Source organism: Periophthalmus magnuspinnatus, chromosome 24 (genome assembly GCF_009829125.3).
Source record: "Periophthalmus magnuspinnatus isolate fPerMag1 chromosome 24, fPerMag1.2.pri, whole genome shotgun sequence".
Lineage (NCBI taxonomy): Eukaryota > Metazoa > Chordata > Actinopteri > Gobiiformes > Gobiidae > Periophthalmus > Periophthalmus magnuspinnatus.
Genome location: NC_047149.1, coordinates 20,255,764 through 20,327,852, shown reverse-complemented (window position 1 = coordinate 20,327,852; position 72,089 = coordinate 20,255,764). Strand labels below are relative to the sequence as shown.

Sequence of the window (72,089 nt, the reverse complement as noted above, 5' to 3'; positions counted from 1 at the left end):
AGGGAACCCGGTTTCAAATTCGCCCTCCATGAACTTTACTTGACTGGAGCCGAACGCTATGGGTAATGTCACACTCACTTAGTCCACTTCTTTATACAGTCTATGGTTCCACTTTAAATCCCGTCTCAGGTTAACTAGAAAGAGGAACCAGAAGAGTTGTACTTGGTCACCCCAGCGGCAATGAAGTCACGTGGACAGGACAGATTTTACTATGACCATCAACCCGACGGTCTTTAGCTGGACACAAAGTGAATAACTAAAAAAGTGGGTTGAGAAATGAAAATGAGTGAGTGCTTTCCTTCTATTTCACACTCACACACACACACACACATTTTACACTATAGGCTACATCCTGCTGATTTAACATTTAACAGAAAATAGGCCAGTCGTTTTCCGAGTCAGGGACAGCTCCTTTTTGAACTGCATAGATGTTTTCCTCTGGCCTAGTTGAATGTGTTTATTATTCATTTGTATTTAAAAGTGTGATCAAAAGCACGATTTCTATTGTGTGCAGAGGAGATCCTTCATACTTACACAAACTCCCTCGATTGTAGCGTTCTCTCTAATTACTGCCTGCTGGACTAATGAGGATCCTTGGGTGGAATACAAACAGCAGCCAAAGCCTTTAATTAGCGACTCTTATGTTGTTTTTCGTTTTCGTGGCACTAAAGAGATTTTAAAAAACGACCCGTCCAAGTATTCGCTGATGACCAGACGCATGAAGGCAGAGATGAGGATGAACTCATTGGAGGCGATTGGAGAAAGCTCAAGTTTTTTTTGTTGTCTGTGTAGCCTCCTTTTTCTTTAAAATGATCAGATAAAATTACATGAAAGCAGGTCCAGTGCCATCTCATTTGATTTGCTAATTTCAACCATCTGCTGTTTGGGACTGGCATGATGTGTATCCTGTGACTAATGAAGTTGTCCAGTCCTGCTTTATCTCGTTCTGAAATGAAAGAAATGTTTTATGCTAGTCTATATGAAGCTACAGGGCACCTAGAGCCCAAAAGCCCCAGTGAATGTAGAAAAACAAGTATGAGATAAACAAAACGCAACTTCAGGTATATGTTTTAATGTAGTAATTATCATATATTAACGTGATAATGTTCTAATGCTCACCTTTATAAATTCACGTTATAAGGCTGTAGAAAATGGGTAATACTTCACATAAATAACCACAAATCGATGGCTAACTTAGTAGTTAAAGGGCACATATTGCACTTTTCTGATCTATGTTATAAGTTTGTTTCCTCATCACAAACAAACATACTGGAAACACTCTGTTCCACCTTGTGATGTCATGTGGTAATACAGGAAGTGCTCTACTGTGATTTTAAACTTCATACATTTTTACTAGACTCATTTGGATGATTTCAGCCCTGGAATTGCTAATTTCCACTGAACTAAAGGTAAAAAAAAATAGCTGTTAACTTGAAAACTACCGCTTCATGACATCACAAGGTGGAACAGAGCATTTTGAGCTTTGGAGATGTAGATAGACGGATAATGGAGGATTACTCAAGCATGTGTAAATGAAACAAAACGCAATTCCAGGTATGTTTTTGAAGAGGTAACAATGTTCCTACATGGCTTTTGCGTAATATAGAACCTTTAAAGGCAATTTTTCCAATGTATTTGAACAAACCGTGTCTTGTCCCAGTATTGAATGAGCAATCAGGAAATGCACATTAGCAGACTAGTTGTTGTAAGCATTATTGTCACGGTAAATTATGTGATTATAATTAAGATGTTTGGAATGCATAAGGTAAATAAGGAATAACTTTGGATCACTGCAAACCGGAGTGGTCCAGAGTGGAGTGGTTAAATTGGAGTAGTTCATTAACGTCATTAGCCATGGATTCTATAACACATAAACATCCGAAGTGCTTTACTAATTATAAGCTCACTAACCAGAACCAGAATAGTTCCAGTAGTTCCAAAAATCTGTAACAGTTAGTGGGATTTTGGGGATAAAACCACAAGGAAAAAGTCACATACCAAGGCACATTTAGAAAGGGATACCAATATTTGCAGGACGAACTATTTCTTTGGACTTTAGACTATGTTTTTACTACTCAAACTCCCCTGTCAGTCTTCCCCACAGATTCTCAGCACTAACTAAAGTGCTTGGGGCAGACTGTCTTGTAATGGAACAAGTCAGCTGTACGGTGTGGGGCCCGGTGCGGACAATAGCTGCTCTGCACGGCCCTGTACTAATGGAAGGTCAGAAGCTAAACTCACAGGCCCGAGCTGCTGCCACTAAAAATAGCCTTTTCTTCTCTTATGCGGAGGGTTGAAGTTACACTCTACGACTTCACTGTACAAAACCTGAGCCGGCCTGACAGTAGATGGTTGAAGCTCGCCTCAAGTGCCTGCTCCAAAGAGTGTCCAGTTTCCATCGTGCGGTGAAGATGCTGCTCAGACATGATTGACAAACAAAAACTCAATTAGTGTAGAAAGATAGTAGAGTAAGTTATGAATAGTTTTGGCGAATAACAACCAAACAAGAGTCTCCTCAACCATTGGTAATATCAGGGATGTTTTAAATGACCCATCATCAGCAACAGTTAATATTTAGTCGCTTTTAATTGTAGCTTTAAGACTTTTTTGCACTGTGTAACTTTATTCGTGCTCTGCCACATGCCTAGGAATACTTTATTGTTCCCGTGAGGAAATTTGTCCTCTGTATTTGACCCATTCTTCAATAATAATGAGGCAATCTGGAGCAGTGGTTGCCGTAGAGCTGCAACCAGAAACCCATCTCCAGATTTTAAAGGACCCATATTATATTTTCCAGTCTGTTATAATGTTGTTTCTTCATCAAAAACATACCTGGAGTTGTGTTTTGTTTCATTCACACATGTTTAACACACAAACCCTGCATATTTGAGAGTTCTATCAAATCGAAAACACTCTGTTCCACCTTGTGATGTCATGTGGTAATACAGGAAATGCTCCACTGTGTTTTTAAACTCCATATACCTTCACTAGAATCATTTCGATTACTTCAGACCTGGAAATGCCAATCTCTCCTGAACAAAAGGTAAAAAGTAGCTGTTGAAAGCTTGAAAACTTCTGCTTAATGACATCACAAGGTGGAACAGAGCATTTTGAGCTTTGGAGATGTACAGACTAATAATAAAGGGTTACACAAACATTTGTAAATGAAACAACCTGGCTAAAATCTCACAAGAGTCCATTTTGTATAATATAGGATCTTGAAGCTTCAGTCTTGGTTATGATTTGGGGTTGATAGGAGAAACTGGAGAAACCTGGAAGAAACTCATCCAAACCCAAGGAGAAAATTGGAAGCTTCTCGTTACGAGGCGAGAGTCCTAACCACTCAGCCACAGTTCCTCCATGCTCATCTTTTTCCAATGCTTGGGGAAAAAATGCAAAAAAGCTAAATAATTAGACCTTGAAATAAATGCGTTCTTACTTTGAGCGGGTTTACCTCTCCACAGATATGACCTGTAACTTCGCCTGGTAGTTTAATGGCACTGTCGAACATTCCAGACATCTACTTTCATCGTTTTACATTTCATTTGATATCACATTTTAAGAATAGCTCACACACCAAACTTTTCATAACTTTTGGATGACAATTGGACGGATTAAGCCATGTGTTAGCCGTGCGGGGCTAATTGTCAGTGGGCGGTCACAACTGGTCGACTTGCCGACGAGTGCAAACGGCAGATCAGTGAGTCCGTGGAGAGCAGCGGTCCGTTACAGTCACCGAAGCAATATTAGAGCGAGCTGAATGCTGCAATAATGAGACACTGGATCCCAAAAGATAACTGCCTGTTTATGTAGAGGGTCACCTGAGACGCCCCATCAATTATAAAGGAGCTGTATCCCAGGTCGGGGCAGGCGACTGAACCTACAGGGGCGCAGGGCAGACGGAGGAGAGCGAGGGGGGCAAGCGGAGGGCAGGGACCCAGAGAGAGCGACAAGCAGGTGACAGGGCCATACCAGGTGAGCTGTTATCATAATGAGGCTCTCAGGATTCACAACAGATGAAGCGTGGTGGGGCAAATAGCAGCTTTTGGCACTGCTCGTATTTTTAGATCAAGAACAGCGAGCGTAAACTGAGCCCAGAATGTCTGTACTAATTATTTTCATCACAAGCCAGAAATATCTACTGTCAAAGTCTATGGTGTGTTTTGCTCAATATGCTTGAAGCTAATCCCCACATGCTGCTCTTTTGGTCAAGTGCTTTTATTCAACTTTTTTTTTAAAGGTGCAATGAGTAACCTTTATGATGGAGAATCTGCCATCTGCTTGTCTCTATGCAGAAGTCATTGCTTTGCCTAGATTATTCCTTTACATGGCATTAAATGTAGCCATCTTGCATTTAGCCTATACTTTATGTCTTGCAAAAAAGAGTAAAACATGAATTCTTACCCTGTGCTGACTCTCCACAGAACTGAGCTGTAACTTGTCTGCTTCCTTACAGGTCCTGTATTAAACAAAATTGACTCTTGTGAGCTTTAAATCATGTCAATGCCAAAACATACCTGGAGTTGTGTTTTATTTCATTCACACACGTTTGACTAACTCTTTATTTTTGCTCAGTTCCACCTTGTGACGTCATGAAGAGGTAGTTTTCAAGTTAACAGCTGCTTTTTACCTTTAGTTCAGTGAAGATTAGCGATTCCAGGGCTGAAATAATCCAAATGATTCTAGTAAACGTGTACGGAATTTAAAAACACAGTGGAGCACTTCCTGTATCACCACATGACATCACAAGGTGGAACAGAGTGTTTTCTTCAGCCTAATAAGTTTCTCCAGCCTAAACATGTTCGAATGAAACAACAACAATGATGGAAAAACATTGTAAAATAGATCAGAAAATAGAGTAATATGGGCACTTTTAATTATTTAAGGTGCGCATTCTTATCCCAGTATTGGATCTGTGCACATGACTCATCTTTGAACAAGAGTACCTTGCTGGAGGATTAGCGTAGCACGGAGATTTTATTCTATGCACTGTTCTGCACTATTCAGCTTCTTTCTTGCAGATCAATTCCATTCAGTTTATTTTTGTAAAGCCCCAAATCACAGCAGCAGTTGCCTCTTAGGGCTGAACATGATAATTGATTTAACCAACACAAAGTAAATCAACAATGAAGCAGAAACAGACCAGCAAATTAATCAACAGAAAACAAGCAAATGGAGAACTGTCCTAGAATATCCCCTGTCCTTAGACCCTCTTTTTCTGCAAAGGAAAACTTGAAAAAAAAAACCTTGAAGAGAACCACAGTGAAGGAGAGATTCACTTCGATGGACGGACAGGCTGCAGAACATAACAAACTGGACTGGAGTTAAGGAACATTATGTCATTTCTTATCATTGGTGGAAGGAAAACGTCTATAAGTCATTTGGACATCAGGCTTTTTTTAATGTGATATTGTAAAAAACTCAAACATACAGCTAATCCAAACCTAGATACGAGGGAAAGATACAAACTGTAGTGAACTGCCTGTTAAGTCTCTTCACTGTTGATGCTGTGCTGATGCATGATTCATGAGCGCAGGTGTAGCCTTTCTATCCACGGTAAAACGCCACAGTCCATCTTAACCGCTCGCTCACGGTGTTATTGTCCCGAAAACGAGCTCCTATACTTACATCAGCGGGTGCACACTTTTAATCACACGGAAAGAGAGAGAATTCAGCGCTATAAAAAGCCAGCTGGGATGATTTGGGCTTGAAAATGATTGGATGGTGGTGGATACCATTAGTGGCAGTGTATCTTGGTACTGCTCTTTCTCTCTCTCGCCCCCATCTCTCCCTCATCCACCTCTCTAACCCCCTCTCTCTACTACCCTCACTCTCTCCCTTGCTTTACCCCCAGCGCCCTTTTCTCACTCCTTTCTTTCTCACTCCTCCTTGCTATTTCCATTTTCTCTTACTCTCTATCTCTCCCTTATTCACCCTCTCTCCTTATCTGTCTTACTCCTTCTCCCACCCTCTTTCTCTTCCTAATCTCTATCCCTCCCTGTCTCAGCCCTCTTTTTTTCCTCCTTTCTCTCTCTCTTACTCTCTCTCTCTCTCTTCACCCTCGCTCCAATCAATTCAAACAGGACTATTTCACAATAAAAGCTATTTTTCTTCTCACCCCCTCACCCCCTTTCTCTATGTAGCACTCACATTTTCTGTATCACTCACTCCCCCCGTTTCCCTGTCTTTCTCACTCACTCACTCTTTCTCGTTGTTCCTCCGCTTTCCCTCTCTCTTTCCCTCTCTCTTTCCCTCTCTCCTACCCATTAAACCATGCATCCACTTCACAATAAAAGCCCTCTCTTTCTTTCTTTCTTTCTTCCTACCCTACCCTACCCATTTTCTTTATCACTCCATCCCCTCTGCCTCCTCCTCTCTCTTTCTCCTCCTCATTTCTCCTCTCTATCTCTCCACCCCCCCTCCTACCCATTAAAGCATGCATCCATTTCACAATAAAAGCCCTCTTTCTTTCTTTCTTTCTTTCTTTCTTTCTCTCTCTCTCTTTCTTTCTCCCTCTCTCTTTCTATCTGTCTCTTTCTCTCTCTTTCTGTCTTTCTCTCTTCCTCTCCTACCCATTAAATCATGCATCCACTTCACAATAAAAGCCCTCTCTTTCTTTCTTTCTTCCTACCCTACCCACTTTCTTTATCACTCCATCCCCCTGCCTCCCCCTCTCTCTTTCTCCTCATTTCTCCTCTTTATCTCTCCACCCTCTCTCTCCAACCCATTAAAGCATGCAACCACTCCACAATAAAGAAAGTGTGAGAGAGAGAAGATGAGTGAGAGAAAGCTAATTTTCCACTCTCTCTTTCTCTGTCTTCTCCTCCTTCTCTATCTCTCCTCCCTCTCTCTCCAACCCATTAAAACACGCATCCACTTCGCAATAAAGAAAGCATGTGTGAGAGAGAGACGGCGAAGGGAGAGAAAGCTAGTTTTCCACTCTCTGTTTCTCCTCCTCATCTGTCTCTCTTCTCCTCCTTCTCTCTATCTCTTCTCCCTCTCTCTCCAACCCATTAAAACATGGATCCATTTCACAATAAAAGCCCTTTCTTCCTCTCCACCCCCTGCATTAGTTCAGTAGCACACAGCATGGACACAGTGCTTCCTTATGTGGTACGGCAGACACACTGGACGTATTCATTCTCCGTGGCGTGTGCTGGGACGGGTCAGGTGGAATACACAGCCTCACACTTTGACTTTATGTTCATATACGATGCAATTGGTCCAGTCTAACACACAAACCCCCCACGGGCACGACTAAAGCTCAGTGAAGCCATGAAGACAGCCTGCTCCCCTGCTCCAAACCGTTACATAAGACACAGAAGATGCAGGCAGAGTCGCACTGGAACAGCCATGAGGGGGGGTCGGACCGATCTAAGCCAAAGGGGGGATTGTAGTGTATGTGAACATTCAAAGAAGAGAGAAAAAGAGAGGAGGAGGAGGGAGAGAAAGGGGAAAAAAAACATACCCAAGAGCAGTGGGCTGGGCCTGGGCAAATGGACACTGAGGTACTATTTACTTATTCATAAACTGAAAGCTCTAGGCGTGGTTTTTCAACACGTTTGCGGTGTACGATGTTGATTGGTTTGTGAAGCAAAGAGTGTAAGCTGGTATTTAAAGGGATGTGTACGGGGAGTAATTGGTTGTGAAGTACAGTAAAGTAAAGTTTAATGGATGAAATGTGTTTTAAAGCTGTTATGAAGTTCAAAAATCTGGTCGACCGTGTTTATCTCGAGACGTGACAGGACCGACCAAACTGTTACTATTAAGTTTGTAACCGTAATATGATGACTTTCTCACATCTTTAGCCCGCGGCCCGCCACTTTCTGGTAGTTATTTGGACATTTTAGGCTCAGGGTTGTGCCAATGTTCAAAAATGTTCAAAAATTTAAATAAAAACTGTGCTTCTTGCTACGGTGAAAAGTCACTAGACCTGCAGCAGTTTCAAGTCATATCGTAATAAACAAAATGCTAATGCAAGATCTTTGTCTGTTAAAAATTAGGCTACTAAATACAAGAAATAAAGCATAATATATCTTCTTTAAATGGCACATACAGTATTACGCTATTTTCTGATCTTAGTAAACACTCTGTTCCACCTTGTGATGTCATGTGTTGATACAGGAAGTACTCGACTGTGTTTTGAAACTTCATACACCTTCACTCGATTAATTTAGACCAGAGGTGTCAAACTCAATTTCACCGAGGGCCACATCAGCAAAATGGTTGCACTCAAATTTGTATAGATGTAAAAAATATGACTGTGTAACTGCGTATCTCCTGATAAACTGACAATTTAAGACAGTCTTACGTTTTAATTTACCCTGTCGCGGGCCACATAAAATAATGTGGTGGGCCGCATTTGGCCCCTGGGCCTTGAGTTTGACACATGTGATTTAGACGATTTCAGCCGTGGAATTGCCAGTCTCGACTGAACTAAAGGTAAACGGTAGCTGTTAACTTGAAAACTACCACTACTAATTTACAAGTGCCTTTAAATTGGGATGAATTATTATTTGGACTCTTATATTCTGTGGACATAAGCGCTGAGATGGGGCGTTTGTTTGAAAAGTTGAGTGTAGCGACACGAGAGTCAATAACTTAAAAATGGTTAAAGGCGGACCTCCCCAACCTGGACGACTGGCACAACCCGGTATACAGACTTCGAAAGGACAAATTTGACAAAATATGGGAGAAATGGAAATCTTATATTCTGCTTAGAAGACCAGAATTCTGTTGGTTATGTGAGATTGTAACTGTACACTCACTTTTTGTTTCTTTTGTTTACTGTTTGAATGTTGTTACGTCTTTGTCCTTTTTATGTTTACAAAATAAAACTCTAGAAAATTTTTTAAAAAGAAAGAAAAGGTGCAAAAAAATAGGCCAATGAAAATGCCAGACTCTCTTTTTCATGAGTCAATACAAACAAAACAAATACATAACTGCTAATAACGCAGGATTACTCATACATGACATGAATTAAACAAAACCCAACTCTGAGTATGTTTTTGATGAGATAACAGCACAACATGGCTGAAAGCTGATAAGAATCCATTTCGTGCAATATGAGATTTTCCAAGGCCGACCTATGAAAGGGAAGCTGAGAGGACTGAAAAGAGTTTGTCACCAGTGAAAGCCTTTTTACAAGAACATTTAAAAACGTGTCCACCAAACAGCAGCAGGTGTTGTAGCTGTCAATCACACTCATCAGCTGGAATAACATGAGCCTTAATATGCCAGATATTCATCTAAAACCAAGAGAAGTACAGCCAGCATTCTAGCGCTAAGTGACTAGCCTTCTCTGTGGATTAACACTTGAAGAACTATTGCCCTGGGGTAGACAGAAGAGCGGCTGACGATAAACTGAATCTTGAATCTTGATCTGACCGCATAAGTTCCATGCGATCCTAAAACGGGTGAAGGACGAAAGCTGAGATTGAACCGGCAACCTTACACTCAAAGTAGCCGTTAGGACCACTCAATACATCACAATCGAATCATAATTACGATGTTGCTGCTGTTATCAAATCCCAAAGCCTGCAATTCTTTAGATAATAGATAAAAATGTCCTTGTAACGAACTAAATATCCTGTCTTTATATGGGAAAAGATCTTGTTGTACCTGCAGTCAAGACCTCGCCAAAGACGCTTTGACATTGAGAATATTCTTGCGTTAGTTTATCAGTTCATATTTCAGTCATGTCTCAAATGTTAACGCTACTGGAGTTGTTTATGTGCACTTTGAACTTGTAAGAAAAATCACAATTAGACTTTTTTTTTCCCAAATATTGCAGCTCGATAGCTAGCATTGAGTACAATTTGGATAGTACTACTTACAGTGCTGTTATTACTGCATTTAAAGGTGAAAAGAACTCACACCACCACTGATAACATAATAAAAGAACGATTTTTGGCATTGAACCCAGAATGACCTGAGTTATTCGAACACTCCATTTTGGTAAGGGATAATGTACTATTCCTTGACAGCTGCTTGTTCCCGCTCGTATCATTATCTCTCTCAGAAGGTGTGTATATAAAAGGAAGACATCATTGGCTAATAGATGCATTTGGACAAGCATTGTAGCACTTCACACTGGTTTATGATTCACAGCTCCTCTCTCTCTCTCTCTTTTTCTCTCTGTCCTTGAATGGCTTCGGACCAAGTGGCCAACAGCTCAGTTCCTCGGCACAAGCGGTGACTGGGAGCTTCGATAATACAGTGATCATAATCGGAGCTGTCGGCCAATCACACGTCAGCTCCGGATCCATGTGATGAGAACAAGCCAATGGGCACGCCTGCTGACAGATACCTTTTAATAACACTGAAGAAGACTGCTCAACCCGCAGCTGTGTGAACTGAAGGGGTTTCGGAGAGGCAGACGATGCTTGCAGTATGCTTACATGCACACATTAACTCCAAGTACGCCTCGAACACAAGTATGGTTTAATTTCTGCGGAGAATAGCTCAGATCACGCTCGTTCAAGTCTACATGCAGGTCCAAAAGCTGAATATAAACGAGTTGGGGCTAAGAATTTTTTAGAGGCGACTTGTAATTTTGCAAAAGGGTTCAAACTAAGCCATGGTTTTGGAAATTACGTAGAAAAGGGACTGTTTCTTCCACCGTGCCTCATCCCCTTGACAAAAATTGAGGTTTTCCTGGAGTGCAAGGAAGCAAAGTGAATTCTTAAGGCTGAAGCAGTTTTTTTTTTGTGTTTTTTTTATTGTTCATACTGTATATAACTTCAGGGTAGCAGACCTTCCACCATCAAGGTTACACAGTTCCTCTTTGTGCAGCTGTCAATTAGTTTTGCTTACAACCACACGGCTCTGTGTTTTTATCATCCCGTGAGCGAACTCTATCGATGTGAACCACTGCAATGTGAATAGAACGCTCTTGCTTCATCTTACATCACATATGAAGGAGTGACGCACTTTAAAGACCCAGAAGGTGAGCTTTGTTTCCATGGAGGGAGAGCGCTTTCGCCTTAGGGTGCTCTTAGCAACACTCCAGAGACACAATCATATCAGTTAATGTGACTCCTCCCCCCTCTAGACTGCCCTTTCAGACCCCCACTCAGAGCGGCCCAGAACGCTGCAGGTGTTAGCTTTATTCCTGTTATGCCGTCTTCTCCAGGACTCTTAAGAAAGTACATACCGTAAATTTCGGATTATAAGCCGCTACTTTTTTTCCACGCTTTGAACCCTGCGGCTTTTACAGCAGTGCGGCTTATATATGGAATTTTACTGGATAACGGACCCTGGGGGGCGCTCTCTAGCTGTAAACGTAAAAGTGAGACAGACGTGGGGAAAGATTCTGCTCTGAAGAATTCACTAGTTTTGATTTTGAACGATCATTTTGCGCATCATGATGCAGTTTTTAAGATAAAGAAACAGAAAGGAAACAGAGCAGGGGTCGGCCTTTAACACGCAAAGAGCCATTTGGACCCACTTTCCACATAAAATAAAACACTGGGAGCCGCAAATACTTTTTGACATCTAAAATGAAGATAACACTGTATAATAACAATAATGTAACGGAATAATGTAGGTTTTACTTTCACGGACAAGCCTTCTACACGTGGCAGATAAATATGGCAAAAACAACTTAAGTGCATTAAAAAAAATACAACTCACCAAACCGCTGCATCATGCATCGCGCTGATTATGTGATTATGTCTACTCTACTCCGCAGTTTCTTTAAAAAAACAACAACAAAAAAACTCGTAGCGTATCGTTTAATCCCAGGTGCTTATTCTCCATGTGCCAAAGCAGTTTTGAAGGTTTCATTGCCTTATTTGCTTTTCCCGTATGTTACGCAGAGCGGACTGTGCGCGTGAGTCACCTGTAGCGACAAACCCAGATTTTAAGTAGGCATTGTCTGTTAAATTTATCTTTCTTTTTCTTGGAGGTCGTAGTCTCTTCTTCTGGCTCCTCAGTTGTCCTTTTCCCCTTTGTTAAAAAGATCTCCAAAGACTTTTGTTTTGGCTCATTTTCACTCGCTTGTGGCTCTACTTTTGTGCGTCGTGTCTGATGTGTTATACGTGATACGTCACCGCGGAGACAAGAGCAGATAATAAACTTGCTACTACATCAAATAGATTTCTGTGGCGATTTCCAGCAGGATTTTCATGATACATCTACGGACGAGCTTATTAGTGTGTCATTAGGGACGGGCCAAAGTTGCTCCTGACCCCTGTGCGCACAACGTCTGAAAATCAGGGCTCTTTACGCAGGACTGTGAGCTGTGTCTGTGTTAGTTCCCAAGCCACGCAGAGCCGCAGTATGAGGCGGAAAGAGGCGCATGCGGCTCCGGAGCCGCGAGTTGCCGACCCCTGAAATAGAGCCACTGCACGTAAGCTCGACATCAATGAATCCAACTTGGTCAATGTAAAAAGACAACAAAAGTTTTCAGAGGAAATAAAAGCAGATTTTCCGTGTTGGTGCAGCTTTATTTTCTAAACCTGCAGATGTGTTCATCCCGTGTTGTTGTCGTGTTGGTGCCAATTTTCAGGCACAGTTTAAAAAAAAGCGTGTCGGTGCACCGTCTTTCTGTGTAAATATCTCATGTTACAATATGAAAACCTGCGGCTTTTATTCAGGTGCGGCTTATATATGTACAAAATTGATTTTCTCTTCAAATTTAGCTGGTGCGGCTTATATCAAGGTGCGCTCTGTAGTCCGAAATTTACGGTACTACGCATTCACAGACGATCTTTGCATAGAAGCATAAAATAACAATCTTTGTGATGTTATGGTGTACGCTCAATGGGTAAAATGTGCATTTTACATGGGAAGGTAATGTAAACATGCAATTTGCTCTCTGCACGCTAGCTAGCTCGCTGTATCACAGCTTATGCTAACGTTTATTAAAATCATAAAATATCAAATAAACAACCAATTGAAATTCAAATTAAGACCACCCGATTGTTTTTAAATGTAGAATACTTTGGTTCATGGTGTTGTTTTAATATTTATTATGCCTCTATATTAGCATTAGCGTTAGCATTTAGACAAAAACATGTCTCTTTCTAAACAAAGATGTGTCGTCCTGTCGAATATTCTCTTTATTTGTGTAGTTTTTAACAGGTTGTCAGTGACATCCACCTGCAGCTCTCTGTCCACTGTCTCATCTTGAAATATTTATTCATCTTAGTGTGACTCTGCAAAAACCTCATAGAGATACAACTGGACAGGAAGTAGTGACGCTGGTAGTAACAGTGAAGAAGGATTTACCAAAATTAAGCCCGGCAGGAGATCATATAAATAGCAGCAATGCATAGGAAAAAAATATATATACAGTGATAGTAATTTATATTGCAAAAAAAAAAAAAAAAAAAAAAAATCACATCAAATATTTATTTCATTTCTTAAGACCAAGGAGTAACCTAACGTAACCTCTAACTCCTCCAAATAAAGGGCTGAAAAGTTGAAAACGTTGTATCTTCGAGCGCAGACAGTCATGAGGGAACACCAAACCACTTTTTCTTCCATCTTTGTTCTTTTCTGTTCGCTGCAATTTAAACCAGACTTCAATCTTAGCCTGTTTGTGGTTTATCACTCATGGTAACCCTAAAGCCTGTCTATGGATTCTTGAGAAATATTATAATGTCATATAAATGTGTAACGTGTTAATATGGGACTGCTCATTTCACGTCCGTAGCAGAAGAAACAGCAGCCTCCTCAGCCATCTGCTCTTCGTTACAACCATAGATATTCAGAACCCAGGACAACATGTTTTCTTCAACAAAATTATTACTTTCTGTGCATTTTAGGGTGCGTTTATACTTGTTCCTGGTTTGAGTCATGTTTAGTTCTGATGAAAACCTGGTTCAGTTCTCGTCTAGTCCATCTTAACTTCGGTTTTCTGTCCTAATTTAGTCATAATTTCTAGTCTCTTTTGGTTAAATACATAAGCACAATCACACATCAAACCTACATTCTCTGCATTAAATAACTATTACATAATTAATAATGCAAATATAATAAAAGTCAAAACTCACAAAAGACACAGTGTAAAATGAGGATACTGCTCCGGAGTTCAATTCATGTCACGGTTTTGTTTCTGAAATATTCAACCGTTGTTCCACTTTCAAAAAGGCCGACCCAGTGAATTTACCCACTCAGCAAATAGTACATGACGGCAGCTAAGTTTGGGGAGAGGCAAAAATCCATTAGCACTTAACTTTCATGAGGAAACACGGGAGTGAAATAGAGGATTAGACTGTAAACAAAACAAGTGGCTATTTAACGCTACTATAAATGCAATTTCATTTGGTGTTCAAGGTCTGGTTGTTAGGCCAAGGGGATTTCCAAATAGCGTTGTTATTTATTGATTTTGCTTGACTTGAGTAAAGGTTTTGGTTACTCTTATCACTGTGAGTAAGTCTACATGAGTGATAAATGCTATAGTTTATTCAAATTGTGCAAACTTTGGACGTAAGTGTGTGCAGTTTATGGACAAAAAATAGTTAAAAAGTATCTGATTTTTTCTTTTTCAATAAGACAGCCTGTTCCTTTTTTTCATCCCAACCAATCAGTTCTCAACCCATTACGGAAATAAATAACTTCAAGAGGAATTTATGCTTCACATCGTTTCATTACTTTAAATAATATTCAAATCATGCAACTCCTGTACTTTATGTACTTTACTGTTAAACCAGATTAGAGCTTGGGTGTCCACTAATACTCTGAAATTCTGGGCCCTGTGTACAAATCATCTTGGTGGGCTTGGATTAGATGTTCTCTAATGAAAAAGGCCCATTACAGAGTTTGTGAGGGCCCCCCCCCCCCTGCACTGGGCCCTCGGTAAACAGCACCCTTTACCCCCCCCCACCCCCACCCAGTCTGATGCCCCGAAACTGTCCAGAATCGTGTCTCTCCCCTGCATTTTCAGCATCTTACAGACAAAATACATATGCAGTTGTCAAAAGGAGACACCATTTAAGTTGTTCTGACTGAAAATGCACAGGGCAGCCAGGGTATTTCTCAAACGCAGTATTTTTCTCCCACAAAATCTTAAAATGAGGCGGAGTACCTGTCTGCTGGATGTGCCCTGTCAGCATCCTGTCAGCCCGGCGGCCAATTAGGACCACAGCCAAACGCCTCTCCCCCCCTCCCTCTCTCACTGTTTCTCTCCATCTCCCTCTCTTTCTCTATTGATTGTGCGCAGATTCAAAACAAACCCATTCGCTAAATCCAAAAGATGCATCAAGTCACATAGTAAATGGGGAGGAGGAGGATGTACAGGGAAATAAACGGCAACAGCAGCACTTAATCGATTCAATCAATTGCTTTCATGTGAGGTCAAAACATTTAGGGCCCAGTGGAGGTATTAATTTCATGTGAGGTCAAAACATTTAGGGCCCAGTGGAGGTATTAAAACATGCAGGTGAATGGTAGAATTTGCTGCTGATAATTCAATAAAACAAGACATTAGTACTGTCAGTAAACAAGACTGAATTTAAAAAAATGCACTGACCAGACCAGACAACCCCGGATCTAATGTAAAAAATGCACATATACACATCCAAAATTAATGTTACTATTAACTGTTAATTACATGTTTTTCAAGGTATTTTTATCAGTTTATCTCCTGTAATTTAACAAATGCAAAATGGATAACTGTATTGGTAACTGGTCACATTTTATATATAGCGCTTTTCCACCTATTAGGCCAGGGGTGTCAATTTTTATTGGCTCTCAAACCTTCAGGTGAACTGGCCCAATTGATCAGAATCAGTACTTTTTACAGCTAATTTGAGTAATGCTGCCAATATAACCTAAATAACATCACACTGCATTGTCAAACAGACCAAATGTTAATATTTCAAGCCTTATTTCAAGTATAAAGTCAACACTATGTTAAATGCACCATCTGTGTTGACCACTGTGGCCTTCCGTGTCGAATATTTTTCAAGATATAGCCCTGCGTGAAAAAATTCAGGCCGCCCCTGTTCTAGGCACTCAAAGCGCTTCACATCAAGGAACCACTCACGCGTTCACACACACACATTCACACACCAGTGTACGCAGACACTGGGGGCGAGGTGGGTTAATTGCACCGTCAGTCTGTGGGTCCATAGATCTGACCTCTTAACCGATGATGTATATAACGAGAGTGGGATTTGAACCGCCAACCTTAAGATCAGTTGACAAACATTCTACCAACTGAGACGATGGAGACCGCAAAATGCCAGAAACGTTACATAGTGCACCTTTAAAACGAATGTATATTTTGCTCCGATATGATCAAATTTCTAGTTTCTACAGTGACTCAAATCTTCTCACAATCAATTCTACAAAAAACGCAAACAAACAGACAGAACTGGAGACTTGAAGCAACAAAACAGCCACAGAAGACTCCTGCGCTGTCCTCTTCTGTCAGGGATGCCAGTTGGTCATTTGACTACATTTGAATATCTCGCCTGCTCGGAGCATGTGTGAGCGAGCCTGCTGGAAGAGGAGAAGGAGGAGGAGAGCGCTGTCCAAGAAACACACTGCTACCAATGCTAATAAGTGTCTTGTTAGCTTTGCATATCAGATATTTCAAAGGTACGTTAAGGTGACAAGGTGAGCTGAAATTCTCGCTGGCGGAGTGGAGCTATAGCATCAGTATACAAACACTTAAAAGAATTATATGTTTGACAGTGATGGACAAATAGATCATATGTTATAGATATATTTGAGGTGTTTTCAGGCAAAGATGTCTCGTCCATTTTGTTTTTACGTACTACTATTCTCTCTTGGTCTTGTTTTTGTTGAAATACTTAGTGTATTTGCATAGAAAAGTAGGTTAGGTAGAGAGCTATTGTGGAATGACATAAGATCTAAAGGAAATATATTACAATAAATTGAATCTTGTGAGTTTTAAGCCATATTATAATGTTGTTACCTCGTCAAAAACATTTTTCAATACAGATTCATGTAAACATCTCAAAATACTTTGGTATATTTATCTGCTTTAAAGGGTCCATAATACACTATTTATGATCTGTTGTTGTTTCCTCATCACAAACAGACCTGGAGTTGTGTTTTGTTTCATTCACACATGTCTGAGTAATGGTTTATTATTAGTCTCCAAAGCTCAAAATGCTCTGTTCCACCTTGTGATGTCAAGAAGTGTTAGTTTTCAATTTAACAGCTACGTATGACCTTTTGTTCAGTAGAGATGAGCAATTCCAGGGCTGAAATTATCCAAATGATTCTAGTGAAGGCGAATGGAGTTTAAAAACACAGTGGAGCACTTCCTGTATTACCATATGATGACATCACGAGGTGGAACAGAGTGTTTTCTGTTTGAGAGAAGAACTCAGCGTTAACGTGCAGGGTTTGTGTGTTAAACGTGTGAATGAAACAAAAGACAACTCCAGGTCTGTTTGTGATGAGGAAACAACATTATAACATAGAGGGACATAGGGAAGGGAAGTAACAAAAAGAAAACCAAGATGGAGAAATGGTAAAATAAGAAGTAATTTAATTAACAGGAATGTAAGGGTGAACTAAACAAAAAGGAACTAAACATATATAAAAATAGGGTACCTTGCAAGACGGTCCTCCAATCATGGCCCAGGGATCCGGCAGCCATGTTTAAAGGGAAAAAACAAAGAGAAGACTTGGGAACACACAGACAAATACAAACAACAAAAGAACTTAAGGCCCAGGGTCGTAACAATCAGAAATAGCGTATTATGGGCCCTTTAAAGCAGATAAATATGCCAAACTATTTTGAGACGTTTACATAAATCTGTCTTGAAACATCTGGGATTAGGAAATGCTGCAATTTGCAAATTTTAAAATAACAGCTAATATCTTAATACCATTTTTGTTATGGTTTTTTTTTTTCTTCTTTTTTTGAATTGCAGGATATAAAATCTAAATACAACCAAATCAATTGACAAACTGGTTGAATATTTAGAAAAAGGAATTAAAATTTTACAGTCCATAGTCAATTTTTTTCCATCCTTGTAAACACGATTTAAACTGAGTGGTGTATATTTGCACACGACTCTAAATCCCTCACACACTGTCTAAAATCATAATAATCATACAAACCTGAAGACTGAAGTGGGCTGGGTGTTGCGTATGAAGTTGACGTGAGTGTTGCATGTGAGCTGACAGTGGACAGCCGTAGGTCAGCTGTGGGGCACTTTAACATTGCAGAAAGAAACTGCTGCAAAGTGCAAATTATTTAACAGCTCACACAGCAAAACGGCAATGCAGATTTCTCCAGTGTCCCAAACGGAGGTCACAGTCAAACACACTGTCAACTCACAACACGCTCACATGACGCACAAGAACACGGCATCTACGATTTAGCTTGAATCAGCCAGGAAGATTGGTTAGTTCAAATAAAAGCAGAGTTTGGTCGTTACATTTACTCAAGTACATTTGCTTGAATAACACTTCTCTGAGTAGTTTCATCTGTGGTGGAAAGTAATGAAGTACAAGCAGTAAAGTATTGCACTTAAGTAGGATTTTTAGACATCTGTACTTTACTTAAGTGCATTTTACTGTGATATGTTTTACTTTTACTTCACTATATTTGAGAGCAGTATCTGTATTTCTACTCCACTACATTTTTGAACTGGACAGAAAAGTAAAAAGTACTTTTCTTATGATTTTAGGGGTTATTTTTACCAAGTTTGTGATAACTTTCTGAATAAAGTTTTCAAGTTCATGTTTCCGCTTTGAGCAAACAAAAATAAATACACAAAATTCATGAGAAATATTAAGAAATCCATTCGTATTGTTACTGTTGACCAAAATATGTATACTTTTTAAATGAATATCACTACATTTAACTCTTTAACAAATTGACAACACTGGTGTGAAATACTTTTACTTGTTACTCTGAAAGTACATTTTTAAACGGGTAATTAAATACTTTTACATAACACTTTTAAGAAGAATTTTTTAAGGATTTTTCCACGTGATAACTTTAGCTTGAGTAATTTTTTATCTCTGTATCAGTACTTTTACTTTTAATACGTACATGCCTTATACCTTTACTCCTTTTTGAGAAATGTACTTTACAGCATAGAGTTTTCCGACTGGAGTAAAGTTTTGGTTACTCTTCCCATTGTGAGTAAGTTTAGGTCGACGATATTAAATAATTTGAACATTTATGTTTCATTTGAGTTTGCACCACCCTTCAGGTATGGTGAAGTTTTTCTTATTAAAAACACCAGATCAAGCATTATCTTTGTCCTTCCAACTACAATAACTTTAAATAAACCTGTTTTTTTCAGTTGGCCTTACAGTTCTATCTGTCTGGCCGTCTTCCTATTACTTTGTCATTTCTTGGACCGCAACTTTGCACTTCTACTAGAATAATATGACTTTGAAATAATGGTACACTTACATTTTTGTTAACACTTTATACCAACAGCTGAATAAAACAGTGCAAAAGTAGAGTATTTGTCCTCTGATCTGAAGGTTGGTGGTTCGAATCCGGCTCTCGACATAAACATCATTGATTGGGAGCAGTGAGATGCTTTGACCCACAGGTTGGCAGTGTGATTCCAGCTCCCACAAACGAATCCTGTCATTGTTTCCTTGGGCAAAACACTTCACACGCATCACCCCCAGTGCGTGAATGGGTGAGTGTTTTTTTTTTCTAAAGCGCTTTGAGTGTCTTGAAGGTGGAAAAGCGCCTTTGTTTAACATTTTAAAAGATGTAAGACAGGTAAAATCATACATAAATACATAAATGAAATACAACAACAATTATAAGTTGAAGGACTTTGGTATTCAAGATGTTACAGCTAAAAAAGACGACAAATCAGTTTAGTGTTTTTATCATTTAAGACGTTACGTAAAGGACTTGAAGATAAAACATTGCATAGTGCTTAGAGACTTTGGAGTGTGGTAGTCAAGGCTGTCGTTTAGCTGCGGAACATATCAACAGTTGAACAAAAGGCTCTTCTCTGTTTAACAGTTTTGGACTCTACAAGGACACTGCTGCTGCTGGGAGCTGGTGTATACATTGCAAACTGATTTTTTTCTTAATAATTGAAGCTGCACATCAAATTTGACACTGACATAACCAGAACCTGTGGCAATATTGATGTTTGCCGCCTGACATGTCGAAGTAAATGAGGAAAGTTAATGAGTTTAACCCTACAGTTGTCAACTTTTATCATAAACACCCATGGTTAAAGTCCTTTCTGATGTTTTGGGGGTTTAGTACAGGCACCAGAACAATTGCAAATCAAATTTCAGCAGTAGTATTTATCAAATTTCTCACTTCTCTTGGGGACATCTAGATATTTGTAGAAGATCCAACATGTGAGGCTGCAAGAGTAATCCCAATCAAACTGAAATTGCAGTTTTAATGGACATAATTGCAATTTTTGAAGTGCCATAATTTGCCATAATAAAAAAAAATGTCCTAAATAACAGTGACGGCCATGCTTGTAGTATAAAAACTTGCTGTTGGCTTGTCCTATGTAACCAATAAAAAACTTCTCAAATATTGTTTCATCAAACCTAGATAGTGCCTCAGACCTTTGTTGACCTCCTTTTTAAGTTTTTTAAGTAAGTTTTTTTTTTTTTTTTTTTTTTACTACAGACATGGTCATCTTCACAATTTGTTAGCCTTTGAGCTTTGTCTTTGAAGAGCACCTGTTTTGGACTTTTAACCAAGAAAACCCCCTGAAGCTCTCACTCCTTCTGTGTTTTAAACAAATATCCAGTTTTATTCTGCATCAACTGCTAACCCTGTAGTTGAGATCTGTACAAACATGTTACGAATTGTATTAGTTTATCAGTTCATATTTCAGGTTTTACGTTGGCACTAAGTTGGGTCAATCTACGTCAATCTACCCTCACCTATGAGCCATGAGCCTTAGGTAATGACCAAAAGGATAAGACCGCAGATACAAGCGGTTGAAATGAGTTTCCTCCTCAGGGTGGCTGGGCGCTCCCTTAGAGATAGAGTGAGGAGCTCAGTCACACGGGAGGAGCTCGGAGTAGAGGCGCTGCTCCTCCACGTCGAGAAGAGCCAGTTGAGGGAGCTTGGGCATCTTTTCATGTTGCCTCATTGACGTCTCCCCAGGGAGGTGTTCCAGGCATGTCCCATCGAGAGGAGGCCCCGGGGGAGACCTTGAACTTGCTGATGAGACTGTGTTTCTCAACTGGCCTGGGAAGCCTGGGAGACACTGCTGCCCTTGTGACCTAGCCCCGGATAAGCAGAAGAAAATGGATGGATGGAAGTTGGCACCACTTACGGTTGCCCTGTCATTTTGGTGCTTGATTCTGAGTCTTCTTTTTTTTTCAGTTCTTCTGGACGTGTTGTGAACATTGAAAAAAATCATATGTAATCAGATATAGTATGAAAACAAAAATCTCAAATTTAATCACAATTGCAATGCTTGTCACAAAAACTGCAATTTGATATTTTCCCCAAATCGTTCAGCCCTAAAAAAAAACAATGTGAGAAACTTACTTAGCTCATGCTGAGTAAAGACTAGTTTGCACTTCTGAGCTTGCCAAGAGCAGGGAAATCTGACAAACGCTTCAAACATCCAAACAAAAGTGCCGTAACTCTAAACATTCGCTGCTCCATTCTTTAGAAAGTGTGATACTACCGGCAGTATTGAGTCGAGTTTTTCCTTTGTAAACCACGTCAGAGAAATGACCTCATGTTGTTTCAGAAATCCCCGCTCCGCTCACTGCTGCTCGGTCCATAAACATCCCCATTGTGTGCGACTGTGGAGATGCCCATGACTCTAACATCAAAGTGTTGGAAAGTCAGTTTAAGGTTTAAGGTCATCTGATTCACATGGTAAACATATGACACAGTCCTCCATTCATATTTTGTTTTATCTTTACAAAAGGGAAAAAAAACATATGATATAATGAAACATATAATGAAATCTGATGATGCATTGTCTGTATCTGTTTAGATCCCATACAGTGAATGGTCTTGCTTAAAGAGGCAGTATGTAACTTTTCAGATGGATCGTTGGTCATCTGTTTGTCTTCATGGAGATGTTATTACTTTGCCTGGAATGATGTCACCAGGCCAAGTCAGATCTGTGCAGGCTGACTCATGAATGTGTGTTTTTCGAGGGATTTTAATTCTAGTCATAAAACACGTGTGATTAAATAAATGCAAAATAGGTCGATTTAATTCCTTTCCACTGAACATTTTAGGAAAAGTAAGATGTAATGAAGTGGGTTAAATATCTTCCTCAATGACTGAATACCAGAAATCAGCACCAGAAATCAATTCACCTTAAGTGTCCCTGTACTCCTTGTTCGGAAACACAGGACAGGTACTCACTGCCCTTCGCGTTACCCAAGTACCTTTAAAAGATGTATAAAATGCAATACAAACGTCCTCATGCGTTGAACAAGTACTTTGCCTAAACAACCAAACTTGCAATTACCTAAAGTGTCTCACTCCCACCTGGTCATTGCTATAGTAACGTCTATTTCGGGCCGGAGGTAAGTCTAGACATGCGCTGGATGAGACACGGCGATACCCTGAATGCTAATAGGGTGTTCTAGGCCACACCTGGGGAAGTGATAGCAGCTTCATGTAGGGCACTGGTGCATTTGAGTCTACTGCTCCACTCTGTTCCGCTCTCTCTCCCTCACTGTGTCTGTCGTCATGACGCTACATACACTGCTGCGAGTGCACACAGACATTTTCAACATTACACAATCAGTACAATCGGCCCACGCACGTGCTGGGCTGGCTGTTCTCAGTACATTAATGTTTCTATTCTCCCTTCAGACTCGCTGCTAATGTCACTATGTCAAAATGTATACAATGACAAACAGTTTTACAGACTCACACCACAAAACTATAAGTATAAAACTATTATTTATACATTGCAGGCAAAGAGAAAAACTTATGTTATGTGACTTGCTTTGCTGAATCCAGTTTTATTGACTATATTTAAAGCAGCACTGTGTAAGTTTTCTGATTTGGGATCTACCACCAGCGTGTTATGGAGATGTACTTGCTTTCCTGGAATGTTATAAAGTTTGGTTTCAAATGTGTGTATCTTCATGTGGTCAAAACTGGGCCAAGTTATAGGTCAGATCTATGGAAAGGCAACCCATGCGTACAATAAGGTATTATGAGCAGTAAAATATCAGCAAGTAATAAATGCCAACTCTCAGTTATACAAGTTTAATGTCATACTGTGAACATTCCAGGTAAAACAGTAACATATGCATGCATGGATACAAGCAACAAGCGGACCCCAAGTGAGAAATGTTACATATTATGACTTTAAAATGATGAAAACAATATTTTTTTGAATGTGAATCTTGAATTTTGAATCTTGAATCTTTTTTGAGTGTGAGATTGGGTGAAGAGTAAGGGGATGTACTTGCTTTTCGACTCAGATTTGGCTCATGACACAAAAGAACTGAAAACAGATAGAGCCTGTACCTGCGTTATCAAACCACAGAAGCAGCAAAACAAAATGTTACTTTTAAATAACACATGATTGTTTTGCACGTAAACATCAACAAATACTAAAATCTCAAATCCTAACGCTCTAGCTTCCATGCATGCAGTACCACACCCGTCCACTAGTAGCAGTAGTAGCAGCAGAGGTATTAGTAATTTAGGCCACAATGACACTTTCACGGTCTAATTAGCCGCAGTGTTGCAGTAAACACAGTCCCAATGACCCCCTCCAGCTCTAGTTACACATTAAAAATTTAAAATACCGAAGACGCTCCCATCCATCAACAACCAAATCACTCTGGAAAAGTCCACACCCAAAAAAGTGTCGAGAGTTAAGAATGACTGGCAAAAATGTATGTTGTCGTGGAGTGGTCTATGGTTAACATCTCGGCAGTTTGTGGATTCAGATGAAACACAAACTCGCATACAGAGTGCGAAATTGCAAAGATTCATCATTTGTGATTTTATTTTTGTGCCTAAAGCGAAACAGGACATTTCCCTCAATCTGAAATCTGGACGTAATGAGGTCTAATGTGAAGACAACCGATTTTGACCAGTTTAAACTCATACTATGTGGTATTAAAATAAATGGTAGCTAAGTAGATGCAAAATATTGATTGATAATGTCTTTGTACGGCTCATGACTATGATGTACTACCAGCGTCTACCATTTCAGGCTGATATATGTGAATTTAAGAATAGGACTAATGGAAGGATCTGGAGAAGGCACGAGCAGATTTGCAATTCTGGGTAATGTAGTCTGCCTGTCTCTCTCTCCTCCGCACTTCTATCCCTCCTCTATCTTCCCTCTGCCTCTTCCTGTCTTCTCTCTCCCTCTCTTCTTCCCTCTCCTTCTCACTTCCTCACACTCTCTCCTCCTCTCTTCTCTCCACTCTATCTTCCTCAATCTCACCCCGTCCTCCTCCTCCTCACCCCATCCAGTCTCTCTCTCCTTCCTCTTTCCTCTTCCTCTCATTTCCTCACACACTCCTCTCTGTCTTCCTCACTCTCACCCCTCCTCCTTCCTTCTCTCCCTCCTCCTATCCTTTCTCTCTCCTTCCTCTTTCCTCTTCCTCTCATTTCCTCACTCTCTCCCTTCTCTCTCCCCTCTATCTTCCTCACTCTCACCCTCCTCCTTCCTTCTCTCCCTCCTCCTATCCTCTCTCTCCCTTCCCTTCCCTCTTCTCATTTCCTCACTCTCTCTCTCTCCCTCCTCTCTTCTCTCCCTCTCTTCACTCTGTCTTCCTCATTCTCACCCCATTTTTTTTTCTTCTCCTCCCTTCTCGTCCCCTCCTATCTCTCTCTCCTTCCTCTTCCATCTTCTTCGCACTTCCTCACTCTCTCTTCCTCCTCTCGCTTCTCTCCCTCCCTCTTTCTTCTCCTTCTTCTCACCCTGTCCACATCTCTTCTATACTCCCCTCATCCTCTCTTGCTTCCTTTTCCCTCTCCCCACCCTCCCTTTAGCCCTCTCCTCCCTCTCTCCCTCAGGTCCCTCTGTCTCCCTTGCTTCTGTCTCCCTCTCCCCACCCTCTCCTTACCCCTCTCCTCTCTCTCTCTCTCCCTCTCCTCCTCGAGTCCCTCTCTTCTCTCTCCTCTGTTGCAGCAGCAGTAGTGGACGTGGCCAGTGTGCTGTGATCAAACCGTGCCTTCATCCATAGCGCTGCTCTTGCTCTCTCTCATCAGCTGGAAGGCTTCGAGCAGCAGGGTGCCCCAGATTCACAGACCACCTCCCTCCCACCCCTCCCTCACTCACTCACTCTCCATCTCTCCCTCATTCTTTCTCTCTCCCTCCTTTCCTCCCTAAATGTAAAAGTTCAAACGTAGTGATACACTGACACCATGTGGTACAACTTGGTAAGAAGTAATGCAATTTGAAATGATGCAGACTACTGTATTTACATTTGAGATGTTGCATTAAAGCTGCATTATGTAACTTTTTGGAGGAGGGTCTGGTCTGCCACTTGCTTGTCTCCATGCAGATATTTTTGCTTTACTTAAAATATCCCACAGTAAAGCGTTAAATGTACCTTCGTGGAGAAAAGCAGGTGACAAACGCAGACTACAGATATTTTTGAGCAATAAAAACACTAACTGAATGAATACAAGACAGATAAGTTTAATGCCATACCGTGAAGCGGGGAACGTCTTGGGGTCCCACTGGAGGAGCTGGATGAAGTGTCTGGGGTGAGGGAAGTCTGGGAGTTCCTGCTTAGACTCCTGCTCCCGTGACCCGACCCTGAATAAACAGAAGAAAAAAATGATGGATGGACTGTGGATGGATAGATTCTAGGCAAAACAATATCAACCTAGACGCGCAGGTAATGCTCGCCTCAAGAAAAGCTACATAGTCTAGCTTTAAATGTCCATAGATATAAGTGAATATAGGAGGAATTTCCAGGTACGGTAAACATTGAACCATGGCAAGCTATATGAAAGGTATGAACAACAACATTTGCACAATTCACTAACAAAATCATAAAAAAAATGAAGTAACTTTTATATTCATGATTCATGGAGATTCCTGTAGATTTGATAAAACAATATGAAACAATAAAAAGCTTCATAACTGCATTCTAATTCCTGCCAATAGAGGTAGCAGTATGCATACTTATCAGATATATCACTTGTTGATCTAATTTGTTAGACTGCAAAAGGTCTGCTGTGGTACGAGGCAAAAGATTCACATTTTAAAACTACAAACATCAGTCTTTCTTTGCATACTGCATTTATCAGGGGTTTAACTAATAATTACTTCAGAGAAAAGAGACAATAAAACACTATACCTCTGCATTTATTTACAATTGTCAATTTAATTCACCGCAGCACCACAAACTTGTCTTCTCAGGGGAAGTTAAACTGCTTTCCCTCAATTACATGCAATATATAATTCATACACATTTTGCATTTAAATGAAATCACAGACTTAGCATGAGATCCAGTCAGTAAGCTCTACACCTCCTGTTGCCAATGTAATTACACTTAAAGCATTTTACAAAAGGCCAAAACTAGCCAAGGGGCCTTGAGCTGTACGGGCTATGCTTAACCAATCACGTTTATCATTGATTCTATTTAAATTGTGGCTACGTTTGATCAATACCTCCCCCTATAGATCAATCAGAGCCGTTGTGCATGAGATGTCTCCCTTACTGTTGAAGGCAAAAGCACGGGGGTAGGAAAAGCGGTACATCAGCGCCCTATCCGCAATCAATAAAACCGCATGTAGTTAATCTAAAATAATAGCTGAAAGGTTGAGCAGCACGAGGCACTAAGGAGCCATTATCAAATAGGACTGGCTCAGCATTTGCCCCCATCCAGAAGAGAAGAAGGCAGCATTCGCGACATGGGACAAGAGCCAAGGGAGAGGTTCATCCAAGCCCAGGGGTGACTTTGGCCCAAGCAACGTCAGGGAATTTCTTTATGCTTAAGAATAAGTTGTGCAAGATGTTATCCAGGCTGCTCGGTTTGTGCTATAGGGATAATATATAAAGATATGTGAGGTGAAGTGGAAAGCTTTGATCTGGAAATGTAAAATGAAAAAAGAAAATGAGCTTGACCTGAAGTGAGCACAGGTTAAGCTGAATCATGAAATATTTAAGAGGGAGTTTTGATACAGGGTAATGTTAAAGACTCATCATAAAGCCATGGCGCGCGGGGTAACTTTTCTAGGAAGGGGTTGGCCTTTTTTGCTTGTGTCCACGGAGATGTTTTTGCTTTACTTGGAAGTTCCACAACAAGGCTTTTAACTTGATGAAGGATTTATTTTATTACTGGCATTCTCGTTGCTCAAAAATACCTTGAAAATCATGCATGCCTATTGTGGAGAAGGTCACGTCTTCACAGATCTGACCTGTAACTCATCATGTGTGTTTAAATCCAGACTCAAAATGTTTCTGTTTAGCTGTGCGTACGACTGAAAGGTTTTTATTCTGCACTCTTCTCTTTTAATATTCATTTTATGGTGATTATTTACGTTTTGATTTGTCGTATTGCGGTTTTAATGTCCTTCTTATTCTGTGAACCACTTTGAATACTTTGTGTACCAGTTATGCTGTACAGATAAACTGGCCTTGCCCTGTACTTTACGAAGGAACATTCCAGGCAACACATTTTTTTCATGCCCAATAAATGTGTTACCGTGCGCATGATTAACTATTATTCCAGCGACAATAGGAAACATACACCCAACCCATTCTGTATTGTGCAATGTAATGAAAATACCCATTGCTGTGTCATACTGACTGTCAAATATCAACAAAAACTACACAGCACAGATTCAATAGAGATTCAAACAGAAAAGTCTTTAATGACATGCATATGGCACAATTTCACATTTTATCTTTGCAGCTTCCAGCATTCGTGGAAGAAAAATATTATGCATAAAAATGTACAAAAAAGAAAAAGTAATGCAATGTTATTATTTTCTTCAACAGTACAGTTGATGACGCGTTTGGGCTTCACATTGTTTTAAGCACCTTTTGTCTTTACATCAGAAACACAAGACATCGCAATTTCAACACAAAAGAAGAAATAAATTCACGAAGAAATAAAGCAACATGTTAAAAGGACGGAGTTGGAAAGTGGCTCCTTTTGTAGGTTTTCTGACAGTCAAAATATTAAGATTAACACTGAAAAATGAGTTTAATATTGAAGAAAATGAGAAACGTAACATATTGGATATATATATACGAGGACAAATAAAGATCTAATTTGCGTCTGCCTTTATGGCCAGCATCGCAGCGACAGTCTAAACCTGCCTTGCGCTCATGATTACGAGGCACTATGGGACGAATGGCAACATGAAGACACGAAAGGGGATTCACAGTGACGAAAAACAACGCCGCCATCTTGATTCTCAATCGTTTCTCAACCGTTTCGACCCTTTACGACTGCCTAATGTTACTTTACTCTTATTCTTGTACAGTAAAATAGAAAACTTTATTGACAAAATGTGCCAAATGTCCATAGAGATAGATTTGCAAAAACAATATAAAACTTAAACAACCCGATAGGCTGTGGAGTCACTACTGGTATATCACTACATAGAGTCTTATACTTTTGAATGAATGCCAAGTTTAGTATTTAGCATCTTAAAATCTCCCTGTTTGACATTAGGCTGACTGAAAATGCAAGGAAATGTAACAACACAATCCCAATCTCTATAGTTCCACATTCTATTACCTCAGACCTATTGATAATTGTGTTATTGCAATGCAGTGATTATGGGAGATGATCAAATATTGTGTTATTGTGTTTAGTAATCTTGAGCCCACAAATAGTCTCAAAATGGCCACTCCTGAAGTTTAACATAGACAAAATACATGCACCAACTAGCCCAACTTACATTTTTTTAAACCTTTTAATATGGTCTAGAACAAAAACACACCATTTGACAACACTATGACAGCTGAATTTTAAATTAAGCAGCAATATATTGTAATAATAAATAATTTTGTTCAATCTCACGTTTTTTGTAGTGTTTAATTAATAGTAAGTCATTTTTTTTTAAATCAGTTTAGATTTCTATCGTCTATGTTTTGTCATGTTTAGTGCACTTGTTGGATAGGATTTCAACTATATGGTTAATAAAAAACAAAAAAACAAAAAAACAAAACACATGGACTACTGTGGCATTTCTTCAAGCGTTCAACAAAACCTTGAGCGCCATCTAACATAACTCAGTTTATCAAGACAATTTCATCACATCGAAACGCACTGTTCTCATACAAACTCAATGTTGACGACCTGTGCAATTTTGCTGTTTTAGGCAATTGGGGCCCTATAACACAGATTTATAAGCTCCACAGAGCAAGAAATACTGAGACAAGCTTAGACCTTTCACTTTTGGCCTGCTGCTCAGTCCTCTAAAACAGGGTAAGGCTTCACTGCATTGATAGTTCTTGTCCCAGAAAGGCACGCTCCATGCTTCACAAGTCAACAGTTTTCTCCCTTCATGTTTAGCAGCACTTAATCTCAAGAGAAAATGACACTTTGTGAGTTTATCAACATATTTACAGTCAAATGCTAACTATAGACTCCAAGTGTATGTGTTATCGTCACATACGTTTGTCGAGTTTTGCTGATGTTGCTCACACGTCACTGCAACTAAGGTAAGCATGTAGAACGGGACCGCGAAGACAGAGAGGAGGTTTAAGGAGCAGGCCTATGAGTGCTTAATGGTGTATTTGCCTTTCTGCAGCTGAGAGACGTACAGCTTAGACTTGGTCCCGTCCAAGCGTTTGAACCACACCTCGTCGTTGTTGATGGTGGTGATGATGGCACTGCAAAAGATAGACTTAAAATTAGATTCAACAGGGGATTTAAAGACCACGTATTGGGGTAGTATTAGGGTCACTGTGCAGGACTAAACATAAGACCTGGGTGGGACAGGGCGAGACTCCCTCATCATCTTCAAAAAAACTTTGAAAACTCACCATAACTGTCTTAAATAACCGTTTCTTTCATCTGTGTTTTGTCTCGTCTTGAATTATGTGACGATCTTAAAGTGTCATGAAAAGTGCTATACAAGTGTTATGTATTACACTGCCTGGCCAAAAAACAAAAAAAAGTCGCTACCAGGATTTAACTAAGCAAATAGGTACGAGCCTCCTGCAGTTGGTCCGGTCTAGGTTCAGCAACAGTCTGTGCTGAAAGAATGAGGTCAGCTGACACCTGAATATACTGAATGACCAGGTTATTCCATCAATGGATTTGTTCTTCCCTGATGGCACGGGCATATTCCAAGATGACAATGCCAGGATTCATCGGGCTCAAATAGTAAAAGAGTGGTTCAGGAGCATGAGACATAATTTTCACACATGGATTGTCCACCACAGAGTCCAGACCTTAACCCCATTGAGAATCTTTGGGATGTGCTGGAGAAGACTTTGTGCAGCGGTCAGACTCGACCATCATCAATGCAACCTTGGTGGAAAATTAATGCAACACTGGATGGAAATAACTCTTGTGACATTGCAAAAGCAAATGTGTGCCGTAATCAAAACTAAAGGCGATTCAACATTTTGGTGGTAACTTTTTTTTTGGCCAGGCAGTGCATTATTATTACATAAAAGTGCAGAAAGTATTAGCACTGTGCAATCTGTTAAAACTTTTTCTCATTATAATACAAGTTTTTGTTGTCGTTTTAAGATAAACTCCAACATCTGCAAACATTCTGAAGTGCAAGTGGGTACCAAGTTTCAGTCTTCTCTTAAATGTTAATGTTTTTGAATGTCCTTTGTCAAATGAATCGCAAATGTAATTACAACACTATTTTTATTGAGTTATAAAGTCACTTTAGCTATATTACACTGACTGTGGGCAACAGAACAAACTGCTGTCAAAGTCCAAACTCAAGATAGATTGATTGTCTTGGTAACAAAAAGACTAGACTATAACAAAGACTATAATCTAATCTCCCCTCCTCTCCTCCGCAGACCTGGTGGGGTAGTCGTCCTTGCGGTTGATGCAGATGGCCTGTCCTCTGCAGTACCATTGGTTGTCATAGAACAGCCGGCCGTCCTCTGACCGCGCCACATGGTGATGCCGGTCGACCTTCACCACGGGGACTACATAAAACCAACAAAAGACAACGCGTAGGTCAAAGAGGGGAAACGCAATCATATCAAAAACTCACTATAGAGTTGGAGGAAAAAAATTAAAGGTGGACACAAGAGGAGACGAGATCTATGTGGGATCAATAATGACCATTAGTCTTTGGGAGTGAAAGTAGAGAGTGTCCAGCCCTGTGCGTTAGTTTAGATCAATGCAGACTTTTACTGCAGAGAAAACAAAACTTACCGTCCACCTTTACTCTGTGCGGACCCAGGGACGCCATGGCCTGAAGGGACAAGACACAAATGAGATGGGCAGACTCCTGTGTATACATTATGGCGGTACAAACATCGACCCATACACTTCAAAATGAACGACTATAGAGGCTTGTTCATTAGCCCTCAAAATCAGACACATGAATTAAATAGTGTAGAAGTCACACGAGGGAGCGTTTCTGTTCAATCTCTATTAAACTTTAAAACTACAATGAAACCACACAACAAAACTGAGTGACTAGAATGGGAAATCAGGTGAAAGTTGGAAGAGCCAACACATCCTATGCGTTATATTACATGATCAAAGAGGCAAAATGAATTCTGCCTCCTTGATCATGCAAAACTTAATCTAACTTAATGCAAATCACAATTGGTTCTGTGCACAACAGCACCCGGCCACCTCACTGTTAGCGTCACTACTTCCTGTCCAATTGTATCTCTATGAGGTTTTTGCCGAGTCATTCTGAAATTAATAAATAATAAGATGAGGCAGTGGACAGGGAGCTGCGGATGGATGTCACTGACAACATGTTAAAGACTAAACAAATAAATGAATACTTTAGAAAGAAAGAGATGTTTGTGTCTCAATGCTAATGCTAAAGCTAATTTTGAGGCATAATAAATATTAAAACAATGCCACAAACTGTATTCTACAGTGAAAGACAAATGTGTAGCCTTTATTTGAATAGTTTTATTTTATATTATATGTGTTTAAAATGCACTGTTCTAAATCTTGAAAGTACCGTGTATTGCAAATCCCTCTATTCATGCAGTTAAATATGCATTTTTTAGTAGAATGCATCACTGATTCAGTATCGGTAACAGGGATCTAAAATATTCCAGAATTATTGGGTAATCATTGGACTTCTGAAGATGAATGACGGCATTCCATGTGTCATCTTGTCTCGTCTCTATTTGTACTTTAGTGCTGTTGCTTAGTAACTTGAATAATAAATATGAGTTACGACACATTTGGATTAACGTTAGTTTGACAATCGCTTATTGTGTTAAAGAAAGTAAATATTTACTTGCAATTTCAGTGCCTTTTTTCTTTGAAGGTACACTACGCAAATTTTCCAGTGGGGGGTCCGTCACCTGCTCGCCTCCAAGGAGACAGCTGGTTAAAATTCTCTTCTCCTCAGATTTGACCTGTAACTTGCCTGGTGGTGTTACCTGCTTGTCTCCATGGAGATAGATAAGGTTACACTGATACTGTGGAACATTCCATGCAAAGCCATGGAAAGTGACAAACCCTCTACCAGAATCATTACATGGCACACCTTTAAGCTTAAGCCTACTGAAAAGTCTAGATTGACATTTTTATTACTAGTCTACTGTCTTTGTACAAAATACATTTATTTGTAGAAAACTGAATTAATTGTAATGTACAACCTCTCGGAGACAAACGCTAAATACTGAAGGAGAACAAGCACCTTTCTTATTGCGGTCCAGTCTTCAAGAATGTCCAGATCTTGCAGCATGTAAACAATATACGGCCGTGATAACACAATTAAGGAAAAGTCTAGAAAACAGAAGAATAATATAAGGTGAACTACAAACTAAAGGATATCAGAGACTACAACAGGCTTCTTCTTTTTCACTGGGCAGAATGGGTCTTTCTTCTTGTTCTTTCGTGAGTGCAGACCATCGCTCCACAACTCTGAAAAGTAAAAATGGAAAAAAAGAGAGAGATATTTTGGTCAAGTTTGCGTTTGAAGTTTCATTGTGATGTAGTGGTTGGAGCGCGCTGCTACCTGAGGTTATGTCAATACTGTGCCTGTCTTCCTCCAGTCTTCTGATCTTTTCCTCCAACTCGCTCTGCACCGTATCAAACAGCAGCATCTTCTCACTCTTCACAGCGCAGGGAAGAAAAGTATTGGCAGGACATTTCAGGCAAATGGTAACTGACAGTTTTCCATTTTTCTTTTTTAAAAACTAGAGAGCCATGAGGCAGGATATTGCAAAAGTATTGTAGAAAAGAACCTACATAGGTCTATCACAATAACACATTTTGATTTGCTATATGGATGAGGTAAATATGGGCGATAAATGATAATATTGAAACCAAACCATAAATCGGAAATATCCTAAAAAGTATTCGAAATGTACAAAAATTATTTAAAAAAGATGAACTGATGAATAAATACATAACAGCATGCAAAATTTAAAGTAGTTATTTTGCATGTATATAATGAATCATACTTCATAAATTCATAATCCAACTCCCAAAGGCTTTAATCTCATCGTAGTACAGAAAAAAAAACCTACTGATACAAAGAAAAAGTACCCATGATAAATATTGACCCCCAAAAACTGATTGTTCCATTTCTCACGTATTGAACGATTTATTGAAGTATTTATCATGACAGGCCTTTTACCACAGTCACTCACGAGACGTAGTTTAGTTGGGGGTTTCTTACCTCCCAGTGCTGACAGGCCGCCTGGATCTCACACTCGTATTTGTTCTTGACTGATTCTAAGCACAACTCCCTGTAGATTCCTGCCATAACAAGAAGACATGATCAATTATTAAATTCCACACAGCGTGAAGCATCACAAGGTGTTTGCCCTGATCAAGCCTTACTTTGATAAGTTTTTCCCTGTAGGATTACAAGATAACATGTAGTACACCAGAACACCTTAGTATATCTATTTTTACACATTAATAGAGGCAATTGGATACTGACATGACATTTTTAGACAAACTGTCACCATCATTCCACAATGCTATAAATAAATTTGATTGTGATTAAAGCAACACTACAACTTCCTGGAGGTAGCATGTCACCTGCACCTGACTCCATGGAAGAAGAACAACAAAAGTCAAAACCATACTTTGGAACATTCTTTGGAACATTCTTTATGCCATACTGTGGAATATCATAGCCAAAAAAACTACATTTCCATGGAGACAAGCAGGTAAAGGATCTTCTCCAGGCCACGTAAGAATCAGGTTTGTGGAAATGCAAGTCTGCTCACAGTAAGGCCACATGCTTTTCATTACAATCAAAACATCCATATATGTGTGTGTGTGTGTGTGGGGGGGGGGGGGGGGGGGTCACTCTTCTTCACAGCATCTCAGACATTAAGAGACACAAGCATAAATGTCAGCGTGAATTGTGTCATTATTACGTCAGATGCTCAAAGTTTCAAAGCCTGATTGAGAACAGTGAGTGCGCACCTGCCACTTTGGTCCTAATCTGCATGTTCTCCTGCAGGTTGGCTAAAGGCTCCAGATACTCCTGTGCACAGCCGGCCATCACCTCCTGCAGTTTAATGTCCACCTGGCTCAGACGCTCCTTGTACAGCCTGGACATAGCACGCAATGGCACTTAATGGGCAAGAATGGCTCAAATACCATCATTAACCTTTGAAATTATGTATTAGAAAAAGTTAAAGAAATGGCAGAGGAAATCAGACATCATTACATCTAATGAGGGTAGAAAATGATGGCTATGATAGCTCGTTTCTTGCATGGTCTCATCAGGAAGACATTTATTTGATTCAGTTATGTAGCAGACTAGGAATAATAGGGAGTTGTAGCATGTAACGTTTTCTTTCTTTCTGTACTGGACTATGGGGATATAATATACATGCAGACTTCCCCCTCTACTTTGAAACCTTTAGATTAACTCTTTCACTCAGCCCTTTGTTTCTTAACAGCTTCTCGTTTCTTTAAAATTCATCATTATACACTCTATGAAAAAGTCTGGTGCTGTCATTGGGCTCTCCCTGTATAAATAAAGATAAATTTAATCTATGTAGTCAAGGCCTATATTTGCTGATAATGTCTTAAATTTCCAAACTGAAACAATATAAATACACCAACTTATTTTATTTTACCTTATCAACTGTTGCTCTTTTCTGCAACAAAAGTAACAAAAGTACAGAGTGTGCTGAACTAAATAAGTCTATTTGAAGGCCTGCAGTCTATTTTATCAAATATGTCAAGGTCTTGGTACTACGCTGGGCATGCAAATACATCAGTCTGACCTCATGAAATACTCCAAAAATTGTACATTCCATTTTACGATGAGTTAACCTTCATAAAGGCTTGTCACTACAACAAAGAGGTTGTGTTTGGTCACTTTTGTAGAAATGGGAAATCTGGACCTTTGTGGTTACTATACAGATAGAGCGATATATTGTTTGGCTAAAATATTGGGCTGATATTTGCACTTTTTGGCGTATGAGCTATCAGCCTTTAATCTTCAGCAGAGACCAGTATTTTCTTTTGGCCGACCTGCTGCCTAAGGAATACACTTTATTTGAACACTTGAGTATATAGATAGAGAGAACTGCAGAAAATATGACTACACAGCTCTATTATAAGTTCAAGGTTATAAAAAGACTGTAGCCGAGTTTGTAGTAAATTTAAATTACAATTACAAAATTTGGGGAAAAGAATAAAAATCGGCCCTAGATATCGACCCAAAAACATCGGTCTCAGTGTATTCTAAACAAGCGGTATCAGTATTGGCAATGAAAAAAACAAAAACAAAACATTGATCTTTAGTTACTCATTTAAGTTATTTCATTTTTCCTCCATGATGCCATAAACACCTCTGCCACACTATAAACCAGAGGGTAAAACCTAAGAAGAAGTACTTATGTTTTAGGGAAGCTGGCATCATTGTTTGAAGTTAAACACAAATGAGTTCATATACACCTCAATTATTATCTATATATATTACAATATTAAATGACAAGGGAAGTGGAAGAGCTGAATGAAACTGCACTTCTCCCAAGTATAAAGTATGCATGTAACTTTTCTCAGGACCTTGCATGAGTTGCCAGACACTCTGACAGCTTGTGTGGGAGTGGACACACAACTTACTGCTCTTTCAAATCTGTGAACTGCTTTTCCAAAGTGGTCATCTCATCCAGACACTCCATCCTCCGCCTCTCGCAATCTTCATCGTCCATTTCTGTTCAAATAAAACACAATTAACTTCCATTTAAGCAGCTTTTCACACCAAACAAGAGCTCATATTCTTGTGAGTGCACTGTTCTTTCTGTCCTCTAACTGTCAATTTTACACAGTTATTACATTTTAACCACAAATTATCGACACAACTGCTGTCTGCTTTTGCGTATTTGTGTAGTTAGCTTCAGTTAGAAACATTAGGCCTATTTTTTTCCTACCCGATGTGTCTCCATCTTCAGACACCGAGGAGCTAACCGTATCCTCCTCGTCTGTGCTACTGCCGTCTTGATCCGGAAAATCCACCTCCATTTCGTCTTGATTGTTTTCTTTCTTGTCCCGGGAGTGAACCGGCATCGCCAAGTGCCAATAGCTTAGTGTTAAAGTGGTGACACGGTCGGATAAGTTTGTAAATTGCCAGTAAAAGGAAAAATGTAGCTCAGACAGCTAACCGGTTAGCATTGAGACAGCTGGACGTGCAAACATGGCTTCCGTGGACCAATCAGAGAACGCCTTACTCAGACCCATGTCTCTGACCAACCAATCCGACGAGAGGAGAGGTTACTAGGGCAACGATAAATAGCAGGGATGATGGGAGTTGTAGTTTCCCATATGGCTTCAGTCATACGTAGCATTTTGAACTTTACAGGAGGAAATTTAAAAGATGAAAAACCTTGAAATGAAATTGAATGATATAGGCCCACTCAATAAAGATCTGTTATTATTATTATTATTGTTATTATTATTATTATTATTATTATTATTATTATTATTATTATTATTATTATTATTATTATTATTATTATTATTATCATCATCATCATCGTTGCTGTTGTTGTTTATTTTATTTATTTAATTGTATTTATTTTTTTGTTTGTTTGGGTTTTTTATTTTTATTTTTTTTTAGAAAAGGCAGTGTCCACCAGCAATGACCAGAACTGAAGCAGGTAGCAACAAGCTTGGATGAGCAGCAAAACGTCTTCACTCCTACAAAGTTTTGTCCAGTTGACAGATTGAACTTTGGCTTTTACTATGGATCAGACCTGGATGACTGAGAGATTACACAGAAATCTTGTATTTTTTTTATTAATTAATTTATTTTGTATTAGTAGACCTATACCAAATGGGTTGAATTCACATATTTTCCCTTACTTGAGAAACTATTGGGATCACAACTTCTTCATCTTGAAATAATTAATGGAAAAATAAGCAGCCCATCATGTACCAAATGTAATCCTCCATTCACTGTGCAGCAACATAACACGTAGAGCACATGATGGTTCAGTGAAGTCTGCATGTACTGACATTTCCAGTCTCCTCATTGTTTACAGGCATAGCTGAACAGTTAGGACACAGTGCTGTCATCATGTTGTGAGTCAGTAGCCTACTTTCCCGCTTGCAGCAGCCGAAGGAGGGCTGAGGTGTTGGGCTTCGGCTCGTGCACAGACGGGCACATGAGCGGAGAGCCCTAGGGTGCAGCTGTCAGGGCACCTGCTCTTGTTTCACCTCTGAGCTGCTGACAAGCAGGTGCTACAGTGAAAGCGGTTGGAGACTGTGGAAAGTGAAGGCCTGTTGTGTGAGAACTCAGTGAAACCTCAGTGAGTACCCAATGAGCTGGCACCTGAAATGAGTTCACTTTATTCTAGATTGTAAATCAGCAGTGACATCACAGTGTCTGACTCCAACTAGGGAAGGTTCAAACATAGATGTAAAAAATAGTCCTGTATGAAAAAAATACTACTGCTACTACTGCTGCTGCTGCTGCTGCTGCTGCTGCTACTACTACTACTACTACTACTACTACTACTACTACTACTACTACTACTACTACTACTACTACTATAATACTAATAATAATAAATGCAAACGTTAGTGTAGTGAATGAGTTACAGCTGAGTAAGTATTCTCAACAAAGAAAAAATAAACTTTTTTGGAACTTCCTGTCTTTCACAACAAAGGAATTTAATAACATCCAACATTACAGCATATCACATTCTCCAGTATAAGCAGTGCTGAGTTAAAACACAATGCAATGTAGGATTAGAAAAAGGCTATAAGGGCTTTTAATACATTAAACTAGAGATACTAGTTGTTTTAAAGGTTTTTGCTAAAGATGCAGTTCTTCTTTCTATCACACGAGGGCGCAGAAGGTTTGAACATTGTCAATTTAAACGTGGTCCAGGCATCATTCTATCTGAGAATTACTGGGTTTCAGTTGACAGGATAACTTTCTATAGGTCAACAATATAGGGTCAACTAAACTTATAAAACGTATAACTATAAAACTTATTAAAATATAGATTTTTGTAATATAGAGGTCTATAGTCCCTAATAGAAATTATGTTTTTTTTTTCCTTTTAGATATTTTTTATGAGAATACTATGTAATCATTAGGGGAAACTGTCACCATCTCGGACATCATCACATTCACATACAAAAACCACAAGCCAACAATCTCTATGAGTGTGTTGAATAAATAATGCACTATTGTAGGGCTGTTAAGACGCAAGCTCATAAATTGGAACCAGTATCATTATCCTAGAGTGGGCTATTGTGGAGGGTAATTATCATATTTTTAGCAAACCAAAATAAAAAATGTACTACTGCAGCCACTAACCATCTCTTTAGCCAACACTGAACACACTTCTTGAAGAGCATAGTGCGGTTAGTAGCAGAGCTGCCTGGCTGTTTCCATTCTGTGCTTCTGTTCTCATTGATTTTTCACACAACTGTCAGTGTGTCAGGAAACTCTCTGCTCTGTCAAGACTAGCAGAAAATCTGACTTTGAAATGCACACTCTTTCATAACGCTGTGATTTCTTCCAGTTCCCTTTGCTGATTAACAAAAAGTGGTTTTCTTGTTATGGAAAAAACACATGATATCTAATCATCAAAGCATGTTTTAGTACAATAGATTGTTCCCAGTCCTTGTCAGAATGATTTGCGTGACTTTGAATGTGTCCATGGGAACAAAGGCTGTCAATGTAAATCAATGCAAATCATAATTTTGAATAATTTTTGAGTGGCTTTATTGGTGGAGCGTGCAATGGTGTATTCTTTGCACATGTTGGCACATCATAAAGCTACGATTATTATTATGAAAATGTGCATCCATAACACCAAACAGTTCACTTGAGTAAATCTGGGCACTCCACTCTTTTGAGACTAATGAGATTTGACGATTATGCCATTAAGTACTTGCTTCATTTGTAAAATAAAGCAGTAGTGTGCACAAAAGTGTTACTCCAACTAATTTAGTATGCTTGCCTCATAGCAACAAGGTTCCCGGTTCTGTACCTATTCTACTCCTGTCTGTTTCTTGCAGTAGGCTCCTATCTCCCCAATGCAAAACTTGTGCATGCAGCTCAGTGTGCTCTTCCTGATGTTGGTTTTGCATTTAATTACTTGCAGAGTTTATATGTAGTACACATTTTACTACAGTGAATGATAAATTGTGACCCTATAAAAGAGGTTATGCAGATGACAACCTTTGGATCTTTATTAGTGAGTGGCAAAGGTACATGGGGGTCAGTGAGTAATGCTAAATATTTTAACAAAAAACAATAAAACGACAGTAAGAAATCAGTTAACATCTAGCTAAACAACTCCAGACAACACGCACATTTATCAAGAGAGGCAGAGATTTGGAAGGTTTCTGGGAAAGGCCAGAGCTCCCCCTGAGTTTTATTACACAGGCTTGTTTCTGTTTTCAAAGCAGTGGGTTATCTGTAGTTCACAGGAATAAAATATGCACTTAATATATTGATTCAACTGTTGTAATACTTTTGATGCACAATATTTAATAATGAAAGTAAAGATTATGGGAGGTTTAAATAGTCAATCTGAATGCATTTAGTTGAGATCATTGTTGAGATTCATGTTCATCCACTTGAGGTCACTCTAAACTGCATTTGTTTAGAATGAACCTTAAATAAATTGGTAATGTTTAATCACTCGGTCTTATTATTCATATCTTTATCTTTATTCATGTTTTTACGTTTATGTATTTTCAATTGTATTCATTTATTTATCACCAAAAGTAGATTATCTTTTGCTGAGGAAGTGAATGACGACATGATTCTTAACTTAACTGTAAAGACTTTTCTGTTCCGGGCTTCCAGTCACTGACACGTATGGCTTTCGGTAATCACGCCTGGGACTCCCTACATGTTCAGCATTTTGTTACGGGATGGGATGAGTGTTCCATGTCCCAAAGCCTTAAACTTAACCAAATCTTACAAAAAACATCTCTATTAATATTATGCAGCAAAAGTATCAGTTGAATTAACATATTATGTATTTATCTCTTGTGAACCTACTATGGATAACCCACTGCCTTCAAAAACTGGAAATATAGTTGTGGGATAACCCTTGACAACAAGGGGAGCTCCTAGACTGGCTTTTCCCAAAAAAGACCCACCAACAGACCACTGCCCAACCAAAGGAGTCACCAACAGACCACTGCCCAACAAGAAGAGTCACCAACAGACCACTGACCAACGAGAAGAGTCACCAACAGACCACTGACCAATGAGAAGAGTCACCAACAGACCACTGCCCAACGAGAAGAGTCACCAACAGACCACTGACCAACCAAAGGAGTCACCAACAGACCACTGACCAACGAGAAGAGTCACCAACAGACCACTGCCCAACCAAAGGAGTCACCAACAGACCACTGACCAACGAGAAGAGTCACCAACAGACCACTGCCCAACCAAAGGAGTCACCAACAGACCACTGCCCAACCAAAGGAGTCACCAACAGACCACTGACCAACGAGAAGAGTCACCAACAGACCACTGACCAACAAGAAGAGTCACCAACAGACCACTATCCGACCAAAGGAGTCACCAACAGGCCACTGACCAACAAGAAGAGTCACCAACAGACCACTATCCGACCAAAGGAGTCACCAACAGGCCACTGACCAACAAGAAGAGTCACCAACAGACCACTGACCAACCAGAGAACCCAGAGAACCCACCAATGGACCACTGCCCAACTAGAGCACCCACAAACAGACCACTGCCTGACCAGAGCACCCACCAACAGACCACCAGCTTGTCCCTGCAGCATTTATCACTGATACAGACTTTGGGATCAAACTGAACCTTTCTCTCCTTAAAAAAATAGCTCCATGGACAAAAAAAAAATGGACAAAAAAGCAAAGAAACACATTTTGTCAGTTAAGCTGCTCATAGTTCCGCCTCAGTGCCACTTAGTCAGAATGTTGAGGATCATTTTTCAAATAAAATTATGTCAGTGCATAACCTCTGTGAATTCCTAGAATCACTCCGAAATCAATTGTTGTAGCGAATCCACCACCTGCTTGTCTCCTTGGTGACGTTATTGCTTTGCCTGGAATGTTCCACAGTATCTATCTCCATGGAAACTTGCAGAGAGTCGACTCCGATCATGATAAGAATGCATGTTTTTCAGGACATTTTTTAAAACATGGAAATATCCGTAACTGAAAATCTGCAAAATAGAAAACATTCAAAGCTATAACAGGTGGCAGGTGGCAGACTCTCCATCAGAAAAGTTACATATTGCACCTTTAGCTATCCATTATAAGCCTTAAGGTTCTCGCTTTGATGGCGTTCACCTATTTATTGTGGCTATTTTGATCTGTTGTGCGAATCTTTCTGTCTAATACCATAACACCCTCAAAATAACAATAGACTTTGCGTAATAGTGTCTTTACAAAATGCTAAAACCTAGTGTACACATCAGGTCATTGTGCCCGTGAGACCGTGGGGCAGAGGGACACATCACAATGTAATCCTTTGTGTGTCTATGAGGTGTGCGAGAGTCTAACCGTGGGAATGACGAGACCCAGCCAAAGCGGAGGTGTTACCTACTCCTCGCCCACGATTCCCCGAACAGATCTGCATGTGTAAATTAGGGCTGAAACTATGAAAGGGGAGAATTGCAGACATTTTTAAAGGCTCAAATCGAAAGTTTCAAAATGTTAGATTTTCAAAACTAGTCTTAACCATTTTATTGAGTCATAAGGATGAGAGTTTCATAATGTGTTCTCATAAGCGCAGATTGTGAGTTCACCAAAGTGTATCTAAACATAGTCAAAAGCGCATGGGCAACGTGTCGAAAAGTATTTATTTCACTACGTAGTTTATGGTTATTTTAGACCTGGTTTAGCCTCAATGTAGACTTTATAAAGTGGGTTCTAGGTTTGATCCTTGGGGCTTTCTATGTGGACCTTGCATGTTCTCCTCATGTCTCATTGGGTTTCTTCCAGGCGCTCTGGTTTCCCCCATCATTCCCCAGCAGCAAAATCACAGAGATGGCTCCCCAAGCACGACTTGCCTGACCAGACAGTCCCTTTTACATGATGTTGGAGCATGGAAAAACCTCTGTTTTTACTCGGGACGGTCCAACCACAGATGCTAATTTACATCACGCGTCCCTCAAATGTGGCAGATCTCCTCTCAAAAATTCTCATATCATTCAGAACAGCTATAAAACTTTTTGATAAATGAGAGTTTGACGTTTCAATTCTTTTTTCTGTAGAACTCCATGGTGTTTCTTAGTCCTCTGTGTTTTAAGTTTAAATTTAAGACAATAAAATGCACCTTAATCTCCAGGTTTGGGTTTAAATCTGGTGTTACTCAGAAAGCCAAACAGCTTATCTTAAATGGTACTTGGTGTGAAAAAAACGAGAACAATGTCAAGACGTTGAGTTAGAATCTGTCCATTGTAACAAAGGTCTCAAAGAGCCGTCATGTGGGCTCAAGTTTGAGTTACTGGTGTGTTTCCTCTCATAGAATTGCCAAGTCCATTCAAATACTGCAGCTAAACTTGTTAATGGGTTAATTCAAGATCATCAATGGGCTAAAAAAAAAGTACATAATAGTAATAAATATGACACAAATGTACATGATCTCAGTTAACGTGAGACACCTTTTCAGGAGAACCTCAGACCTGCTCCCACATCACAAACCACAAACTAGTTTTAGGGTGCGTTCAGTCTTGATCAAATATTTAAACTGGTTCTAAACTCAGGACTAACCTGAACTAGACAAGGACTACCCCAGGGCAATACTTATGACACACATCCACATTTTTATTAACAATTATCTTTCTCCCAATGAGTCACTTTGGAAACCGACCCTAGTTAATTAATTCCTTTGGTCTTGAACTCACCTAGTAACATACCGGGGATTTTGTCAATACCGTATTGGTCACACAGTCACACACGCTGCATTCCTTTCATTATGCATTGCCCATGGTGTCCCTGAGTAATTTAAGCCTGACTCACTAAACCCTATTATTTAACCCAGGATATGTGCATAAATACCTAAAGAAGAAACTACGTTGAGAATGAGAGAGAGGAGTGGGCGTAAATGCTGTGTCACTACCAGAAACATACAGCGTGCTTCATCATTGTTCAGATATAAACACTAGTTTCCTAGTCGAATGGGACAAGAGGTCATGAGTGATGGGCAGAAGCATAAACACATTTTTGGAATTGCCAGAACAGACAGGACGTGTGTTATCTAAGCTAAACCATGATAAGGCCATAGATGGTATCTCTCAGTCTATCTGTCTCAGGAAATGAATTTACATATTCCTTAAGAGAATCACAGCTTCAGAGATACTTTTGCTCAATGAAAATCAATGCTATATCAAGTTTTAAGAGCTATTCATTTTGTTAATGTGGTTTTCCTTAATCACAGCTCAGACTTGTGTTTAGATTGATTCATTCATATTTGAGTAATCCTGGACTGTCCTGCACTTAAGGCTCAGTTATTTACTGTTTTCATTTACTCCCTGTACCACTAATTATTTCACAAAAGGATCATTACAACTTCCTTCAGAGATAAGGCCTGTAAAAGTGAATTTATTGGTGTAGTCATAGCCATCATTAAGTACCCCATTGTGCAAATACAAGGATCTCTATCACTTTCAGAATGACTGATGACTGATGTCTGACCTCAGAAGCTACGTAGATCAGGGCCCGGCCAGTACTTGGATAACAGACTGCTGGGGATATTGGCGGCTGTGGTTACTGTAGTACTACCACTATTAGGTGTGAAATGAATGGATGATGTAAAACGCTCAGGGGCAGGGACAGACATTTTTGGTCAGAGGAGCTAAGGTCGTGGAAAGGTCTTCAATGGGGGTGCACACTTAACATGTTAATTTAGACCCTTTTAACAATGAAGTGCACCCCCAACCCCCACCATTTTCAATGTAGTTAGCCCCTGTAGTGATTTGTAGTAGGTGGAAGGTGGAAAAGCGCTATAGAAAAATGTGACAATTTATAAAGGCTAATATAGAATTATTTTTATTAGTGTGTCATTTTTAACAACTTTTTTAGTCAAGATTGTGCTATGAAAGTGGGACGAAAATCTTTGGGGGAGCTATGGAGGTGCATTGACCATTCCCTTTTATGGGATCCAAAAGATTCGGATCCCATAAAAGATCTGAAAGTCTCTTCACTAATAGAAACATTTACTCTGCAGGTCTTCACACAGGCTCTCCACAGCATAGTCACACAGGATTTGGTGAATAGTTGAGGTTATGCAAAAATTATTACTTTCTCTGTTATCTAGAGATGTATTTAGATGTATTTTTAGATGTATTTAGTTTCATTAACAACATTTTAAACCTGTATTTATTTATATAGACCTCTAAAGCACTGATCATCTTCTTCTTCCTGTCTGCCCACATTAAATTACCAAAAAAATACATGTTTCATTTTGTAGTGAAATTACTTAAATCAGTTTTGTTATTTTTATTTTTGTGTGTTTGATTATAATGTTTTTTTTTCCTGTGTTTCTACTTGGTGCAATGTTGTGCCCAGGATATTTTTATTGCTTGTTTGCACATGCACTACTGTTTTAGATGTTACCAAGATTAGAATAACATGCATTACATAGCCCTTCAGCTATTGCCTCTGGGGCTGCAACGGTTTCTCTATGGTACCATGACTCTGCATTGACAAGATTATTATTCGTACATGCAGTAGATGAAATATGTTTTGTTTATATATGAATGCTACATATCTCCTATGTAACTCTAGCTGCAGATTAATGCTTGCAATAGTCAGGGGACCCCTTAATATTAGTGTTAACATTACCAAGTTACTCCCACAGTGACTCAGTTAGGTGGAACTGTAACAACATGAAGTGCACAGAGCGGCCCTGGTACAGTACAAGTCGTCTTAGCAACAGTCAGGAAACACATTGCAAGTGGTGACATGAGTAAAGCGAAATGGAAGTCCCAGTATGTCTTATAGTGGGTCAAAACATTCTGATAAAATGCTTATCTACTTGTTTGCAATGCTGGCAACTCAAGATAAACCTTGAGAATACAATGTCCTTGTTAAAACTATGCAAATAATTTTCAATGTGCAGGAAGGAGAACACGACTGAATGACGACAATGACGCACAGACGCACAGACGCAGATACCGCTCCCAGTGACATCACAAGCTGCTCTGCGTATGTTTGAGGTAACAGTATCGCCCCATAGAGGTGTGAATGCTGCACTGCCTTGGATACTGTTGCCCTACAATGTAAACAAACAAGGTAAACCTGGGAATTTTCTTTCAGAATGTCAAGAAAGTACAGGACAGGTGAACTGTGACACACAAACTGGAGGAAGGAATACCCTTTGGAATTCTCAGTATATCTCAGCACAAAAAAAGCTAAATTTGTAGGAAATAAAGGGCAATGTGCAAAATTCTAAATATGTTCTAATTTCCAGAGTGCTTTCTACAAAATTCTGGACATGTTGCCTAGAATTTTGATTGCGCAAACACCAATTCTGGGCAATCATCTAAGAGGTAGCTGGGGACACACAGCGTTGGTGTCATCAGGGAGTCTCCAGGAGGAAATTTGTTCTGTCTGAGACTATGACCCATACTAATTACAGTACTAAACTAAACTAACTAACTAGAATACAACACAAATGAATAAAATACAGTTCTAGTAAAGAAGCATGCTGGTAATGCAGAGATACCAAAATGAGTTCATTAAACAGACAAAGTTAACTAGGCCAGGCATTCCCAACCTGGGGGTCCGGACTCAAATTGGGGTCCTCAAAGATTCTCAGGGGGTCCCGGGGGTTTTAAAATATAGATATAGAATATATATATGTGTGTGTAAAAAAAAAAAAAATCAGATGCTCCTCATTTGTCTATTACAGATAATGCATTGCTGCACATCTACCAGCAGAAAGTGGATATACATGCAGTTATAAAATAGATGCAAACTTGCTTCCCGGGAATAGTGCTATTATGCAAAATTGCTTGCACAAGTCATAACAAAGGGTGTTTTACATGTTACAAGGATAAGTGTTTATGGCACTGTTACTAGGTACAACCACAGGTATGTCAAACAGGTTTATATCACAAGTGCCAAGCAATCATGATATTGCAATTCACACATAGTATACAAGCCACTGAACAAACTTAGCTAAACTGGTCCATCATATGAGGGACAGCTTGGCCAAAATATAAAAATAAAGTTTTAAATGTGACTCTGGTTAGGTTCTTGAATGAAATAATTTCCCCCAGCAGAAGGGAATTCTAGGGCAACCTGTCAGGGGCTGTCTGTCTCTTTCATTCATGCTCTTGCAGCCCATTCATTAGAATAAACAGTGATTTGTATTGCAGCCTACATAACAGGTGAAGAGAGGAGTCTAATAGGAAACTACAAGCTCTTATTCTGAGTATATTTTGGGGATTTTTTCTCACAAAAGCACGGCATTAATTCCCCTCAATGGAAATCCCCAGGACCTAAACCCCGCCCCCCGCTGCACTGCTTTAACCCAGCGCACCTCCCTCCTCTGCTCATTCTGCCTTGAACTCTGGACAGACACGGAGCTTTTTCTACAGATACACGACAGTCAACATGGACGTGCACCGAGCATCACACCACTCTCAAATGGAATATAATTTGAACATGGAGGGCAAGCAGGCTGGGAAAATGCTGCCCTGCCAGGAGGACCGCCTGGACAGCGGCGTTGATTCTCTGAAAGAGGAAGACATAGTTAAAGACTTTGAGGACATGAAGATGACAGAGAATCGGGAGTTTACGCAGGAATACGAGCCCTGGAGAGATGTAATGACGGACGATGGTGACACGTAAGTGCATTATTCTCAATAAGTTTCTTAAATGGACTTGAACTTTGCTGCTTTTGGTTTTTACGCATCGCAACTTCACGCATAGAAGTCCCAGTGCAAAAGTAAACAAACCTGCAAATGCGCTCACATGATTGAACAAAAGTTATCAATAAAGGAGAAATTCCAAGTATGTGTGTGCAGAGCAGTGCTTATTCAAGCTTGCTTGTGTATTTTGGCTGAGAGAGTAGTTGGGGCGGGACTAAAGTCGCTGTGCGCGTTTAGGAAAGTCCCTGGCGCTCTGCCAGTAACTGATAAAGCATCAGATGTGTCAAGCCACAACTGGTGGAAATAACCCGACAAAACTCCAGTCTTGCGAAACGCAGTGCTGCGCTGGCTTTGTTCTTTCTTATATAGCTGGAACCACTTCCTCTGTGGGTAGTGGGTAGTTTTTTTTTCTTTTCAAGTACTATTTTAACTCACCTCTTTCTCTCCTCTACCACCAACAGGCTTCTACATTTGGCCATCATCCATGAAGCAGTTGACCATGTCCGGGAGATGATCAAACTGTCCCACAATCACCCCTTCCTCAATGCACAGAACCACCAGGGACAGGTAAACAACTCAACAAAAAAGATTTAAAAAGTCTTTCATTCCAAATTTATAAACAAATCTAACCCTCTGCTTCCCTCTTTACCCAGACTGCACTGCATTTGGCGGTGATCACAGACCAGCCGCAGCTTGTGGAGAGGCTATTGAAGGCTGGAGCGGACCCAAGGTTAGCCGACAACAGCGGCAACACGGCCCTCCACATCGCCTGCAAGAAAGGCTCCCTGGCCAGCTTCAGCGTCATCACACAGAACAGCCCCAGCCACCTCACGGCGCTCATGTCCTTCCCCAACTACAGCGGTAAGCATTGACATAAATACTAGCCTATACTGCATGCAAAACCAACAATGCACTTTGAATATGGACTTAAGTCTCCTTTTTTTCCCCTCCATAGGACACAACTGCCTTCACCTTGCATCTATAAACGGCTACATTTCACTTGTGGAGAACCTTGTGAAAATGGGCGCAGATATCAATGCACAGGTAAATTGACATTACGTTCACAAACAGCCAACACAAAGCAGTTTCTTCTTCATCATCAATCTAATATTTTGGATTCTGTCGTGTTTATAGGAGCAGTGCAGTGGAAGAACAGCACTCCACTTGGCGGTCGACTTCCAGAACTTGGCATTGGTTCGTTGCTTGGTGGACCTGGGCGCAGACGTCAACAGCCTAAACTATGGAGGGTTCACGCCGTACCACCTAACATACGGTCGCCAAAACGAAGAAATCCGGGAACAGTTGTACCACAAGACGGCGCAAGAGCTGAGGCCGCTGCCCGTAAGCGAGTCGGACGAAAGCGAAATGGAGGATTTGGACTTGTCGGATGATGAGGTCAGTATTAGAAAATATATATGTTATCCAAATTACTACCCAGTTGGCTAGAAGTACTTGGTTGAAAATGCATTGGTTGTAACCGTTTGCATGTGCTTTTTTTTTAACAGTTGTACGATGACATAAAGTTTGGCCAATAAAGACGACAACGACAACAACAACAAAAAAAATGGTGATACATGTGAAGCTGCTATAACGGGGGCTGTCCATTCAAGGCCGACAAAATGGCCACCAGGAGGTCCACAGGTGCTGGCCAGACCGAACCATGAAGATGTGAAGGCGACACCGAGCTGGTCCGAATGCAAGAGTTGAGATTGAATTGCAAACGAAGCAAGATCATGAACTCTGATAGTCCCTTATGTAAAATGTATAAACTATATATTCTGTATATAAGAGCTGTTATATAATGTAAATACAGAGATACTATTTTTGTACTTGTGAATATCTAGTGTGAATTTAAACACTATTATGAGAGAATAAAAGAAAAAAAGCCTTGATATGAAAATTTGGTCTCTGGTCTCATGATCTTGAACAAGTGATGACTTAACAGTAAAAAGTACAGTTCACTTATAGCTTGCAAAAACGGTGACAAACCCTGTAGTCATCACAAAATTCACAAAAATTATCACTCTGTACCAGCTTGGGATTTCCTATTGTCAGGGCGAGGTCAGTGGGTATGTGAGTCACACCGTTGAAAGTCCCCGTGCGCTACAAGAGGAACAAAATGTACTGAAAATTCCATGCAAGTTACATTGACACTTGGAAATTGTGTTTTATACCATTATGGGAATTCTGAAAGGTTACACAAACATGAGTGCAAAGTCACGGTACCCAGGAAATTGCCAGAGTATGGGAAGTTTTCTTGTCACATGAGAGTGAAAGGGATGCGTTAGTGTTTTGTGAATGTGAGAGATAATGTGTCATGCAGTGCATAGTTGACAAAACTATATTTTGGAGGAGACTGAAAGGTTGTGTAGATTTGAGTGGGTGTTAAAATTCATCAAATGTTCATGATTATAAAAAAACACAATATGAATAATACATTCAGTTGTCACAAATGCTATCTGCTCTGTCAGTTTTACCATGCATTGTTAAGTGGTGTGTTGCTTTGTTGCCAGATTGTAGGTGTTGGAGTTAATGTTAATAAATATTATATAATATTTGGTGAAAATTCGATGGAGACAACACAAACATCACATGAAAAACTGGGACTATACTAGGACAAAACCTGGATTAGAACAGGGTTAAAACAGGACTAGACCAGAACCAAACTGGGTCTACATCAGACTTAAACTGCTCAAATCAGGACCAAGCTCGTACAAGTGTGTCTACAAGTATGATTTATCACAGTAGAGCTCAAATTTACAAACCAGTATTATAGTGGGCATTGGACACTAGATTCCCTTGTTAATTTTGTCACTTTTGTAATTAAAAACATTTTTTTTTAAGTTTTGGTACAAAGTGGCACAAATGTACAGTCAATGGGCTTTAAAAACGCTGACATTTTTAAACAACTGTCGATCATTTCTGTTTAATCATTAACAGTAATAATCCCAGGGGAATTTGAAGAAGTGACCTGCACTTTAGTCAGCTGTGATTGTTAAACAGGTGATGCAGGTAATTTCCAGAGTGCAAAATGCTTGGTCAGCTTAAAATGAAATGGGAAGGAAACTGGACAATAGATGGTTTGAGTAACAGGAACGTAGATGGTGACAAATTTGGAGCACAGATGAGATTTATATTGTCAGTATTATAACATGCGGAACTCTTTGTATAACTTAAGAAAATTATAGTTGTCATTTCCAGGCTGGAATTCACCCCAAATGTAAAAATAGAACAGCCCATGTGATTTATGAATACATCGGAAATAACACTATAATTGCATAGCACGTTAATTAACAATACTATTCTTAGCATTGTTAATCATCATTACATCTATAAATATCTCTGGTTTATGAAGTAAGTGTAGCAAGCATGTTTTTTCTTTATTTTTCCCTCTGCAACCATGAGAAAGTAAATGAATGCAATTACTATTCACCTAAATTTGACATATTGGCAGAAATTAGATTCGATGAAAACCAGGTCAACCCAGGCGAGTAAAAAGCACCAGTCTGTCACACCGCAGGTATGTAAAGTGTGCATGAAGCCACAACAGGAAGTCTACAACGCTGCAGCGCTCCTGTTCCCATAGCCCCACTGCCTCTAAATCTGAATAATGAAACCAATACCAATGTGACAACAATGACCACTGTTTCATGATAACACAATTAAAAATATTAAGCTGACCGCAAGCTGTATTTTACTCCAAAACATTTTTTTATTTTTTTGAATGAAACAGTGGGGTAAATGTACAGCAAAACAAACATAACGCAGGTCTCCACCTCTGGATGTCCCATCATGCTCTAGTTTTAGTCCAACGTTCTGTTGCTTAGTCCCGCTCTGCCAGCGACATGAGGTGGGTGTCCACTTCAGCCTCTGCCAGAATCCTGCAGAAAAGTGGCAGCAACAAAGTGATTTAAAAAAAACAGTGTATTTGGTGATGGTAGAGATAAGTTCTGTGATGAGCTCATTATGTGTCAATCAGCAAAGCAGCAGCTTGGGGTCATGTGAAGGATTATGCATAAAGTGTCAATCTGGTGTGTGCATAGTAAAAGCCAAAAGTAAAATCTGTCAACTGGACAAAAAGTTGTAGGAGTGAAGACGTTTCGCTGCTCATCCAAGCTTCTTCAGCTCTGGTCAGATTACTGGTGGACACTGCCTTGTACCAGCAATCTGACCAGAATTGAAGAAGCGGCTTGGATGAGCAGAGAAAAGTCTTCACTCCTTTGTCCAGTTGACAGATTTTACTTTTGGCTTTTACTATGTATCAGACATGGATGACTAACGGATTACACAGACTGGTGTGTGCAGTAACACTGGTTCTCAAACTGTGGTTGAGGTTCCACTAACGGTTACACAAACATACGATTGTACTGCTTTAAAAGACGACATATTGTGCTTGTGTCTGCTATATAGTCATAATCTATGACATCTGGGGATCATGATATTACAACCTATGACACCTGTGTATGATGTTATAACTTGTACATTTTAAAACGTAATATTCATCTAATACTCCTTGATGAAAGAAACAAGTCCTCTGATTTCAGTGTTAGAAAATTGTGCCCAATGGGAGCTGACGTTGCCGTAAACGTCATCACAACAAAGAGACATGGAGCTGTCGGTCCCTCCTGTGGATAGCTGCAGATTACATTATAACGAGTAGCAGATTTTTTTCATTTGTACCAAAATGACTATATGATGCTGCCGAATCCTACACGTATGATCACTTAAGAAAATCGAATTGGACAATGACGTAAGTAGAGAGCAGTGGGCATATGCTGCAGGTGGTGAAAATGGAGGCTGACTGGCAATGTTGTGCCTTGAACATAAGAGATTAAAGATTGCTAAAACATGAACCGAAACACTCCAAATACAACTTTGAAAGGGTACATGAGAAGGGGAAACAACTACAACATGGTTAAAAGCACTGAAAAGTTGATTTTGAAAAATAGGCCTGCTTTAATTTATTGAGGTTGGAACATATTGTTATGTATAGTTTTGGTCAGCATTGTGAGGATTGTAAGTAATTGTAAATTATATCCATGGCTAACTACTTCCAGGCCATGCATTACTTTGGCAAAGATTTCAAAGGGGATAATAAGAACACACCACACCCATTTTAAAGTGATTGCACAAGCTCCCTATTGAATTTTTTTTGAAAAATATCTTAACTTTTGCTTTTAAACACCTCCATGGCCTTGGTCCACATCTGTCGAACCTGCTTCGAGCGAACAAAGTCCAAAACTGGACAGCTCAGACAGTCTTAGCCACAAACTGTTATTAAACTCTTTAAAGTAATCTTTTGAACTTTTAATTGAAATATTTACTTTATCTTCTACAGTGTGCTTTATAATGTATTTGGGAGATTTGTATCTACTCACTCATTGCTGTGTAATACACTCTAGTGATATTGCACTATAAAAACAGCTCAGTAGACCAGAACTGAATTGGATTTGAAGAGGAACAAATGTAAATTGAACAAATTTACCTGAATTTTGGATCCTGTGTAGTGACAACTCCCACCTCCAGCTCAGAGGGCTTGAAGTCAATAGAAAGAACAGTCGACAGGCAAGAAATGGCCGTCTGAAAAGAAGTGCAAATGATGTTACATCTCCTGTGCGTTTTAGTCTAATTTCTGCAGAGACTCAGTACTGAAGTTGGACTCAGAATCATACCTCCACAGTTTGTTCAAAGGTCCAGTCCAGCTTCTTTTTGACCTTCTTTTCCAGGAAACTCGTGGCTTCCGTCTGCTTCACTCCAGCCGCCGTGGCTTTGAAGCCGCAGTAGTATCCTGCTGGGTCACACTTGTACACCTGCGGGCCGAACTCCTCGTCTATGCCGATGACAATCATACCTGCATGAACAAAGCAGAGAAGACTGTGGATTAAACTCACTATACTGCTTAATATTTTGCTACAAATGTAATAACCAAAATGTGCAAGGATAACAGTCACTGTACAAGTAGCTTCTTTGAATTTAATCTTGAATTTGGATTTTGTGACGTTTATACTTTATCCATACAAAACAAGAAGGATGTTAACAAAAACCCAAATACTTAATGTTCAAAAAGGGTCAAAAAGAAGTGCATAACAGTATACGTACAGCAGCCCAGTGGCCTCATCTCAGCGTTCTGCGTGTAAACTTGGGAGATGTCAGCGATTCTCTTGCACAGCATGTCCACAGGGATCTCATAGCCGTACTTGTACTGCCAATTAGCTGCTTCATACCGAGCTCGCTGCACTTGGGAGCGACTGTCGGCTGAAGGAAAACATAACAGACAACACACTGCTTTTAGAAACTGTGCATTGTTAAATGTAGGATACAACACAACTCATAAAAATGTATTCCCGACCAGTGTCTTGCCAAAATATCAAACATACATGCATACCAATGCATTACAAACACATGCATTAGAATTTTACTAATCACTTTATTCTGTATAGAAATCAATATTTACCTGTCATTCCAGACATTACACATCCAATGTTATCTGTTATTCTGAAAAGGTGAGTGACTGTGGAAGCATCCAAAAGCTTGTCCTGTAAACAGAATGCAAGTGGTTTGAAAAAAGAAGGCTTCTTAAGTTTTTCACTTGCTGTTATAAAACCTTAAGAAAAACATAGACTGTTGTCTTTAGTCACACCCCAAGACACCAAATGAAGTTAATACATTTATATACATTTTGAAGAAAAGCAGCGGGTGCTTATTGTTTACATAATTTTCATGGCAGCCTAAACAGACAAGTCTAAGCCCTGTGATGTAAAACATGAATAAAAGCTCCACTGTACTCACCGGTACTTTTTTCTGTGTAACAACGACTGCACAGTCCTTCCCCCGGACCGCTACTGACGTGAGTCCTCCCTGGTTTATGGCCTTGAAAGCATATTCTGCAAAGGAATGGAGAGGAAATAGGATTTACTTATTTCGAACACTGCTATGACAAGCAAAACAGTGAAGCGCCAGTAATAATAATGATAACGTGAATGCGTTTTACTTCCACCTCTTATGAATATTTGATGAAGAATGGATACGCTAAACATGAAGCACTGTTTTTTAAATTCAGTCATTCACATTAGATCAGATATTTCAGAGAATTGTGTATTTTATTTCATTTTTTTACTTTAATATATATATTTTTAATTTTCAATGCAATTTTGTTTTTGAGAAGACCAAAAATTATGTTGAAATACATTTTAACACCCTGATAAGTGCTTTTTGTTGACTCTGGATTATAATTTATAGACAACTAATATAAATTCAATAGGGTTCATAGATATACCCTCTTTTCCCCTAATGTCAGATACCGTTATATAAAAAGAAAATACCATAGCATAAAAATGGCATTGTACGGGGTAATATATACAATTAAATTCTACATGAATCGTATTTCATTGCACAGAAAACTTTCACAGAATACACCTTGCAGTTGTTACACTTGACAGTTTGTGCAATGAATCAGCTTGGTTGTCATGCTAACAATGCTAATAAGCTAACAGCTAGCCACCAGCATAACAATCTGGTGTTGAACAATTATTTGAGCTACATTTAGCGATTAAAAATCCATACGAAATAAACACGACTTTTATTCTTTTTTCCACTTTTACTTTCGCTTCTGATGGGTATTATTTATCTCTCCGCTAGAAGCCAGGCTAAGCCAACCATGACAGAGCATTTAGCTCGTTAGCAAAACTGAGCGAGCCGGCTTTTGTCTGATCAAACGTCAATACTAACCAACTTGATAGAGTCTTCCTTCAGGAGAAAAGATGGTAATGTGTCGATCAAACCCTGCGCTCGAGCCTCTGGACATTTTAAAAAGTTAAGTCTGCCAAAAGTTCGCCCAAAAGGATTTGCAGCAGATAAATTTACTTCATGGACAATATTTCCACCCGGAAGCTAATCTGACAACACTGAACTACTTCCGGTGCGAAAGGTACGTTCCTATAGTGATGTGTTACCTTTCACTGATCATTTTTACTCAAGTTTTCAGCAGAATATTTTTCATTTTTTCTTTCATTCACACATCAAACAACGTATAATATAACATTGCCTATTGTATTTTTAATCGTAAGCATCAAAGTAAAGAGATGACATTTGAACAATGCAAAAAGTCTGGAAGCCTTATGTACCATTATAGGTCGACTGTAAGCTCTATGTTTGTAGCCTAATAGCACAACATACATACATTTATCCACCAGATGGACTTTTTCTTTTATCTAACATACTATTTTCTTAGTTAAACTTGACACAGGCTTTTAGTTCCCTTTTCCCTGTTCCAGATTAAAACAGTAAATGTGTCATGTGGGTTTTCCCTGTGCAGGTAAATGATCGTGTGCTATTTCCTCATATAATGTCGATAATGACTCATCTAGACTCGTGCCTGTGCTATCACCAGTGCAATTAAAATTTGGCCACTGTACAACAAGGAAGTCTCTGCCTATATCGGTTATGTGCTTCAGAATAGACAGGAATAAAAAGTCCCAACCAAATTATAGGCAAATGAAAGGTAATTATGCAGAAGACTGACAGTAAATCACATGAAGTAAAAAACAAAAACAAAACTGTTATGCACTTTTGTATGTGCAGTAGTCCACATAGGTTTTCAATTTTAATGCAGCTAGAGAGTCACATATTTATTCAGAAACAGTAAAGTACTTTTGCAACCTGTACTGAGACACCACACTTGTGCAATGGGAATGAAGTTGTTGTGGATTTATATATTTTGTTACAGAATTTGCTAAGAAGAAGCTGGAGTCTAGCATACAGAGGACAGGAAAGACTGATGATTGGTGTCACATAAATACTGTAGATGCATTTGTTTACAGACCCTTTGTTTTGTTTTTCGACATATATGTTGTCTCTATACAGGACATAGGAATACTTTATACATTCACACATTACTACACCATGCCTTAACCTGCTGTTAGCTTGCACATAGTAAAAGACATTTAAATGGTTAGTGTCAATAAATGCAGCAGACCCATCGTTAGAAAGCATGCATACCAAGCATATAGTGTAATAGTATCAACAAGAATCTTAGAGTGAATAATTATAACACACCCCACCTGCTGTTGTGAAACTTTACCACAGTTACTAAATCAGTTTTTTTTAAATTGTTCTCAGTTGAGTAATAATTCTCAGTGATCCAGTAAGCACACTTGAACTTTATTTCACATTAAATTGGAAACCACCCACATGAACCCTACGTGAACAGAGGTGATATTCCACTAGTAGTACATATAAGGCACACGCATATGACATGATGGTTCTGACTAAATTACCCAACAGATGATCAGCGCTATCACTTCTAAAGTAGTGTTAGAAAGTACAGTATTGCCCAATTGAAATTCTTTTCTGCAAACATCCATGTTCATTATCTTTCAAATTGGACAAGACGTTTTGGACTTATTTAGGTCAGATTATTTCAATTTACTTCAAGGCATTTTTCGGTGGATTCAATGTGATTTTAATTCTTATGTCACACAACTTTGTTCACCATGAATAAAGAAATAAATATGTGTTGATGAAATAATTTGTTAAAAAAAAATTACCATAACAATAACAACATAAGAAACATATCTCAAACATATAATTACCAAGTACAATACAAAGGCCCTGTATTATGCAAATTTGAATCTTGTGTGCTTTAACCAACATTATAATGTTATTACTTCCTCAAAAACATACCTGTGTTTTGTTTCATTCACGTATGCTTGAGTAACCCTTTATTATTAGCCTGTCTACATCGCCAAAGCTCAAAATGCTCTGTTCCACCTTGTGATGTCATGTAGTGGTAGTTTTCAAGTTATTTGCTACCTTTTAACTTTAGTTCAGTAGAGATTGGCAATTCTAGGAAAATTATCCAAGTCATTGTAGTGAAGGTGTATGGAGTTTAAAAACACAGTGCAGCACTTCATGTTCATATGACATCACAAGGTGGAACAGTCTGTTTTCAGTCTGAGAGAAGAAGTCAGCCTAAATATGCAGGGTTTGTGTGTTAAACATGTGTGAATGAAACAAAACACAACTCCAAGTATGTTGTTATGAGGTAACAGCATTATAAAAGAGATCAGAAAATAGTGTGACGTAGGACCTTTAAAGGTGCACCATGTAATATTTCCGGTGGACAGTCTGTCACTACATTATCACATTAATCCTCTGTATCTAGAAACAAGCAGGTGATGCTACAAGGCCAATTTCCAGATCTGAAGAGAGGCAACCCCACTTACACAATGCTTTTAAGATATTACTTAAGAATGCAAACACTATCAATAAATAAATGCACAATAATTTTACGCCATACTGTGGAACATTACAGGCAAAGCAATAACATCTCCATGGACACAAGCAGATTACAGATCCTCCACCGCCACCAACAACAACACCAGAAAAGTTACTTATATTGCCTTTTTAAACAAACTCTTGCCTTATAAACGAAATAAACCCAAAGTAAATGCATAAAAATGTATAAAGCTAGATCTGACTTAACCCTAGATATTACAGCCCCCCTCCTACACCTCTTTCCTCCCCCTTTCCTGCCTTTCACCACTGCTCCTTTCTTTTTTAGCATAATCCATTCACACACACTCACCGCTAACATGAGGCAAGAAAAGACCCCCACCCGCGCTCAGGTAAACATTTAGCGTGGGAGTCGGCTCACTGTGGGGGGATCTCCACCGTGCACTCAAAAAGCATTTTCACTTTGCAAAGCTAATGTTTTCCAATCAGTGAAGTTTAAAGTGTAGCAATAAAGGAAAGACATTTAAGGGCCTATGACTACAACTTATATGTGACTCATTTTGTTTAGAACATGTTGCTCAAAATGCTAAGTTTTGTTCCGATAACTTGGTGATTATTTTGAGTTTTTTTTTTTTTGTGTGTGGATGTATCATGTTTGCTGAGAAGTGCAGCTGGTTTCTAGGAACTCTTATCTGTGTCAATGATAAAGAAATTGTATTTATAGACGTAATGCTGTCAGATGTTTGAATACAGGTTGTTTTAAAATGCATGATGTTATGGGTGATTGGTGAATGATGCCATATTTATAATCAGTTAAATGAAGTGCAGTCAGGCCTGTGTTAAAACAAAATGTGAATATACTATCCAGGTCCAAGATACTTACTTAATACCATTTTCTTGGTTTAAATAGCACCTTTCAATACACCAAAAGGCCTTTGCATTGCGTTGCTGGAATTAAACGGTGGAAGCAAAACTGTTAATCTGTGCCATCGCCTCCTCCAACGACCACCAACACTCACCCACCACATTCATACATATGCAAAGTGCGTCAAGTGTCTCGTCTAAGGACACAAAACATGTACTTGATCAGAGCTTTTACTGTTTGTGACACCTCTTATCCTCTGGCATTCTCTCATCTGAGTACAGACCGCGCCAGATGGTTTAAACCAGGGGTGTCCAAACTATGGCCCGGGGGCGAAATGCGGCCCTCAGACCAGTTTTTATCGGCCCTCAAGCCTCCTGCTGAACCGGCCCAATTGATCATAAGCAGCACTTTTAACAGCAAATTAAACTATTTCTACCACTATAACCTCAAATATCATGTTGCATTTGTGATACAGACGTAAAATGAATGTGTTTCAAGCCTTATTCATGTACAGTGGCTCCGTCAAAGCTGTGTTTAAAGCACCGCACTGCATTGATCACTGGTCTGTGCTTTGAAATGTGGCCCTCGATGAAAAAAAAAGTTTGGGCACCTCTAGTTTAAACCATTACACGTTACACCATTTATTTTGCCTTCATTACAGTATAGAGTCAATTATAAAAAAAAAAAAAAAAATCAGATAAGAACACGAGAGCAAATGGTTCTGGCCGGTTCCCAATTTTTGTACAGTTACTCCAGATAATATGTTTTACTTGAACTTAAAATAGCCGGACAGACTCGCAGACAGACTAAATGTATAAAAACAAGCATATGGTATTTCATTTTTCCTATGAAATAATGTCACCAATTTTACATAAAGTGCATAAGAGTCTGGTCCGGCTGGTCTGGAAACTCTCTGTAAATGTGTTTATGTAATGCGGTCAGTGCCTATATGGCTTCCACAGAACTGACCCACACCACAGCTCCGGCCCTCAGACCTGGACGTGATTACCGTCAGCTGGAAAAGTGAGCACTCCTCTTTGATTGTACTGTGGTCTATTGACTTTGCAGTTTGCTTTAACCAGAGTGAGAGGGACAGGCCGCTGGTAGCACTCATGAGGACTTTTATGCGTTACACAGATGTCGGTACTGCTTTCTGTCAAGTGAAGACCGAAGAAAATCTGTTTTGGATGTGAGAGAAGGTAGTGTTTAGTTTTACGAGTAGAGCTGGTTTTGGCGTAGGACGTAACTGGTGAAATAATAGGAACATGGTGGGAATCAAGCAGCAATCCAGCATATGTACATTGTGTAAAGATGCACGGTGTAGCTTTTCTTGTGAAGGTCTGCTACTTACTTTTCTCTATCAACACGTTATTACTTTGACCATCGCACCAAGATATGAGTAAGATCTGTGGAGAAGCAACCCCGGTCACAGTAAAAATCTATTATAGTGCACTCTTAAAGCCCCGGTATCTAACTTTTTGCCCAAAACAGTCTAAAATAAAGCATGTTTTTCTCATTATGGATGTATTTGTTGCACTGAAAAACATGTATCCTTGCTGTGAGTGAGCTTGCATCTCCACAAACCTGACTCTTCCTGCTTGTTTCCATGGAAATGTTGTTCCTATGGATGCAATATTCCACAGTATAGCCTAAAATGTATCTATATCCACGGAGAATGTTCTGAAGTATGGTTTTAACTTTCTATCTCCATGGAATCGTACAGGTGGCATGATACCTCCAGAAAGTTACATACTGTACCTTTAAAAAAATATTAAATCATCATGAGTGAATCATTTTATCTGTCCAAAAGTCTAACAAAGTCACCATGATTTCTAAACTATAGAACCTGATTAAGTTGAAGTCAAAGGTCTGGAGTTGTAGGTATAAAGCCTGAAAGTTGGTAATCCAATTCCCACGATAAGGTTCTGATATTGTGTCACTGGGCAAGACACTAAACCCACCCTGGCCTTTTGTTTAATTATTGCGTGTAAAAAGCTGGACAAATGAAATGTAGATCACCTTTATCAGCAAGACGTACTGATGATTGATTAAGGTCCCTATTTTCTCACGAATAAAGTAAAACTAGGAGAAGCGGGACAAACCGAAGTGTTAACCACTGTCTTGAATCAGGTCAGGCGGTGGAACGTTCTGTCTCTGATGTGAACCTCTTCAAATAAAGCCACTTTGACTTTTTTTCTGGTAAAACAGTGACTGTGAATGAAGTGTGAGTAAGTCTGGACTGGAAACACTTTCGAGATTTGAATGAACCAAATCTGAACAGGGCTGTGGTGGCTGTGTCTGTGGGGGTGTGTGTGGTCTAAACTGTGAGATCCTATGTGGCTGTCACAGGGGAGCTACTAATACCAGAGTACAGTAGGCAAAAAATACATAAAAACAGTGTTACCTGGAAATAATATTACTCAAGAAGAAATAAAAAGTAGTGATCCAATAAATTATGTATTAAGTATTGTTTAAACTACCACTCAAGAACAAAAAAACAACAGCCAGGACGCAACATCTGATTTATAATTTAAAGTTAATGTAATTGAAAGTACTGAACATTAAATGAATATGATAAAAAATAAAGTATAATGAACAATTTCTGGTATTTTCAAAGGATAGACCACACAATAAGAGGAAAAAAAGCCTCATTATATCTGAAAGAGCTGTGCAAAAAACCTAATTGTTCAAATAAGTACTATCCACATCTGATAGTAGTCGAGGCAAATGGTAGTAAAGCGTCATTACTAACAGTATGTGCATCCTACTACAGTGTTTACTGGATCACGTAAAAAAAAAAAAAAAAAAAAAAAAAAAAAAAAATGCTTTCAGTTTTTCTCTCCTTTGACTTGAGAACAGGTGTTTCTAGAGCAGTGACATATTTTTGGTTTCATTTGTGGCTTGACATTTTGGGTCATGGTTTATCATTCAGACTATCATCCTCTCAAATATATGAATGAGGCTGATAAGTTCTGTGAGACTGTCAAGGAACACTGAAAAAACAAACAAACAAAAAACAAAAAAACAAAAACATTGTGTCCCTTGGGAAGACACTTCACCCACTTTGCCTGCAGTTTCCATGTTCTCTGGTGTATGAATGAGACCAAATAAACCAATAATATCAATTTCACTGCAGAGTATATCCGGGGTCCCGCTGGAGGAGCTGGAGGACGTGTCTGGGGTGAGGGAAGTGTGGGAGTCTCTGTTTAGACTGCTGCCCCCGCAACCCTGTCCCAGAGAAGCTTAAGAAAATAGATGGATGCAGAGTATATTATATAGTGTTATAGAGTATTATAGATCTTTTTTTTTTTTTTTTAAGTTATAGATCTTTTCTTTTTTTTTTCATTAAAAAGCCTATACTGCACTATTTTGATCTATGTTATAATGTTGCTTTCTGATCACCTTTTTTATTCACATATTATTAACACACAAATCCTGCATATGCAAAAAGAAAATACTCTTTTTCACCTTGTGTCACTTGTCATCATGTGGTAAAACAGGAAGTGCTCTGCTGTGTTTTTAAACTCCATACACCTTCATGATAATAATTTGGATAATTTCAGCTCTGGAATCTGCCAATCTCTACTGAGCTAAAGGTAAAAAGGAGATGTTAACTTGAAAACTACAGCTTTAAGACATAATAAGGTGAAGCGGAGCATTTTGAGCTTTGGAAATGTAGACAGACTAATAATAAAGGATTACTCAAACACGTGCGAATGAAACAAAACACAATTCCAGGTATGTTTTGGTGAGGTAATGACATTATAACATGACTAAAAGCTCACAAGACTTTAAATCCACTGTAATACTTCAACAGTGGAACGTTTTAAAAGCAACATTGCATCATTTTCTCTTTTTAGTCAGCTGAACGTAGCCTAATAATTTGCACATGTGTCAAATAGCACGACTAACCACACATTATTAAAATACAGCATCTAGGTAGATTTTCGATGCCGCACTTGAATAATATTATCAGTTATGCTCCAGAGATTGCATTCTATATAACAGGTTTAAATGCAGTTTATTGTCTTATAACTACAATTCAAAACATCCACCATTTGGAAGTTTCATAACACAAAACAACTAAAGACCCACATCTCGTCAGCTGTTTAGGCTTGTGCACATTTCTGAGTCTTGCATTAGGTTTTTGCAGAAGTAACCCGCGCAGCAAACCCACAAGGCGACGGTGAGCAAGACAACAACAACAACAGTGTAAGGTAACCACTCCAGGATGTCAACATGTCTGCAAAGCTGTGCCAGAGGGCAGAGAGGAAACAACAAACCACAGCCCGGCCCCCACTACAGGTCTGCAAGGCCTAAGGCTGTGTGCACACGGACAGGGCTTTCCACGTGGAGTATAAGACTTTAATAATAATAATAAGGACCTTTGGGATAAGCACTCTTGGACAAAATAGTTTATCTGTTACCTATTTACTGAGGATAATGCAGAATACAGTATAATGTGATTAGGAATGGGACAATAAAGTTATAAAATAGCCACCAGTTTGGGCACATATGTGGATAATAGTGAGAGATTTTTGTCCATTTGTTCACATTTGGGTTCACAATAAAATAGGAAAATGTATTAAAATAGTGAGGACAAAATCCCCGTTAATATTTTTTTATAAATTATTTCAAAATCTTTTCTTATCTTGTGTGAATGGGGTCTTGTCCCTTGTTTTTATTCTGCACTCTTCTGTTTTAATGCTAGTTTTAAGGTGATTATTTGTGATTATTTATGTTTTGATTCCTTCTTTCCTTATTCTGTAAAGCACTTTGAATTACTTTGTGTACAAGTTGTGCTATACAAATAATCTTGCCTTGCTTTGCCTTGTCCCACCTGTAAATTTGTTCTTGTTAACAGCTTGGAATAAGTTGAACAAAAGATTGATGGCAAATACTTTACGGTCAGGACTAAACATCGAGAATCAGCGTTTGAGATTTATGCAGCTACAACCTGGAACAGTTCCTGAAGATGTGAGACAGGCCTTTACTTTGACAGTGTTTAAATCAAGGCTCAAAACAGTTCTGTTTAGCTGTGCATATGACTGAAGGGTTTTATTCTGCACTTTTCTCTTTTAATGCTAATTTTATGATGATTATTTATGTTTTAATTTGTTTCATTGTGACTTTAATGTCGTTCTTATTCTGTAAAGCACTTTGAATTACTTTATGTATGAATTCTGCTATACAAATGAACTTACCTTGCCTTGTCCTGCATTGCCATGATTTAAATGAGAACTAACTCAACTTCTAAAATCAAATGTTTACAATGTTTCGCTCCTCAAAAAAGAAGTGCAGAGTTTGTCAGTCTACCTTTGGCTACGCAGTATTTAGCCACTGGAACCGTCACCCAAAACCTCATAATAAATCAACTGAAAACACATGTAAGGTGAGACTCTAAAACACGCCACCGTTCTAATAAATTCTCCCAAATACGACTGCTCCAAACCAATGACAAACTGAGCACTGTCTTAGCCAGTTAGCTCCTGGTGCATTCCCTGGTTTAGCATTACTCAGTGTCAGACAGAGCAGAGGACCCGGGGCTGCAGGCTTCTGTTGCACGAGTAAAAAAATATCCCTGTCGTCTGCTCGAACCCAGGGCACTACCATCGCTGTTATACATCACATAATGACACACACGCCACGAGCTAAGTGACTGTCCAGGACACAATGAGCTGTGAGTGAGGGGGGAACATGATAGGGAGGGTTAGAAATGGACCGCTGCAGAAGTCAGGGTATCCCCAAGGTCCTAAAGTGGAATTACCCAATTTTACCAGTAATATCTCTGGTATTAGTGACAGGCCTTACAGTATTGAAACTGTTCCCTAATGCAGTGGATGAAGCTTTTAATATTAAGTAAGGAAGATTTCATAGTAGCTCTAAACCAGGCCTTAACCAAGATGTAAACCAGGTGTAAAACAGGAGAAAATGTAGCTGCGAATCAAGTATTTAATTGTGTTACTTAAGTGAAAGTACAAATACAGAGGTAAAAAGTTACTCAAGTAAAGTAAAGTTATTCAGGTACCCATTTAAACATGTACTTTATTTCACACAAGTGTTGTCAATTTGTTAAATGCAGTGATATTGATTTAAAAATTATACATATTTTTTGTCAACAGTAACAATACGAATCAGTTACTTCATTTTTCTTGTGAATTTTGTGTATTTATTTTTGTTTGCTCAAAGCCGAAGCTTCAACTCGAAAACTTTAGTCGGATGTTACCACGAACATGGTAAAAATAACCCCTCAAATCATATCAAAAGTACTTTTTACTTTCAGTCCTGTTGTGGAATGTAGTGGAAAGTACAGATACTTGCTCTCAAATGTAGTGAAGTAAAAGTACAAAGTATCCACTGTATAATGTGCTTAAGTAAAGTACAGCAACCTAAAAATTCTACTTAAGTACAGTATAGTGCTTTACTACTTGTACTTCATTACCTTTTATCACTAGATTAATTCATTAAAGGACAAAAATCTGAATGCATATAAAAAGTGTCTAGATTAAACATTTACCACACCATCAGATCCAAAGCCCATTCCGCGTACCACAGATTGTGAAACTCTTCCTTGTGCATTAGGCTAAGTGTGTTCTGGTCCAACTTTGGTCTTGATCTTTATGTCAGGTTTAAAAACAGCTTGTACATATTTTGTTCAAGGACTTACTAACAGCATAATGTTGCATGTCTATACCGTATTTGCGGCACGTCTATGGATCTCCGCTGGTCCCATAGCATTTGCAGGGATTCCCCAAATATTCTCTGAAGTTTCCTGAGGCTGTGATGACTGAAGAACTCCCCTTCATGTCCCCACACACTGGACCTTTGTAATATATTTACTGCATTTGATTGTAGCATGAATACGATCTTAAAGGTCCTATTACACAGCATTGACTCTTGTGAGCGTTAAGCCACGTTATAATGATGTTAGCGCCTCAAAACATGCCTGGAGTTATGTTTTGTTTCATTCACACATGTTTGAGCAATCCTTTATTATTAATCAGCGAATATCTGCAAAGCTCAAAATGCTCTGTTCCACCTTGTGATGTCATGAAGTGATAGTTTTCAAGTTAGCTGCTACCTTTTACCTTTACTTCAGTGGAGATGGGCAATTCCAGGGCTGAAATCATCCAAATATTTCTAATGAAGGTGTGTGTAGTTTAAAACTCAGTGGAGCACTTCCTGTATTACCACATGACATCACAAGGTGGGACAGGCTGTTTTCAGTTTGAGAGAAGAACTCACCCTAAATATGCACGGTTTGAGTGTTAAACATGTGTGAATGAAACAAAACACAACTCCGGGTATGTTTTTAATGAGGATACGACACAAAAAATAGATCACAAAATGGCGTAATATGGACGTTTTAAATTATACTTCAGAATTTTAAAATGGATCCAACCACATCTGTCGCGGTTTAGTGAATCCTCCTCATATTTCTTCACACTCATGTAGTTTTATGTTTGACATTTGTGTCTAGTCTGGGGTCTGGTTCAGCATGTGATTAATTCAACATGCATGACTCCAGTACAGTCCACCTTGATGTCGTTTCTGCTTTTGCTTTCTTAGAAGTCACCACGGATCGGTTTCAATTTGGCCTGAAGTTATCCATTTTGTATTCTCAAGCTGCCACTGCTTCTTCTAATATTTGCTCAATTTAGAGTTGAATCTACATTTTTGTCCTTTTTTGGCCCGGTCCTTGTTTAGAACGAGTACAGCTATCACCCGGTTTAGCCTGTGTGGATGGAGAATAGTCCTGTTTTAGACCTGGCTTAGCCCACGGGGTAGTACTTGGAAGTCCAAATATTTTCATAGGTGGTACTTCGTGGAAAAAGTTTGAAAAACACTTCTGTAGACCTACTGGATGCCCGAACCATTTTCTTGGACTTCAACTTCCAATATGAGCACTTCCCTTGATGCAATAGAAGGAATCTTATGGAAGTTCTTCTTAATATTCCCTGTTTTGCCTTAAAATCCCATATAAGTGTCCATCTGTCTATCTGTATTCACTTTGGTAGTTAACAGACTTAAATTGTCCGAAAATCTGATGTCTTTGGATAGGAGGATCTAGCCTACACCCTGCTTGTTTTGCACCGACGCCAACGGCACAGCGGCCAAACCAACGAACGGCACGATTAATAAAAGTGATGCTCCCAACCAGCACATCCAAACTCGAACAACCCAACTATTGTATTACGATTTAATACCCGAAGTTGGAAAAGAACCACAGCTTGATGGACACTCTAGTGGCAAGCTAATTTCAAAGTGGAATTTTGGTCCAAGTTTGCAATGAGTCATTTTACACACTGCCCCAATAAAACGCCTATAAAAATCCCCCTATTTTAGACTTGTACATCTATTAATTGAAGGCCCGTATTGACGTTAAAATGAAAAACACACTCTCATCGATCTTGTTTGCTTATGTTAGATAGACGGCATGAATTAGAGCGAAATTGCTGTACTGTGCGGTGAAGTCATAGAGGGGAATGCAAGGGGAATTTGGAAAGAGAGAAGCGCTTCCAAATAAAAGTGATACGAGATCTGTATTGTCGTGCGGCGGTTGGATTTTTAAGGGCGAAAATACTTTGAGAAAACCACAATCTGAATTCAAATACAAGTGCTGGTGATTTATGTTAAGAAGAAGTGATGAGGAAGACCACAGACATGAAATACAGAGGGAGTAACTTGTTGCATGAATGTACGTGTTCATTTTGTGTGGGGTTCTTTAAAGCTAGTCTATGGAACTTTTCTGGTGGAAGGTAAGGTACGCCGGCTGCTTGTCCTCATGCAGATCTTAATGTTTTATCTACTCTAGAATGTCCCAGAGTATGACACAAAGTTTGCAACCTCCATGGAGACAAGCAGATAATACCATCAGGCCAAGTTACCTTCACCTTTCGCGGTTTCGCTGTTTCGTGGATTTTCTTTGTGCAATTTTTCATGCTTTTTTACATTGTATGAACGTGCATTGTGTTCTGCGTCCTGATTGGCTGAGGGACTGTAGACCATTGTCCATCAGTCTCCTCCGTGCCGTGTCTCCTGTACAGTACAGAATGCGTTCGACCAAATTTACATATATTTTCGATCGCAGTGTGACTCTGAAGTGCTGTACGTTTGCAATTTGTTTCCTCCCCGACAAAACCCACAATGTCGATGAAACGTTCTGCACCGACAAAGGCGCCTACGAAGGTTTGAACTTTGAGAGTGTTTAAACAAGAGAGAAATGTGAGAAAATGTTAATGCCTGTGTGAGAAAAGTGTATAAAGTGTGTGGTGAGGGGTTTTACAGCAAAAAACATATAGAATAATTGTAAAAAATAAAGCTGATAGTTCGCGGATTTCGCCTATTGTGGGTTATTTTTAGAAAGTAATCCCCACGATAAACGAAGGACCACTGAATATGTAATAGTTTTGAATACAAGATGGAAGCAACAACCCTCCAACTGGCCTTTGTTCACGATCACCTGTTCTCTCTGGTCTTCTTCTGTTGGGCTAAGGCCGGCACGCTATTAGACAACATAGACGGCATCTAGTGGTGAAGTGCGAGAATACAGCGGGGGAAGGTCAGCCTCTAATTACAGACGGTAGCTTTAAGTGCAGATACGCATTTACACTCACACCAGAAGTATACATAAAGCACTTTCACTTTCTGCACATGCACACTTGACAAGGTGCTACTACATACATTTAACAGAAAGATTTCTAATTACATCAAATGAACTTCCTGATTAAATGTGGAGTACTTGTCTGTGTTCTAGTAAATGAGCTAATTTACTTTTTACGTTTTACTTTTTAGTTGAAGGTAGAAGAATGAACCCAGAAGGAGCACAGTTAAGTTGATGGAACAAGCAAACCAAAGTATATTTTATTAGTCAATCTGTAAATCTCTAAACAAAAATATCACCTTTATCTCACAAAAGTTCATGTCAGGCAAGTAATTTTAAATGTTACCTACTAAATATAGGTACTTCTGCATAGAACACAAGGCCTTTCTTTTCAAGGCAGCTACACAGAGTAACTTGTTCATGCAATGACCTCACTTTATCTTTTGTTAAAACCTTTTTGTTGTATTTTTCTTTCTGCTTATTCTTTCATGCACCCCCCACATTTCCCCCATAACAAACTGCATCCATGACATCCAGGCAGGGAGATTGGCTTACATGCAATATCCTCCATCATGCACGATTTATGGCCCGCTCGAGGCTCTACTCACTGAATCTTCAAAAACTACCCCTCCGATTGTAAATTTTGACTTTCGTTTCAGCTCTGAGATGTTATAAAACGCAGGAATGTTACTCGCGGAGGACTGGTGGAGTGGAATTTTGCTGGGAATTTCCCGCAGTATGAGTGTGTTGTGAGTACACGTGAACAGCGTGCAGTCTGCTTTTGTTTCTTCCAGAGCACAAACAATTGAATCAGGTAGAGTTCGGACAAGGAAGGAGGGTAAACAATTTGCAAGCCGCTTCTTAGACTGCAAATCTAATTGATATTAATAGCTGGGAACATGCTGTGCAGACGATGTGCCAAGTGGTGCAACAACTTTGTCCAGTCATTCCCTTCTGTTTACTAAATAAAGGTATAAAGCTATGCAGGGCGGGGATAATTGTAGTCCATTTAGCGAGTCATATGTAGGATGACTACTAATAATGGACTAAGGGATCAGCTGAGGGCCAGGATTAAGACAGGACTGGCTCCAACAAGTCTGGCTAATGTTAGGACCATGTTTTTAAGTTATTTTTAAAGTGACACCACAAATTGGACTGTTTTGTGATTGTATCGTGCGTTCTTAGCTTGGTAGACAAACTTGGGTGACCAACTACATAAATCAAATATTAGATAGTATCTGGTAAATGTCATGGTTTTGGCTAGTGGACTCATTCAGATTAGTCGAGCGAGTGATGTGGGTTTAGAAAAGTCCCAAGTTTAACCCGTTTTCCTCGCTGCTTGGAGTGTTTGGAGTATGGTGCATTAGGAGATGAGGGTTTAGTGAAGGGTAGGTAATAGGATGCTGGTGATTTACGGCTAAGCAAACATACGCTAAGAAGAAAGAGGAAATCCAAAGCACATCTGGTTATCGCTTTGTTGTTTTATAGGAAAAAGCACAGTATCATATTAGCTTCCCATAATTACACACTTTGCTATTAGTTAAATGACTTGACCAAGTGAAATGGGTCTATGTACTGCCAGTAATTCAGTGAAAATCTGTACTGTTTTGTCTCAACTACAGTTTGAATAATCACAAAAACAGTAGTTGTGTTTTTTATCAGTACAAACCGCAAAGTTTCTGATGTTTGGGTTCAAATAATCGCCAACAGTAGTGGGCAGATTTAAAATGCACATAAAAGATGTGGTGTCATTTCTCGGAACAGCCCACTTTCTGTCTGTCAAACTAAAACCCTCCTAAAGTCTGATTCTGATTCTTCAAATATCGCTTTGCCCCATAAAATCTTTCAAGGCCTCGTGCGGTTGACTAATAATAGAATAGTCAGCGTGCCGTGCGCTACAGCCATGACCTCCAGTAGCACTGCTCCTCGGCTGCCCTGTTTTCTGAAATCCCCCAAACTTTCCCTGGGCCAAGTATTCTACTCCAGACAGCGTGATAATGGTCTTCGCAGGCCTCCCATCATGCACTGCACCGCGGATGTGCCTGGATGTGCCGCTTTACACCTAGCATGTGCGCGGCTAAATGTCTTTTCCAGTCCTTTTAGCAGACGGATGGGTTTGGAGGGAGGATGGGGGAGGGGGGGGACGATTTTTTGGCGCAGATGTGGGCAGTAGCAGCAGCCCAGCGCACATCTGCAAGTGTTTGAACTTACTGGGGGAATTCCTGGCTTCAACTGTGCATCTCCAGATTTTTTTTCTTCCCCCTTGGTCCCCTTCAATCCGACTCGGGACAATGACAAGCCTGAGTGCCTCTGTTTCACTCTGTTTTTCTTCTAATGCTCCCTGCATGTGTGCTGTGAACCGCAGACGGCAACTCTGAACGTGACAGCAGATGCGACGGAATACTTTTTGAAGACATTCTGTTCAAGTAGGATAAACATGTTAGATATAGGCCAATATTTAAGCAGGGAACAAAGAGACTTAAGACAGAATTTAAAGGTCCTATGTTACGTAAATGGATTCTTCTTTAAGCCATCAAAAACATACCTGGAGTTGTGTTTTGCTTTATTATTAGTCGGTCTACATCTCCAAAGCTCAAAATGCTCTGTTCCACCTTGTGATGTCATGAAGAGGTAGTTTTGGTAATGGTAGTTAACAACTGGTAGTGGTAATAGTGGTAGTTAACAGCTACTTTTCACCATTTTTATTTAGTAGAGATTGGCAATTCCAGGGCTGAAATGATTCAAATGATCCTAGTGAAGGTGTATAGAGTTTAAAAACACAGTGAAGCACCTTATGACATCACAAGGTGGAAGAACACAGCTTAGACACGCATGATTTGTGCATTAAATTTGTGCGAATGAAACAAAACACAACTCCGGGTACGTTTGCGATGACAAAACAAAATTATAACACAGATAAGAAAATAGCACATTGAGTCAAATTTTGGTTGAATGTATTTTCTTCTCCAGCACCCTGTCATTACATTTCCACAGGAGTAGAACCAACTGCCTCTTCATCCTCCCCATCCCAGCCTCTTCAAAAGGTCCAACGTCCCATGAAAGTGGGCTTTGGCACTCAGTTTTACTTTAAGAAACTTTCCTAATACTACAAGTCTTCCAAGTGTTCTGGAAAACTAAAGCCCAAACTGTAAATCTTTTGAGTTAATTTTAATTTTTCGTGCCCCTTTCCAACAGATTACACCTTATAGACAACTACCTGGGTTGTGTATAACCAGTTTGGGATCACGTTGCTAATTTCTCTCGCTAAAAGTCCAAAAGCTAAGGTAAACCTCTATTCAGTGGAAAAAAAAGAAAACAACAACACACTTTTCATCCAGTTTAAGTCCTTCCTGTTTGAACTATTTTTGGTATTTCCATTAACAAGTCGATGCAATAACATCTCCATGGAGACCAGAAAACTTATATACTACACCCTAAACATGTTTTTACTCTTCCAGGATCCTGCGTCTTTTTCCCACTCATGAATATTCCACTCTCCTGCCCGAGCTCTGTCTTTGTTCCAGCTCTCATGTGTCTCGTGTTGTGAACCTTTGACAAACAGAGCGATCCGACTGTGACTTGATGACTTCAGACATCGCGGGGTCTTTTTGTTGAGGACTTTTAAGGAGAAGATGAAAGAGTGGGTTACGTATGAGACATAACAATCACTCAGCCACCAGACTGTATTTAGTAATGTGGGATTCAATCTTACCTCAGGATGACAAAGGGAACATGCAAATATCTACCTTCACATGCTCGCACTCGCCTGAATCGCTCGCCAAAATGTAAATAGCAATTTAAGCTGATGTGTGCTGGTAAGTGGGTTAAATTTGTACAAATGGATAAAAATACATTGTTTGGTTGTTGCGTGGGCCGCCGCAGGACAAGGGGAGAAGGGAGTTTCCTGCAGGATGTAGGGAGTTTTCCTTTTATTGGGATTAAGATGGTTTAAGATACTGGAGGGTCAGCTCAATGGGTATTCACAACAAAATGTATTAAAGTTTTATGTTTTTTTCCAAATTGGCGTATGGAATAATATGGGCTTTGTCAATAGAGTTTGGGAAGGAACAT

General features: G+C 39.4%; 3 protein-coding genes across 3 annotated transcripts; 1 reads left to right on the top strand and 2 right to left on the bottom strand.

Moving 5' to 3' along the window:
- Window positions 1-27,702: 27,702 nt before the first annotated feature.
- Window positions 27,703-36,713, bottom strand: LOC117393073 (breast cancer metastasis-suppressor 1-like protein-A). Its single transcript, XM_033991253.2, has 10 exons — window positions 36,400-36,713; window positions 36,092-36,182; window positions 34,436-34,563; window positions 33,675-33,754; window positions 33,009-33,105; window positions 32,825-32,914; window positions 32,688-32,752; window positions 31,226-31,265; window positions 30,864-30,993; window positions 27,703-29,706 (listed from the first exon to the last, which is right to left on the bottom strand). The coding sequence occupies exons 1-10, from the start codon at window positions 36,533-36,535 to the stop codon at window positions 29,589-29,591; spliced, it is 975 nt and encodes a 324-aa protein (XP_033847144.1). The 5' UTR covers window positions 36,536-36,713; the 3' UTR covers window positions 27,703-29,588.
- A 10,288-nt stretch (window positions 36,714-47,001) lies between these two features.
- Window positions 47,002-49,216, top strand: nfkbiaa (nuclear factor of kappa light polypeptide gene enhancer in B-cells inhibitor, alpha a). Its single transcript, XM_033990913.2, has 6 exons — window positions 47,002-47,292; window positions 47,778-47,883; window positions 47,970-48,177; window positions 48,272-48,360; window positions 48,451-48,711; window positions 48,822-49,216. The coding sequence occupies exons 1-6, from the start codon at window positions 47,060-47,062 to the stop codon at window positions 48,849-48,851; spliced, it is 927 nt and encodes a 308-aa protein (XP_033846804.1). The 5' UTR covers window positions 47,002-47,059; the 3' UTR covers window positions 48,852-49,216.
- Window positions 49,217-51,004: 1,788 nt separating this feature from the next.
- LOC117392928 (proteasome subunit alpha type-6) lies at window positions 51,005-55,240 on the bottom strand. Its single transcript, XM_033991095.2, has 7 exons — window positions 55,045-55,240; window positions 54,106-54,200; window positions 53,771-53,852; window positions 53,416-53,571; window positions 52,989-53,167; window positions 52,802-52,896; window positions 51,005-51,197 (listed from the first exon to the last, which is right to left on the bottom strand). Exons 1-7 carry the CDS (start codon window positions 55,118-55,120, stop codon window positions 51,140-51,142), a joined length of 741 nt encoding a protein of 246 aa, XP_033846986.1. The 5' UTR covers window positions 55,121-55,240; the 3' UTR covers window positions 51,005-51,139.
- Between the last annotated feature and the right edge of the window lie 16,849 nt (window positions 55,241-72,089).

Excerpts from the sequence above, each read along its gene's own strand:
- LOC117393073 (XM_033991253.2), bottom strand. The coding sequence starts at position 36,535 with ATGCCGGTTCACTCCCGGGACAAGAAAGAAAACAATCAAGACGAAATG. Across the intron at positions 33,106-33,674 it reads CGGCCTGTCAGCACTGGGAG|AGTGAGAAGATGCTGCTGTT; the intron begins GTAAGAAACCCC and ends TGCGCTGTGAAG. Across the intron at positions 29,707-30,863 it reads AAGGACGACTACCCCACCAG|TGCCATCATCACCACCATCA; the intron begins GTCTGCGGAGGA and ends TATCTTTTGCAG.
- nfkbiaa (XM_033990913.2), top strand. The coding sequence starts at position 47,060 with ATGGACGTGCACCGAGCATCACACCACTCTCAAATGGAATATAATTTG. Across the intron at positions 48,178-48,271 it reads GTCCTTCCCCAACTACAGCG|GACACAACTGCCTTCACCTT; the intron begins GTAAGCATTGAC and ends TCCCCTCCATAG. Across the intron at positions 48,361-48,450 it reads GCGCAGATATCAATGCACAG|GAGCAGTGCAGTGGAAGAAC; the intron begins GTAAATTGACAT and ends TCGTGTTTATAG.
- LOC117392928 (XM_033991095.2), bottom strand. The coding sequence starts at position 55,120 with ATGTCCAGAGGCTCGAGCGCAGGGTTTGATCGACACATTACCATCTTT. Across the intron at positions 54,201-55,044 it reads AGGAAGACTCTATCAAGTTG|AATATGCTTTCAAGGCCATA; the intron begins GTTAGTATTGAC and ends ATTCCTTTGCAG. Across the intron at positions 53,572-53,770 it reads TGTAATGTCTGGAATGACAG|CCGACAGTCGCTCCCAAGTG; the intron begins GTAAATATTGAT and ends GTTTTCCTTCAG.